The 72089-nt window shown below is 45.0% G+C and overlaps 2 protein-coding genes across 5 annotated transcripts; both read left to right on the top strand.

Moving 5' to 3' along the window:
- Positions 1-21028: 21028 nt before the first annotated feature.
- On the top strand, positions 21029-27184 carry wfikkn1 (WAP, follistatin/kazal, immunoglobulin, kunitz and netrin domain containing 1; the record flags this gene model as incomplete). Its single annotated transcript, XM_081360828.1, has 5 exons — positions 21029-21273; positions 21915-21965; positions 23526-23642; positions 23724-24021; positions 25682-27184. 5 exons carry the CDS (start codon positions 21029-21031, stop codon positions 27182-27184), a joined length of 2214 nt encoding a protein of 737 aa, XP_081216954.1.
- A 2002-nt stretch (positions 27185-29186) lies between these two features.
- Positions 29187-66592, top strand: LOC308687556 (integrin alpha-L-like). Of its 4 annotated transcripts, none has more exons than XM_081360165.1 (32): positions 29187-29506; positions 30331-30445; positions 30613-30707; positions 30903-30970; positions 36379-36493; positions 36783-36913; positions 37023-37165; positions 37365-37515; positions 38440-38575; positions 38683-38756; positions 49478-49607; positions 49685-49827; positions 50602-50748; positions 51129-51320; positions 51559-51689; positions 51945-52093; positions 52173-52339; positions 52414-52536; positions 52692-52762; positions 52901-53042; positions 55628-55726; positions 63247-63329; positions 63476-63556; positions 63780-63858; positions 63954-64058; positions 64139-64174; positions 64990-65103; positions 65180-65281; positions 65475-65495; positions 65576-65686; positions 65778-65927; positions 66031-66358. In XM_081360165.1, exons 1-32 carry the CDS (start codon positions 29473-29475, stop codon positions 66031-66033), a joined length of 3441 nt encoding a protein of 1146 aa, XP_081216291.1. In that variant the 5' UTR covers positions 29187-29472; the 3' UTR covers positions 66034-66358. The 4 variants fall into 4 exon arrangements, with proteins under 4 accessions (XP_081216291.1, XP_081216289.1, XP_081216290.1 ...); XM_081360164.1 differs by having other exon boundaries at positions 29254-29506; positions 30313-30445; XM_081360163.1 differs by having other exon boundaries at positions 65778-66592.
- Positions 66593-72089: the final 5497 nt, after the last annotated feature.

Raw genomic sequence — 72089 nt, 5'->3', positions numbered from 1 at the left:
CACATGTCTGACCATGTTATATGTAAAATCTGGAGATGATAAGTGTAATGGGGCTAAGTAATGTTTATTTACTTTAAACTGCTCTTGACTACGCCACTCCAATTTTACTTGGGTAGGAGATCCCCAAATCACTTAAAGGTTTCCCCGCACGGCTATTCAATTCAATGAATAAACTCAAAGGCAGAACTACTATAACCAAAAACCTTTTTATTTAAATACATAAGTTCTGGTCTCATTTGGTTTCACTCAAAAGACAGGCAACTGATGTTACAGAAGTAGTAGTAACTAGAGGGTGTAACATAACACTAAATAAAAGAAACACATCAATCTAAAAATACACGTCAACCCCAAAAGAAAAGACAATGTCCTATACACCACAATAGTACACAAACTCAACCACACACCATTTCCACACCTGCATTCATATAAGTGGAAGTGAATATGTCCCCTCTTAGTTACTCCAAACTAGAACGGCCTAGCGGCAAAACACAAAATAAACCTTGTACATACAACACAAATCGACTAGTACTGGGCCAACCAAACAATACAAAGAAAATACAAAACTAAATAAATAATATTTCACAAAACCAAAAGAAATATTAAATAAACCAACGAAAATAAAAGGTAGGGAAAACAGTGATCAACAGCACGAGACTCTAGAAAAGAACAACAATAAAACCCAAAAATACACAATAAGTCAACCCATGAAATAATCACATAAAAAAATAATTGTTATACATAAACACTGGAAATACACAAACTACTAAACATCAAATCATATTACAATTTAAAATACAAACCCTCATCCACATACACTACAATAAAAACATTTTAAAATATCCTAACTATCCCAGCATTTCAGAAAAGGAATACCTTTGTGTGCCACAGGTGTCTGAACCGCTGTTTCAACATCCACTGCTCATCCGACTCAACATGTGATGGCTTTTTTTTTAAAGTACACTTCTCTAAAAAAAGGAAAATCATTTGTCTTGATACATACAAAAAGTTTGCAGCTAATCATTTCATCCGATTTTAATACGTCGTAAACTCACATGCAATAGTTCGTACCAAACATTCAGCAGCTACTGCTCTTCCAAATTAATTAGCAGTAGGAGTTCAGCACACCTCTACAATCAACTGGGAAAGAAAACAGCCAAAATGATTACAACTGTAAATATCCTGCGCTGTTTGCATCAAAGTATCAACTCAGCATGGTCAAACACTAAAAGCACTAAAAAATCTACTCAGTGTCACTTTTCATTAAAAGAGACCTACCAGAACTTGTTCTTCCAGCGACTAACCACCACCTGCACGCCAAACAATTCAGGCACTACAAGCCTTCAAAGGAAGTGCTGTATTTAAAGGCCCAGCGTACCTTTTACAAATATGCCCAGCAGCGCACCCTGTTGACTTGGCTACATAAGTCTAAAACTCTGTATTTAGTTTAATGTTTTTCAAGATCATGTCATAAGCCTTTAGTTTGATTAGACTCTAAAATGCTACTGATGTTTAGTCATCATCCATTCAGTCTTTTGTCTCTATTGTTTTGTTATTGTCTCTCCTGCACACATTCACACCTCTCCAGCCTGGTTATGGCTCTAAATATGCATTTATTTTGTCTGCATTATAGTTACTAACGACTGGCTATTCACAGGCTATTCATAGGGTTTCAATCCCTAGTTTCTTTTATCTAAGTTCTCACTTCACATTTGAAACTGTATCAAATGCCCTTCTGAAAATCACGTGACTAATGACAAACGAGGCCTCGTTTTGTGTGGATACGTCATCGGTTCGGTCTGAGTGTCGGTTCCGGATAAAGGGGGTTCGAAACTCACGCCATCTTGTGGGTGTTGCAGGAGTAGTAGAAGCAGATGTAGTAGTGTCTGAGAGTCAGAGAGTTAGATAACTATAATTGTCATTGTCGTTATTGTGTCATATATGTGTTAGGGCTGTATATTATTACATTATCAGGTTAGAATAGTTATAGTGTATTGTTATTATTAATTATACTAGCTATATTATAGTCTTGCTATATTAATTAGATAAGATTATTTGGATTGCTCTGGATTTTTGGATTTGGACTGGACTGCTTTTTGATTTGGATTGCCCTTTTGGATTTGTTTGCTTTTTGTGGTAATGGAACCAGCAAGAGGGAATCCTCCCCTGTCTGGGCTCAACAGAAGCATCAGTGTCCTCATTTACACCAGCTGGCACTGGCATCTTTATGTTCCCCTGCATCCTCTGTTCCTTGTGAAAGGATCTTTTCCAAGGCTAGAGAGATTTTGTCCGAGAAGAGGAATCGTCTAAACCCCAACACACTTGAAATAATTCTGTTTCTCAGTAAAAATCTATTGTAATCCTTCCTTCCAGACTATTCTGTTGCAGTTTACTTTATTACACTCCCTCCAACATAAGCACTGCACTCAACACAGTGTCACTGTCGTTGTTCATACTGTCACTACCCAAACAATTTATGAATAATTATGACCGCCGCTAACGTAGCTAGCGAAAGCGGTCATATAGGGATTGTCAAAGTTTTTTTTTTTTTTTTTTTTTCGTCACCTTACTGAATTTTTCGTCAACGATACCAGGGACACCGAAGCACCGGGGAACATGAAATGTGGTGGGCATGTAGCCCCACTATAGCCTGGTTCTACCAGACTCTCGTACATTTCATTTGTACAGAGAGTCTGGAATCTCTCCATTGAGAAACGTTTACTTCCTTGTAGGCGGGTTCTCTGTTAAAGTTCAAAACTATTGGATCTGCCCAGAGTCACTCAGGATCTGCCATAGCCAATCGCTAACGTGTGGTCGTGACGTATGTCATGCGCCGAAACTGGCCGGAAACATTTACAAATTCAAAATGTATAAGGACAGTGATGTATTCAGTCAACTGTCGAAGCTGGGTCTAATCATTAACAATACGCCGCTGCGGTCGTTTCGGATCTGCCGCAAATGCTGTACAGTGATCACCAGGCTACTGCGCGATACGGAAACAACTTTTCTGCCTCCTTCACTTGGTCCTCCATTAGTGCAACAAGAGGGGAGACGACAACAACTATCGGCTTTGCATCCCTATCGTTCGCCTTAGCTAACTCATTCACCTCTAGAACTGCCATGGCGGTCATTTTGACCGTTTTGAATTTTATATCTGCAATAACTTTGTTGAAAAAATAAATACATCCTGCTGGTACCTGACTTTTCCTAAAAGTGTCTGTATTTTCATTTAAAATGTTTTTCATATAAATTACCTATGTAAATTACACATAAAGCAAAAAACAAAAAAAAACAAAAAAATGAACATATTTACCTATTTCGGCCATAAACGGTCATATTGACCGCACTGAATTTCGCGGTATTATTATAACGTTACCAATATACGCAACAATAAAATGTGGTAAAAAATACACTAAACATATTCAACAACAAATCATTTAAATGTAATGATATTCAGAACAAGAATGAAAAAATAACTAAAGCCAAAATGAAATGCTTTATAAGCGAAAGTGAAAGTAAGCGGCGTTGGGCTCACGTAACTCTCTAATTAGAATCAAAATGTTTCAACATCTGCGATGTATTTGGATGCTAAACTATTCTTTATCATAGGCTTTGAACTTCACTCACGTTCCAATATCGACGGAAAAAATCATCCTCTTCACACGCATAAAATGCTACGAATTGTAGCCTACTAGTACTGAGAAACAGAGCAGCTGAATTTGTATATGTTAGGTTGACTATTTTATTATTATATTTTATTATGGCTATAATGAACAGGCTGCAATGCTGGAATATGGTGTGTGTGTCGGCGGGCGCGATCGAACAGTGGAAACATGAAAACATCTCCGTCATTTTGTTCAGGGCATCTACGAATATTATTTATTTATAAATTATAATTAAACTTGTTTAAATGTTCAGTTTGGTGTTGTTTTGTTTTTAAAAGACATCCTAATACAATAAATGCATTAATCTCTCAATTGGGGATTTATCATTAAAGATACAGAGTTTTGAATAGCGATCAAAATGACCGCTTGCGGCAGTTCTAGTTATGGAATTCTGGCACTTCTAGTGCTGAGTGAGCTGGAAAATCAAACTTTTCCCGAACCCCGTGGGGAGGAGTGCCACAACATCATGGCCACCAACAAAACTTAGCAAACATTGTTCTTGCTCCGGCTTTAACTTCTGTATATTCGGCAGTTTTGCAACAACGGACCGAATAGCTTTTCTCACATCTTTCTCCGCTGCCATTACTCCAACTCAAACTGACGCACTACATCAACGTCATCGTTCTCAGCCAGCCACTCCCTCTGTTCGCTGATTGGTCCTACAAAAAATTGATTTCTGGAAACCTAAGAATATACAGCAGTCCCAGACGTAGTACTGAAGGAAAATGAAATTGAGCGGAAGTACGTAGGAGGGCGGAGCCAGGCTAGCCCCACTAGACTTCTAAGGAAAAATTTCGTTTGGTCCCCGGGGGCCACTCCCCCCCCGCGCTGGGCCCCCCCAAACCCCAAAAAAGGCAGTTTTTCCTAAATAACTACCTGAACCGTGGCACCGAGGATGAAGAAATTTTTATGGTATGTTGGTCTACTAGACTTTTACGGAAAAATTTCGTTTGGTCCCCGGGGGCCACTTCCCCCCCGCGCTGGGGCCCCCGTAAATTTTTCGTCAACGATACCAGGGACACCGAAGCACCGGGGAACATGAAATTTGGTGGGCATGTAGCCCCACTAGACTTCTAAGGAAAAATTTCGTTTGGTCCCCAGGGGCCACTCCCCCCCCGCGCTGGGCCCCCCCAAACCCAAAAAAATTCAGTTTTTCCTAAAGAACTACCTGAACCGTGGCACCGAGGATGAAGAAATTTTTATGGTATGTTGGTCTACTAGACTTTTACGGAAAAATTTCGTTTGGTCCCCGGGGGCCACTTCCCCCCCCCCCGCGCTGGGGCCCCCGTAAATTTTTCGTCAACGATACCAGGGACACCGAAGCACCGGGGAACATGAAATTTGGTGGGCATGTAGCCCCACTACACTTCTACGGAAAAATTTCGTTTGGTCCCCGGGGGCCACTCCCCCCCGCGCTGGGCCCCCCCAAACCCAAAAAATGCAGTTTTTCCTAAATAACTACCTGAACCGTGGCACCGAGGATGAAGAAATTTTTATGGTATGTAGGGCCCACTCTTAAGGGCCCACATCAACCTAGCCCATAATCAGTCATTTGTGATTTGCGCCCCTCCCATAAAAAATGAAAATGCAATATTATTCTGCTTTAATCGCCCCTATCTTCAGTGGAGATGTTCAGAACTGCACCATATTTCATGTGTATGATTAACTTGACATCCTCTGGGGGTATCCTCTGCTAAGTTTTGTAGAATTTCATCCATGGGGGGGTATAAAATAAATTCATTTATGTGCACATTTAGTGACTGTACACTCATCGGCCTGTAGATGGTGCTGTTGAGCGAAGGGTTGCTGGTTTAGGATGATACTGTTGCGTACTGTCACACACACACATGCAGGAATACAAACAAATGCAAGCATGCACACACACTGACATCCACACGCACAGACACACACCCATACACACACATACAAATCCACATGCACAGACACACAAACACACACGCGCACACATACATACACGCACACACACACACACACACACACACACACACACACACACACACACACACACACACACACACACACACAGACAGACATGCACATACTATTACTTTTTATAGGTATATACATAAACACGCAATACAGCCAAATTACTCCACGTCATTTATTTTTGTGGAAAGCCAGTGCAGGCCTGAGCGGCGGTCATATTTTGTAACGCGATGCGGTACATCTAGTTAATTAACTGTGTCTGTGACTCTGCACAAGTAAATTCAGACAGAGAAAGATACATATTTTATATTATACACAGGTAATGGACACATGTCTGCTCATGTCTTTATATTATTGCAAATGAAAGGTTACAGACATTAACAGTGAGTACAAAATAAATAAATAAATAATTTAATTTGATAAAATATACGTTTTATATATATCTAAAAAAAAAATTATAAAATGGGGGGGGGGGGCACTGGTTCAGAATGAATTAATTTGTCTGCTATTTCTTTGCACAGTAGCTAGGTGTCACTAGTGAGCAATGCTGAATGAAGCTTCGAGTAATGACCCTTTGGCTGAAGCAATGGCCTGCGAGGTCTCGGTGGGTCAGGAAGCCTCGTCTGGCCATCACCAGCTGCGGGAACCTGACGACAGCGGTTTCACTACATTGGAATTTAAGATGACATGACTTTTAAATAACGTTTTGTTTTTCAACCTGTTTTTTAAGAACACCTTCAACCGTTATAAAATTACTCTAAAGATTATTTTGTTTTTATATGTTGTCGAATAGGGTTTTATGATTAAAATAAATGAATACATCAAAAGGCAATTGTCAGGATTCAGGCACGGAGACAGAGGTAAGTGAATCCAAACACAGCTTTATTCAAGCAAACAAGAGTGCAGGGTGAGTATTCAGTGAGATCAGGTGCAGATTCGGTGAAGATCACTCGGTGCAGGGCAGACAACAGGTGAGCATGTTCTCTTCAGGTTAGTTAATGTCAAGCAGTCACAGTTCATTGATACTTGTCTTTTCTCTTTCAGATGCGGTCGCTAGCAAACAAGTTCGGAAGAATCACAGGAAGCTCGGGAGGATGCAGGATCACAGGTAACATGGAATCAAGCAGGATTTCTGGAGACAGCAGAACAATGATACAGAGGTTAGTGCTTCACAGGTAAGTATATGCTACTTCTCGGAAATCTGGATGCATCAGAGACTCAGGAGACAATGGATCAAGGTCTGTTCCTGTTGGAGGCTTGACAAAGAACTGGGGCTATGGTGAGTGTTTTATAGTGCTGGATAATGACTGTGCTGATTGGGAACAGGTGCGAGTGATTAGTAATCCGGGGAAAGTGAGTGCAGGTGCGCCAAAGAGGAACCTCGGTATTGTAGTGTATGACAGAGCCAGGGAGATCCAGGGAAACCGTGACACTACCCCCCCCCCCCACACTAGACGCGAACAGCGCTGTAAAAGGCAGAACACGGGCGGGAGGGTGGGCATCCTGGAGTCCGTGACCAGAGGGTGAACAGGGTGACTACAGACAGGAGACTCCGGGATGACATCGCCGACCACGGCGGAGCAGGCTGAGGAGATGGCCATGACGAAGCAGGCTGAGGAGATGGCCACGGCGGAGCAGGCTGAGGAGATGGCCATGACGAAGCAGGCTGAGGAGATGGCCACGGCGGAGCAGGCTGAGGAGATGGCCATGACGAAGCAGGCTGAGGAGATGGCCACGGCGGAGCAGGCTGAGGAGATGGCCATGACGAAGCAGGCTGAGGAGATGGCCACGGCGGAGCAGGCTGAGGAGATGGCCATGACGAAGCAGGCTGGTCAGGGGACCATGGCGGAGCAGACCTTCAATATTTCTCCAAATCTGCACATTTTTGAGCTAAAGCCCTGAGGGACGTTGTTTTGTGTATCGCTGTCATGACGACAGCACAGGAGTTTTTTATGAATGAAAGCGGCTGACTCTCATAATTCATATTAAAGGTATCGACTCATTTTTTCATTACATAACTCCTGACACAAATTAAGACATAACTGACACTATAAGTTTCTCAGAATACAATAGTGGTCAAATACTGAAACTTGAATCTTATGTCTTTATAATTATGTATAGTTTGTCAAGGAATAACATTAAACCTGATAGTAACTTTGAACTATTTAAACAAAGAACGATTCAGTGCACCAGCGTCCTCGTGAAGGCTAACAGGTTTTAACAATAAACATGCGTCTAAACATTATAATATTCACCATATTAGAGAAAACACTCATACTAGCCTACTTTCATATCATGCTGTGTTTTATTATCGAACATAAAAACAGCCTTGTGTCCCCTATATACAGTATATATATAGACAGAAACATGTTGAAATGTGAACTAGAGACAGGTAGGCAATTCAATGCTAAAATTTATATACATGTACGACACTAGGCTTCATGCTTTTACTCCAATCTCATTTCATAACGTACATTTTAGTCTGGCACCAGTTTGACTAGTAGCTACAATGTAAAGTTTATGCAACAATAACATGCTTACTATTATGAGTGAAAAAATGTTACTCATCTTCAAATCGTGTTCTTCTCTTCCAGGGGCGGTTTCTTCATTATGGGGAGCGATTGGGCGACGCACCACCAAAGTGTGAAAGGGACTTTTTCAATCACATTCACTGTCTCATTCAACCACAGAGTTACGCTAGCCGCCACTGTATGTTCTGCCTCTGGATATAGTCCAATCAGCGTCATGTCACGTTCTGTGGAGTACCGCCTCTTTTTGGGCGATTTCACTCTGGCTGAGAATCGCCCAGAGCGTTCCCATAGACTTACATTCAAAGATGTTTTTTTCGAACTGCAGGCACTGCAATGCATTCTCTATGGGTTCCGGGAGGGAACGTCACCATACGTATCCTTAACTTGTGCAGCGATTGGTGGGAACAAACATACACTATTAAAAATCTTTACGATTAAGTGACAAATAATATTTGAAAACAATTTTGAATTTGAACAACAAGAAAACATGAAACACTACTTTAATATCTTTATCAAATGTGATAAAAAAAAGAAAAAAAAAAAAAGAAAAGAGAATGAGAACGAGAGCGAGAGAGACTGTTGGGACATCTCGCGAGTTGAGGCCAGTTGAACTTGAACAACGTCATGGCAAACGCAGTTAATTCTATCGTGTCATTAAAAGAAATACCATTCAGCCGTCGTGTAAATAGTGAGTAATGTGCAGGGTTCGTATGGGTGCTTGAAATCCTTGAAAGTGCTTGAATTTTGATGTGTTTTAGGTTTGAAAAGTGCTTAAATTTTGGATAAAATGCTTGAAAATGTAACTATATTTCTTTCACAACAAATATTTATCTGACAGAATAGTTCGTTTATTAAATGGAGAAATAAAATGTAGCCCTTCAGATTCAGAGCGATTTGCTGGCCAGAGCAAGTAACGTTATCGTAAATAGTGAGTTATGTGATTTCAGTTGTTTCTTATTAAATTGAAATTGGAGGAAATGTTTTTGGAAATTCGCATCCTGGCTGGGCTTTGTTTGAATTGATTTTGACTTGCTGCTGAATTGTTAACACTCATATAGAAACAAACAAGGATTTATTGTAAGAGTCTCTTTATTTTTCATTAATATTAAAGTAGTGAAGTTGCCTTTACATGCTTAAGCTGTTAATTTATCCATTGCATGGGTGGACCTTATCCTTATCAATCATCCAAACATTTGCCCCCCCTGAGAGATTTTGCAGGAGCCGCCACTGTTCTCTTCTGAGGTAAATCCGAGGTAAATCCAAGGTAAACAGGACAGCACAAACACAATGGCCCTCATTTATCAAAAGTGCGTACACCAAATTTCCAGCGTACACCGGGCGTACACCCAAAACCACGGTGACTTTGAGATTTATCAATATGGACGTCGGCGTACGGCACGCTCAAATCCTACGCCAGCTCAGGAGGTGGTGTACGCACGTTTTGAGTGCGGGAATGCGCAGAAAAACAATTCCTAACACCACAAAACGCACTGACAAACTAAAAGATATAATATATTATGACCCACTGTAAAAAAACAGCAACATAGTAATTATAAACTTCAGTGTTTATTTTTGTGCAACATGGACTTCAATGTTTAATTTGTGTGACTTTACCAAAGCATTTGAATTGTAGGCATATGTCAAGTCAAGTCAAGTCATCTTCATTTATATAGCGCTTTTAACAATGTAGATTGTCTCAAAGCAGCTTTACAGAGATAAGCGTATAATTTAAGGTAACAGAGATTGTTTCGGCTTTACAGCAGAGTTAAGTTATTTCCATCTAAAGTTAGTTTTAATTGATTTGGTTCCGTCGCAATGATCATTTGTTATTAAATTAGGGGCCGCTAAGACGACACCATTCTCTCTACACAGACTTTAAACGCGAACCTGTGAGAAACGCTGATGGCGGTCACATGCGCATTTAGAATGGGTTCTATAGTTATGTGCGTTAGAATATACGCAGGTTTGGAATTCCCTACAAGCCAAGCCTAAACAAAATACTTGTCTTTCCTTATAAATTTTGATAAGGAATTTTATTTTATTTGTTGCTTTGGGGTAGGACCGCAAGACGAATTTTCCCGACAACGCCTTATCTGTAGAGTGGTAGTGGGATCCTCCATAGGGAGAGACTAGTTGGCACTTCAGCACTGCGTTGTCATCGGTCCAGGTGAAGGTCCTTCGTCAGATCTGGATACGGCCTGGATCCGGCAGGCTGCAGGAAAAACCTTGGGATAAACACAGACACTAAAATTAGCGTAGATGCCATTCTTCTCGTGATGTAACGAGTACATCAGGATTTTTGGGAAGTGTTCCCGGTTCCGGCTGACCTAATCTATGCAGCATAACATTAAATTATAGAAGTCTATAATGTATTATGTGAAAGCTAGGTCAAAGAGATGTGTCTTTAATCTGGCTTTGAACTGACAGAGTGTGTCTGCTTCCCGGACAATGGTAGGAAGACTGTTCCAGAGTTTTGGTGCTAAATAGGAAAAGGATCTACCGCCAGCAGTCGATTTTGATATTCTAGGTATAATCAACTGGCCGGAATTTTGAGATCGTAATAGACGTGACGGACTATAATGCGTTAAGAGCTCGCTCAAGTACTGCGGAGCTAAACCATTCAGTGCTTTGTAAGTAATCAGCAATATTTTAAAATTTATGCGATGTTTAATAGGGAGCCAGTGCAGTTTTGACAGAACCGGGCTAATATGGTCATACTTCCTGGTTCTGGTAAGAACTCGAGCTGCTGCGTTTTGGACCAGCTGTAGTTTGTTTATTAAGCGTGCAGGGCAACCACCCAGTAGAGCATTACAATAATCTAGCCTTGAGGTCATGAACGCATGAACTAATTGTTCCGCATTTGTCAATGAGAGCATATGACGTAATTTAGATATATTTTTAAGATGGAAAAATGCAGTTTTACAGATACTAGACACGTGACTTTCAAATGAAAGATTGGTATCAAAGAGCACACCCAGGTTCCTAACCGACGACGAAGACTTAACAGAGCAGCCATCAAGTGTTAGACAGTATTCTAGATTATTACGTGAGGAAGTTTTTTGTCCGATAATTAGAAACTCTGTTTTTTCAGAATTTAGAAGTAGGAAATTACAAGTCATCCAATTTTTTATATCCGCTATGCATTCCGTTAATTTTGTGAATTGATAAGTTTCGTTAGGTTTTGAAGAAATATAGAGCTGAGTATCGTCAGCATAACAGTGAAAGCTAATTCCATGTTTCCTAATGATATCTCCTAAGGGTAGCATGTACAGAGTGAACAGCAGCGGTCCTAATACTGAGCCTTGTGGTACGCCATACTTAACCTGTGATCGATGAGACATCTCATCATTTACTGCTACAAACTGATAACGGTCAGATAAGTATGATTTAAACCATGCTAGTGCATTTCCTGTAATGCCAACATAATGTTCTAATCTATTTAAAAGAACGTTGTGGTCGATGGTGTCAAATGCAGCGCTAAGATCGAGTAACACTAATAGAGAGATACAACCACGATCGGATGATAAGAGCAAATCATTTGTGACTCTAACGAGAGCTGTTTCGGTACTATGGTACGGTCTAAATCCGGACTGGAAATCCTCGCAGATATCATTTCTTTCAAGAAAGGAACACAGTTGTGAGGATACTGCCTTTTCTAATATCTTTGACAGAAAAGGTAGATTCGAGATCGGCCTGTAATTGACTAATTCTGAAGGATCAAGTTGCGTTTTTTTAACAAGCGGTTTAATCAAAGCCAGCTTAAAGTTTTTTGGTACGTATCCTAGAGACAAAGACGAATTAATGATATTAAGAAGAGGATCTATGACCTCTGGAAGTATTTCTTTCAGTAGCTTAGTCGGTATAGGGTCTAACATATATGTTGTAGATTTAGATGATTTAATGAGTTTAGTAAATTCTTCCTCTCCTATAGCAACGAATGAATCAAATTTTTCCTCAGGGAGACTACAATGCACTGCCTGATGCGATACTGTAGTAGACGGTTGCATAGTTATAATTTTGTCCCTGATATTATCAATCTTATAAGTGAAGAGGTTCATAAAGTCATTACTGCTGTGTTGCTTGGAAACTTCGGTGCTTGAAGCTTTATTTTTCGTTAGTTTAGCCACCGTTTCAAATAAATTCCTAGGATTATGTTTATTTTCTTCTAATAGGGTTGAAAAATAAGCAGATCTAGCAGCTTTTAAAGCCTCTCTGTAAGTAATTGAGCTCTCTTTCCATGAAATGCGAAATACCTCTAGTTTTGTTTTCTTCCAGTTGCGCTCCATTTTTCTGGCTGCTCTCTTAAGGGCCCGAGTGTGCTCGTTGTACCACGGCGTTGGACTATTTTCTTTAATCTTCTTTAAGCGCAACGGAGCAACTGTGTCTAAAGTGCTGGAAAAGAGAGAGTTAAACGTTTCTGTTGTAATATCTAGTTCTTCTAAGCTATCTGAGATGCTGAGATGATGAAACTGATTAGGAAGATTATTAATAAAGCAATCTTTAGTAGCAGAAGTGATAGGTCTCACATATTTGAAACACGGAGTCGGCTTTGCAGCCTTGGCTAAATGCAAATTACACGAGACTAGATAATGATCTGAGATGTCATCGCTCTGCTGCAGAATTTCAACGGCATCCACATCTATTCCGTGTGATAATATTAGATCTAGAGTATGATTACGACGATGAGTAGGTCCTGACACGTGTTGTCTAACTCCAATTGAATTTACAATGTCTTTAAATGCCAATCCCAATGCATCTTTTTCATTATCGATGTGTATATTAAAATCACCAACAATTAGTACTTTATATGTATTCCTTAAGTTGCGAGCCTGTGCGCTTTACCTGACGTTTTGTTTATACTTTCGCCTGGCTCCGCAGCGCGAGTCTCCGCAGACTGCGCGCGCACCTCCCCAAACGGACGAGGCGTTTATACTCGACGCGCTCGCCGTTGTACTATTCTTTGAAACGATGGTTAGGCCAGGGTTAGGCCCGGCAGGTGTGCACGGACTGGGTTTAGAAATGAAAGGCTTTCAATGACCAAAAAAATTATTCAGACTGACAAAATAATAAAAATGCCATTCTTCTTATTTTAAATAATAATAATAATACAAATAATAATAACGACATTCTTCTTCTAAATAACAATAAGCGTCATTAATAATAAAAATCTAGAAATCAATTTTGTTTCTTTCCACTTCCCTGGTTTCGCTTTCTCTTTCTCAAATAAGTTTCTCTTTAATTTGCCGTCTTCCGTGTGTCCATGGCGTAAAATGAGGGCGTGGGGGGAGCGGAGACTTGAATATATAGGGGCGTGTTATTCTAATGACGATCGATTTCAGCCGCGGCATTTATCAAGGGCAGGTATTGCGTACACCAGAATTTCAAAGGTACGCACAGCTTCATAAATCAGGCGATGAGAGGAGTGTAAGCATAATCTTACGCCAATATATACGCCCGTTTCTACGCAAGATTGATAAATGAGGGCCATTGTGTCTTCCAAACTGGATGAAAAGCAGAGGAGTACTGAAGCCCCTGCTTCTTTGTTTTGCGGTGATGAGGCCGTTTACAGCTCTGCGTTCCTTCACGTGGATCATTTGCATGTCAATTGCGTGGGAATCGTCACATTAGAGCTAATGAGCACGGGCTGAAGAAACTGTACATGTTGTTGCTTTCATACAGATTACTTAAACAGAGAATATTTGTTTTGGATATTTACATCATTTAAAAATAGATGTTTAAAGACATGTCTCAAGTCTGTGTGACAAACATTCACTGAGTTACAGGTCATTTTCTGTCGTGTTTCAGAATGAACTTCACATTGACAGAGACGGCAGAACGTGCATCATGATTATTTTCTTTATTTTACGAAAAACACAGCATTTTGTTTTTATTATGAGTGTGTAACACCTCCTTTCTTTGAAAGATGTTACTCTGAGGAGGTTCAACAGAATTCTGACATGTACTGATAAAAATCACTCTTCACAAACCAAATGATCACTTGCTTATTTTATTTTATTCACCAGTGTTTAATTAATGTGTCAAAAAAGACAATAGCAACAAAGTCAGAGATATTGGAGGTCTTTGTCTCCTCAACAAAGAGTCAATGAGATGAAGAAAACTTATCTCTTGGTATGTCTTGTCTTGGATAAGGTGTGTGACGATGATGAAGTGCTGAAGATGTAATGAGTTTCAGATCCCCAAAGTTATTTGAGAGCGATGCAAAGATTGAGTGCGATGCAATGATAGTAATCCTATAATCCTCCATACAAGAAAAGATCGTTTGAAAAGCAGTTGCTTAGTGCATAGCTGTCCTCAGTGCCACATAGCTGACCATGTGCAAAGCCATTCACAAAAGCACATGTGGTAAATGAAAAGTCCTTTCTAGAAAGAAATCAAATAACTAATATCAGTGATCTCAAACAAACACAACATCAAAAATAAACCAAACCATACTCACAGTTGAGCAGAAACTCAAAGAGTTCTCAACACAGGACTTAGGATGAGAAAGAAGGTAGCACAAGATCAATCCAGAGATTTCCCTCTACCAAACGAACTGTCTTACTCTATGGTGTCAGTGTTTATATACCCAGTTACCTCCAGGCAATAGCGCCCTCTAACTGTTCCTGTTGTTACTGCCCGTGACTCCAATACATCACAACCAGGTCTTAACAAAAATACTTAACTCTCTGAGGTCTGAGCTGTTTTCTGGGCCCTGGAGGTGTTCTGACATGCTCTGACATTTGTGGTTATTTCTGTTACTTGTGACATTTTCATGGCTAAAGTCTAATTACACTGTATTCAGCACAAACTCTGCTACAATAATATATCAGCAGCATGTATGTAAAAGTTTGTAGTTTTGAGATAATGACATTTATGCGTGGTTTGTGAAAATACAAAAATAAATTCTCACTGAAATAAGGTCATGAAACCCATACTGATTATTTCTTCACAAGACTTTTGAAAATTGTATCACGTAGCCTAGAATATTTGCTCTAAAACTATGTGAGAATCACCCTGACTGCTCATTCAGAGAAGACAATATATTGATTTAAAAATTTTACGACGTGTTTTGTGTTAGAAAGCAATATGCGAAGGGGCGGATCACCTCATTAATATGAAAGCTTTCCACACCTGAGAAAGACAAAGAACCTCCCTAATGGCCCTATTAGGAGCTTATCAGGGCCCATCATTCTGACCAACCTTGCACAAAGAATGAGGAGATTTAAAAAAGAATGGCTTTTAAAATTGTTTGGATTTATTTACAACACAACATAATCCAAAGATACACAACAAAAAAGCACTTATTGAAGAAAGAGACCTTTGTGCCATTCCTAAAAACATTGTACATACCTTTCATTTTCTAAGGTGTTTGATTTTCACTTTACCATGTTCATGTACAGAGACATGTACTGTGAATGTTGAAGTCAGCAGGACTCAGTGGCATCTGGGCCCTGAAAAAAAAAAAAAAAAGAACATACTAATATCAAGAGAAAGGCCTGCACGATTTTGGGAATACATTTTAGATTTTTCTTGTTAAAATTGCTTTTTAAAATTCACAGAATACACACACACACACTCACACAAATGTTTCCAACAATATATAATGAACACCAGGTTTGTTGTGCCTTGTAGGTATAGGCTATGCGCAGTGCTGCATAAAATAATAACAATATAGCAGCCTATATATATTTTCAAAAAGATTTCAGTAACAACTAAGCTAGAGAAAAATATATTGATTATCATGTTACTTCAAATGTTTCCATTCGTTATGATGATATAAAAATGAGATAATAGTAAAAACATGAAGCAGTTTGGAGCGTTTTGCTTTTCCAAAATATGATACATTCAAACGCGATCGCGATCAAAAATAAAACAATGGTTAAGCCTACCATATACATATCTACGTTTGAGCAGATATCCACAAACACAGTAACAGTAAACACGGGTCTAAATATTATAATATTTACCATATATCTAGCAACAGTTCAACTGCAATGTGAAATTTATGCAACAATAGCAAACTAATATGTAAGAATTTCTTACCTTATCTTTCTTGTCTTCAAATATCGTTCTTCTTCTTCTGATGTAAATCCAATGTAAGCTCAGGCACGTCTTTCAAACTCGACGAAAAGTGAAGTGAAGTGTTTTGTTGTTGAGGTAATGAGGGCGATCGCGTTCCATGTGGAGATTTGCATGTGAATATATTTTGCGCGAGTGGGCGTGGCCGAATTAAAAATAATTAGGAAGCGTTTGAGAAGCTGGACATCTTGTTGGTTTTATACAAATTACTTAAACAGAGAATATTTGTTTTCGTTTTGAATCCGATCATTTAAAAGTACACACTTAAATGTTTATAAAGCTGTATGACTCATAAATGTGTGACAAGTATTCGCTGAGTTTTGTTTCAGTTCATAGACGTGCTCAAGAAAAAAAAGTTCACCGCGACGGAGAGGCAGAACGCACACACTGTTTATTTTCTTTATTTTACAAAAGCACAATGTTTTGATTTGATTGGAAGTGGACACATACAAAAGTAGAAATACCACAGATTCTTTTTTTATATTTCTTTTTTCTGTATGACCATAAATGACGGAGAAATTTAAGTTTATAGTGCTACAATGTGGAGAAAATCCAGCAAAACGCGCCGGCGCGTTTGTCGACCTCAGAGGGTTAAAGAACAAAAATACAAAAGTACAGAATTACAAAAAGTAACGTTTGTCCGTTACATACCCCTCCCTTTGGTGTCAAAAATTTGACATATGGCAAATTTTTAAGTTTTGGGTATGATAATTGTCTATCTGGGTAGGATCAGATAACATTGTCACCTTGTAATTTACTGGACCTAGCCTTTTGACTACTCTAGCTGGGCCTCGCCATTTTGGCGCAATTTTAGCCATGAAACCATCATCTGCACGAGATAAAGGATGAGTACGCACCCAAACTAGATCACCCTCCTGGAAGTCTTGAGTTCTTCTCTTGAGGTTGTAATACTTTCTCTGCTTAGTTTGTGCTTTCTCAACATTTTCTCGAACAGTTTCGTACAGTAGTTTCTGGCGATCAATGGTACTGTAGCTTGGTTGATCTGGATCTGGCGGACTCTGTAGAGCTCTTTGTAGTGGGCCTTTTAATTGACGTCCCAGGGCCACTTCAGCGGGTGAAAATCCGGTGCTTTCATGCCATGCAGTATTCAAAGCAAACCTAAATTCACAGATCCACTGATCCCAAGTGCGGTGATTATTGTCAACATAGGATGCGATCATGGTTTTTAGATTACGGTTAATGCGTTCAGTCAAGTTTGATTGTGGATGATAAGCAGTTGTGAGTTTTTGTGTTACCTGCCACTGCTTGCACAACTGATCCAGGAGGTTTGAGGTGAATTGAGTGCCTCTATCAGAAACAATAAAGGCTGGTGTTCCCCACCTTGTAAATATCTCTTCGATGAGAATACGAACAATGATGGTAGATTTGGCAGATCTCATGGGGAAGACCTCTACCCATTTAGAGAAGTAGTCTACCACCACTAGAAGATATTCATTTTGACGAGTACTCCGTGGGAATGGTCCCATAATGTCCATGCCAAGCATGTATCCAGGCTCAACAATGGGCACACTTTGGAGACCTCCTGCTGGCTTTAAGTTCGTAGACTTATACTGCTGACATTTTCCACACTGTTTACAGTGTTGCCATACGTCAGTTCGCATGGAAGGCCAATAAGCAAATTCTAGGAGTCTCATTAGAGTTTTAAATTTGCCTAAATGTCCACTGAGGGGGCTATCATGGGCATATGTCAAAAACTCTTCCTTCAAGCTAGCAGGTACAATAATTTGGAACTTTCGACCTCCTTTGGCGACTGGGACACTCCTGAATAAAATATCATTTTTCAAGACATAGTGAGTTCTCATTATATCAGTGGTATTTTGGTTTTTGGCTCTTACCATGATTTCTTGGCACTCTGAATCTTTCTTCTGCTCAGCAGCAATCTGAGACAGGTCAATTGGCAGTTCACAAGTGATAGGATTAAGAACATGTTTTGAAGGTATGTGCATCAGTTTGGCTGTTGGTTCAACTAGATATCTCCTTGACAAAACATCCGCAACCACATTACATTGTCCTTTTCTATAACGTACTACGAAGTGATAGCCTTGAAGTCTGATAGTCCATCTTTCCAACCTAGACGAAGGCTTTGGGTGCTGGAAAAGCCAAACCAAGGAAGCATGGTCAGTGATTACTTCAAATGCTCTGCCCTCAAGATAATGATGCCACTTTTCCACAGCCCAGACTACCGCTAGACATTCTTTCTCTGATGCGGAATATGACCTCTCAGCACCTCTCAGTAATCTAGATGCATAAGCAATCACTTTCTCTTGTCCATCTACTTCTTGTGTCAGCACTGCTCCCAAACCAACTCCGCTTGCGTCTGTTTGCACTTTAAAAGAAGAATTAAAATGGGGTGTGTTTAACACAGGAGCTTTAGTCAGGTCATCTTTGAGGGATTCAAACGCTCTCTGACACTCGTCTGTCCATATCCATTTAGCTCCTTTCTTCTTTAGTGCATGTAAGGGTGCTGCTTTAGTGGAGAAATCTGAAATGAAACGGTGATACCAAGCCGCAAGACCTAGGAACCGTTGTAACTCCTTTATGGAAGTTGGTGTAGGGAATGATTTGACCGCGTCCACCTTGTCAGCGTTCACTTTGACTCCATCAGTAGTGATTGTGTGACCCAAGTAGTCCAGTGATGAACAGATAAATTTGCATTTCTTGAGATTGAGAGTGAGACCGGCAATGTGCAGACTATTGAATACTTGATTAAGATGTTGCAGATGTGTTTGAATGTCTGGTGAGTATACAATGATGTCGTCTATGTATACCATACAACACCTGTTTTTGTGATCTCGTAGAACTTGTTCCATTAAACGTTGGAAAGAGGCAGCGGCATTTTTAAGACCAAAGGGAAGACACAAAAATTCGTATAACCCTGAAGCGGTTACAAATGCAGTCTTCTCCACACTTGCAGCATTCATCTCTACTTGCCAGTAGCCACTCTTCAGGTCCAAAGTGCTAAACACCTTGGCTCCTTGCAAAGAATCCAGTATATCTGTAATTTGGGGCATCGGATAAGCATCGAGGTGAGTTTTAGAATTAAGGCCACGATAGTCAACGCATAACCGAGATCCACCATCCTTCTTATCTACTACCACAACCGGGGAAGCCCATGGTGATGTGGAAGGTCTAATGATTTTTTGTTGAAGCAATTCTTTGATTTGTTCCTCAATAAAATCATTCTTGACTCTTGATACTCGATAAGGTCTCTTTCTTAGGGGAAGTTCATCAATTGTTTTTATTTCATGTTTGATGCAGTTTGTACGTCCTAGCTTGTGAGTGCAAACTGATGACCAATCAAACATGAGAGATTTCAACTGATTCTTTACCTTGAGGGAGGCATGAGAATTTTCCACTGCTTGTTCAATGAGCTTCGAGTCTTCCTTTTTAGAGCTCCATTCGGCATCATCTTGAGCAGCATAAAACTGAATGGGAGCATTCTCATGAAGTTCATTAAAACAAATGGGGTGACTGGTGTTAGAATCAGGTAAGTAAACACGTGAAGAATTAAAATCAATGGTAACTTTTGCTTCCCTTAGGAAATCCAGTCCCAGGATAACAGGAACAGCCAAGTCTTCATCATTCATCACGTAAAATGTGACAACAAGTTTCACTCCATATATTTCACATTGCCAGAGAACCTTTCCCTGAGTTCTCTGACTTTGACCATTAGCAAGCATAAAAGTTTGAGTACTTTTGGTCAGATGCTCATCATTTCTTCTCAACCTCTGCCAAACTTTCTGCTGCAACAAAGAGAAGGTGCTTACAGTGTCAATTACAGCATTAAAGTAAGAGTGATTTAAAATGATCGGAGTTTGCAGCACGTTATTATATTGAGAGCTGCAAGTTGGATCAACGAGCATGAGGTGATTCTGTTGCCCTCTTCCACCAGCAGATTTCTTCCTCTGCTCCTCTTCTTTTCCTTGATTCCATCTCTTTTTACTCTCCACCCAATCCTTCTCTATCTGAGTACCGAGACGGACCAGATCATCAACCGTCTTCACTGTTCCCCTTAACAACGAAGCCAATCGAGGGTTGCAGTTTCTTAAAGTCGCTTGAACAATCTCAGTTTCAGACATTTTAGGATTATTCTTCAGGCACAGAGCTCTGTAATTGAAAACAAAGTCTCTGATGTTCTCATTAATCCCTTGACGATAGTTTGCTAATTTTTGGGCAGCAACTTCTTTATGATCTTCATTTAAGAAAGAAAAAAGAAACTTTTCTTTGAAAGAAGACCAGTCTTTTATATTTTGTTTCTCCGCTTTCCACCAGCTCTTAGCGGTACCTTTCATACTCACAGATAATGAGGCTAACAGCTCTTCAGGATACAGAGGTCTCAGCTCGTTATATTCTTCAAATCGATCAATAAAATCAATTGGGTCTTCTGCATCAAGATTACTGAAGGTAGGCAGTTCAAGTTTAACTGGAGGATTAGGAGATGAGGAAAGATACGTTACTTGCTTGGAGTCGTGTTGTGTAACTGGGTCAATCTTGGATGGGTATTGAGACATCTTATGAGTAGTAGAAGTACTGGTGTGCAAGGGATATATAGAATTACTATTCGAATATTGTTTTTTTTAATGTATATATATATATATATATATATATATATATATATATATATATATATATATATATATATATATATTTCTTTTTTTTCTATATGCAATCTTGCCTTTCTCGCCGCCTTGCATGTGAATGAAATGCTTTTGTTTCGTCTGATGAACAATAAAGTTTTTGAATCGTTACACAATTCCACGCTGTATCATCATAACAATACTGTCAAAAATGGCGGAGAGCAATGTCTCCACGGAAACGGAGATCACCACTCCTGACAATCTGAGAAGCGATGTGTGGAAGGTGTTTGGATTTCAAACCATAAATGGAAAAATTACAAATAAAGAAGTGGCAATCTACAGAATATGCAAAATCCGAATGAAATATCACTCCTCAACCAGCAACCTGAGCGCACACCTGACAACGCTACACCCTGACAAGCCAGGCGATCTGTCCGAGGAACCGCCGCTAAACAGGCAAGAATTACTTCTTCTCTGCCTCTCTCCTCCTCAGGGCTTAACAGCTGTCTGCCAAAAGGCGATAACAGACAAACTGACACGGTATACTATATTATATAAACTATATATATATATATATATATATATCTCACTAATAACTCAGTTCAGTGCTGATTCAGTTCTGTTGTAAAGATCTTAAATTATTAAATGAGTTCATTTCATCTATAAAGCAGCTTCAGTACACTGAAGAAAAAGTTTTTTGTTTTCCAGTTCAACTTAGAAAATCTACAATAACTGTTTTTGTTGAAATGAAATACATTATTTAAGATGACTTATTATAACTAAATTCAACCAACCTGAAAAACAAGGTTTTACTGAATCATAACTGTCGGTAGATTTAACCTGATTTCTCCAGCTAGGTAAAATGACTGAAGTTCGATATAATCTTTTTTGATTTATATGATGAAAGTTTCCCACTTCTCCACCTTGATGTAAGCACACTCAACAAATAATTCCTTAACCTTGTTTAATTTAATTGAAGACACTTTTACACATGATTTCCTTCATCTTCGTGACAGATGCAACATAATGTGTTGAAGCTAAATGTGCCAGTTAGCCAGAGCAGCCAAACGCTCACTCTTTTCTTCTTTGTCCTTCAGAGGTCCTGTAGCTGACAGGAGTCACGCCTATACTGCCCTCTATAGGCCTGGGTAAGTTTGAATAAACCAGATTCAATAAAGTTACAGCAAAAAAAGATAGAATTTATAGGTAGAAAAACCTCCTTAAAAGCAACAACTGCACGTTCCCTTTTTGCAGTGTACAGTCAAATCAATAATGTTGTTGAACACTGAGTGAAGAACACACACACACACACACACACACACACACACACACACTTCTTCTTACATCTGGTATTTTGCAGAACTGAGAGACGACTGCGCAGGGAGGGAGAGTGTTTGGTCAGAAGACTGAGAAACTGGTCATTATCAGAGCTTTACTGTAATGCAGTTTAGCCGAGGTTGCTGGATTATTATTATTTTTTACTGTACTGTAATTGACTATAATGTATTGTATTGCAATTCCAATGTTATGTTCAATTCTTTGGTATTTCAGCTTTTCTTTTCCAGTGTTCTTCATCTACTGTGAGATCTCTTTACAGTGGTGTAATGAACATCTACTGTTGTGAAGGCTTATTGCTGGATATCTGCAGCGCTGTATATCTGTAGAGTACTGTAATAGACACTGAGCTGAACAATTATTCCTGACTGCCAAAAGATGATTTTTGTAACTGTTTTGAATTGATCTGACTAGTGTGCAAGATTATGTTGTAGTGTGTGTGTTTTTGAGGGCTTGTGTGTGTCATGTGTGTGTGTGTCATGAGTTTTTCAGCAAGATTGAAAGGTTATGAGTGTCTAGTCGAGTCTCCTTCACTTATACAGCGCTTTAACAATATAGAGTTCCACAGCAGCTTTACGGTGATAACAGGAGATTACAGTAACAGAGAGTGTTCAGGCTTTACAGCAGATCTAGAATAAAGTTATTGTCCAGATAAAGTTAGTTTAGATCGATTCACTTCCGTCACAACGATCATTAGTTATTAACTTAGGGGCTGCTAACACACACCGCTCTCTCAGGAAACCCTTAACACACTCCGGCCGCTCACTCGCACAACAGCAGTGCCTGGAGCAACACACTCGCGGTGACTCTGTGCAGAGGTAAAGGGAACAGGAGTGGAGAGCTTCATCTTCATACTTCAACCACACACACACACACACACACACACACACACACACACACACACACACACACACACACACACACACACACGCGCTCTCTCTCTCTCACACACACACACACACACACACGCGCTCTCTCTCTCACACACACACACACACACACACACACACACACACACACACACACACACACACACACACACACACGCGCTCTCTCTCTCTCACACACACACACACACACACACACACACACACACATTGAACACTAGTGGGAGAAACCAGGATCATTCGGGGACCGTTCTCCTCTAACGAACACGTGTGGTTTAACACACACTCACACACACACACACACACACACACACACTCACACACACACACACACACTCACACACACACACACACACACACACACACACACACACACACTCACACACACACACACACACACACACACACACACACACACACACGCATTAAACACTAGTGGGAGAAACCAGGATCATTCGAGACCCGTTCTCGTGTGGTCTAACCCAGTGCAGGAGCTGGGCTTCCACACGCCGGTGGCCCCGCCGGCTGCTGTGAGACGAGCACTGGTCCTCGTAAATCACCGCTGCTGCTGAATGGAGGTCTGAGGGGTCGTGACCCGCTCAGGTCAAAGGTCACGGCCGCGGTCAGCCAATGAAAGGCCTGAGGCTCCTCACAGGACAAAGAGTGTGTGTGTATCACGGTCAGATCCTGGGCTTCACTCACTTTCCCAGCGGGCTTTGCATTCGAGAGGATCTCCGAGAGTCTCCCCACACACACACACACACACCTCCTGAAGACCAGTGTTTGTGCAGCTGAGGGACGGGATCGTCTGCACGCCTCACTCATGCGGATCTCCTGCTGCTCCTGGGTCTCTCTGCTCCTGGTGCGCCTCTGGCTCGGCTCTGCCGCTCCGGATCATCCCGGCGTCTGTCCGAACCACGTGAGCCTGAACCTGTGGGTGGACGCGCAGAGCACCTGTGAGAGGGAGTGCCGCACCGACCAGGTGAACACACACTCTTCTCAGCGTCAGTGTCACATGATCCTGCATCCTCACTCTGATCTGAGAAACACGAGTGATTATGATCAGTGTGAAGAGTGGAGACAGAGCTGTGTTCAGGACGCACTGACGAACAGGAGCTTTGAAGAACTGCAGCTCTGCGGGGGTTTTGTAGCTGTTCTCCTGAATTCACACCCTGCTGCACTTTTCACACACACACACACACACACACACACACACACACACACACACACACACACACACACACACACACACACACACACACACACACACACACACACACACACACACACACACACACACAGGAAGCCACTTGCAATTGTTGCTCATTTTAAAACAAGCTTTGCCGTTTGTCACGTCTGTGTGCATTTGTTCACAGGATCTTTCATCAAACACTGATGTGTGTGTGTGTGTGTGTGTGTGTGGGGGGGGGGGGGGGTGGATGTGTGTGGGGGGGGGACCTGCACTGTGTGAAAGACCTGCACTGCGTTTGAGAAGAACTAAATCAGTCAGACTGTGCTGCATTTACTCGAATAACCCTAACACTAACACACCCGTTTCCTGCACAGCCCTCCATCCTGCCAGATCACTGAGATCTAACGGCAGATCAGAAGTATTTATATTTATTATTTACTGGGTGAACTAGACCTGAGTGTTACAAACTCTGTAATGCTGTGTTGCTTATAGTGTGTTGAGTGTGTGTGTGTGTGTGTGTGTGTGTGTGTGTGTGTGTGTGTGTGTGAGTGTGTGTGTGTGTGTGTGAGAGAGAGAGAGAGAGAGAGAGAGTGTGTGTGTGTGTGTGTGTGTGAGAGAGAGAGAGAGAGAGAGAGAGTGTGTGTGTGTGTGTGTGTGAGAGAGAGAGAGAGAGAGAGAGAGAGAGTGTGTGTGTGTGTGTGTGTGTGAGAGAGAGAGAGAGAGAGAGAGTGTGTGTGTGTGTGTGTGTGTGTGTGTGTCTTTGATGGGTAAGTTTAGGGTTAGGGTTAATGTGTGTGTGTGTGTGTGTGTGTGTGTGTGTGTGTGTGTGTGTGTGTGTGTGTGTGTCTTTGATGGGTAAGTTTAGGGTTAGGGTTAATGTGTGTGTGTGTGTGTGTGTGTGTGTGTGTGTGTGTGTGTGTGTCTGTGATGGGTAAGTTTAGGGGTAGGGTTAATGTGTGTGTGTGTGTGTGTGTGTGTGTGTGTGTGTGTGTGTGTGTGTGTGTGTGTGTGTGTGTGTCTGTGATGGGTAAGTTTAGGGGTAGGGTTAGTGTGTGTGTGTGTGTGTGTGTGTGTGTGTGTGTGTGTGTGTCTGTGATGGGTAAGTTTAGGGGTAGGGTTAATGTGTGTGTGTGTGTGTGTGTGTGTGTGTGTGTGTGTGTGTGTGTGTGTGTCTGTGATGGGTAAGTTTAGGGGTAGGGTTAGTGTGTGTGTGTGTGTTTGTATGTCTGTGATGGGTAAGTTTAGGGTTAGTGTGTGTGTGTATGTGTGTGTGTGTGTGTGTGTGTGTGTGTGTGTGTGTCTTTGATGGGTAAGTTTAGGGTTAGTGTGTGTGTGTGTGTGTGTGTGTGTGTGTGTGTCTTTGATGGGTAAGTTTAGGGTTAGTGTGTGTGTGTGTGTGTGTTTCCGCACGATAGAATGGCTGTACTAACTGGTGTCTGTGTTTCTGCAGGACTGCGCGGGCTTTGAGAAGTGCTGCACTAACGTGTGTGGCCTGTTGAGCTGCGTGGCGTCCCGCTTCTCTGACGGAGATGAGGGCCAGTCGGGGGCGGGGCTTCCAGCAGGGGGCGTGGCCAGCTGTGACGGGTTCGAGTGCAGCCAGCAGGGGGCGGTGTGTGACGTGTGGGAGGGCCAGCCGGTGTGCAAGTGCCAGGACCGCTGCGAGAGCGAGCCCGGCTTCACCTGCGCCTCGGACGGCCTCACGTACTTCAACCGCTGCTACATGGACGCGGAGGCCTGCGCTCAGGGCGTCGCTCTCGCCGAGGTCACCTGCCGCTTCCACCTGAACGCTAACCCTCTCACCACGGCTCAACCCACACCCACCGCCGCCGACTCCGAGCCGCTCCCGCCCGCTCTCTACTCCAGCCCGCAGCAGCAGGTCGTTTACCAGGGCGGCACGGCTAGCTTCCACTGCGACGTGGTCGGCCACCCGAAGCCACACGTCACCTGGGAGAAGCAGACCGAAGCGCACGAGCGGATCGTGATGCGCCCGGACCAGATGTACGGGAACGTCGTCATCACCAACATCGCTCAGCTAGTGGTGTACAACGCACAGATGTGGGACACGGGGATCTACACCTGTATCGCGCGGAGCTCCTCAGGAGCGCTGCGAGCCGATTACCCGCTCTCCGTCGTTAGGCGTGACCCTGAGGAGTTCTTCGACGATGCTGAGGCGGGTTTGCCGTTGGGACGCCCGTTCTCGCCGGCTGACTGCGTGGCGGATGTGGAGCGGGGCGAGTGCGGAGAGAAGCGGGTCGACTGGTTCTACGACGCGGCCCGCGGGGAATGTCACGCGTTTGCGCACGGAGGCTGCGAGGGCGGCCGGAACCGCTTCGAGACGTTCGAGGAGTGCCGCGCGTCGTGCCAGCGCTCAGGGCTAGCCGTGTGCTCGCTGCCCGCCGTCCAGGGCCCCTGCAAACACTGGGAGGCTCGCTGGGCCTACAACCGGCTCGTGAAGCAGTGCACGCCGTTCGTCTACGGCGGCTGCCGCGGAAACAAGAACAACTTCCGCACGCGCGACGAATGCGAGGCCGAGTGTCCGCAGCCGAAGCGCCGTCCGTGTAAAACCTGCCGGCCGAGAGGAAAGATATTCGCGAGTCTTTGCCGCAGTGACTTCGCCATCGTGGGGCGGCTCACGGAGCTAATCGAGGAGCTGGACTCGGGGATCGCGCGGTTCCACCTGCAGCAGGTCCTGCGTGACGAGAAGATGGGCCTGGAGATCTTCAGGACGCAACACCTGGAGGTGCTGCTCACCCGCATGGACTGGAGCTGCCCCTGCCCCAACATCACACAGCACCACCAGCGCCCCCTGCTGGTCATGGGAGAGGTGCGGGACGGCACGGCGCTGGTTCTGCCGCACAGCTACGTCAGACCCGTGTCCCATCGGCGCCTGAAGAAGATCCGCCAGCTTCTGGCCAGTAAGACTTGTGAGATGCTGCTGAGATCACAGGACTAGTCTTACACGTCAGTCATCCAGACTGTTCATATCTTTTACACGTCAGTTACATAGAAAACGTAGATTGATCTAATTTGATTCCAAAAGTCAAGTCACATTTATATAGCGCTTTTTACAACACAGAGTGTTTCAAAGCAGCTTTACAGAGATAACAGGAAAATGATGCAACAGAGTTTGTTTCCAGAAGAAAATAGCGTCACAGTCCAGCTTAAGTAAGTTCAGTGATGGTTCATTTCTGTTGTAAAAAAGTTATTAATTTAGTTAATTTATGTAAGGGATAACGTAGAGCGACAGGCGGAGCTTGAATCCTATTCGCTATAACAACCACCTCGCTCTACATTATCCCGCTTATTACACGGCTACCCACCAAATACATCAATAATTTGACACAAAATATTGATTTAAAAGCGATTGTATTGCTTCCACTAAAGAAAATAGTTTGTTCCGTCTCTACGGTTAGAATCCTGCGTCCATAGCAACGCTCTGTTTATCATGGCAACGGTGTGTTATACTCAGCAGCGGCTGATATCAAGAAATAACACACCGCACTCTACATTAGAATTAAACCAGGCCATGTAATAAATATATATATATATATAGCCGCTCTGGAGAAAACCGTGGTGTCATCGTCCAGCTCAGTTCTCATATAATGGTGTCAGTGCAGGAGATCAATAATATTGCTGAATATTAAATGAAATGTCCCCAAGAAAAGTAAGACCCCTAACTAACTGTACAAGTTCTTCAGACACAGTCTTGACATAATGGCTATGCTTCTGCAACCGGGCCCAGGAGGTGTAGCATGGTCTAGATTCAGTTGGAAGACACACACACACACACACACACACACACCCCCACACACACACACACACACACACACACACACACACACACACACTATACATACCTGTGCCTGTAAAACTAACTTTATCTGGACAATAACTTTATTCTAGATCTGCTGTAAAGCCTGAACACTCTCTGTTACTGTAATCTCCTGTTATCACCGTAAAGCCGCTTTGAACAATGATTTTCAGTGTGAATACCTGTCTGTTCCTTACACAAAGCATCATACGGCGACTGCAGACGACTTGAAAAACAGCACTGGAGTCATAAGGGCCACTGTTATGGCAGTATTAATGTGCTTATAAAGGCTTAGAGGAGCTTGCTGCTCACAGAGGCCAATCTCACCAGTTTTACATGGGAGGAAGACAGTCTTACGGGTGAGTCAGTGATGACTGAACTTTCATCTTTTGAGTCACAGTTCCTTAAATATTGCTTTTTATTTATTGTTTTTTTAGCCTGTTGCATATTTCTTATCATTAGTTTACTCGATTCTATAATTAATAATTGTTTAAAGCAATGAAAATGTTATTCTACAGGAAAAGCAACAGCCGAAAGAAAGAAAAGTTTATTTTTTTCACTACACTTTTTTCAATAAAAATGTTTAATGTAACTTCACGGTTGATATAGTGGCTCGTTTGTTACAATGTTTGTGTGTTTCTTCATTTTTATGTGGCTTTATACAAAAGTGTCTGCTAAACAAGTTACTGTACATGATGTACATGGTTTTATTTTGGGAAATTCGGTGGCAACAGAAGCATCATAACCCTGATCGGATAATAATGTTCAGAGGACTGCAGACACACAAGGTATTGGCTAAAGCGTCTGCTAAATGATTAAATGTAAAATGGATGTTCACAAACGTTTTTAAATGTTCCAGAACGTTCAGAGAACATTCAAAAGAAACATTCCCATATTGATTGAAGAAAGTGTTCCCTTAATGTTTGCTTAACCAAGCAAAGAAGTGTTCGGGGAACATTCAGAAATAATATTTTCATTATGGGAACATTAGCAAAATGTTCTTAAAACATGTTTTTGTAGTTGTTGTCCTACATCTTTATTTCTGTGTACGTGTGTGTATTAAGGTTTGTGTGGATCTTAGTTACACAACATACAAGTTTGAGTTTGAGAACTTGCTAAATAACATCCGAGTGTGTGTGTGTGTGTGTGTGTGTGAGAGAGAGAGAGAGAGAGAGAGGGAGTGTGTGTTAACTACACCCTTCCTGTGATGTGCACTTGTTCTACATGATCTTCAGTTCAGATGTGTGTTTCTCAGTGATGAGCACGATTGCAAACATCATGATTTAATCTAAAGTGTTGCTGTTCGACCTGTGAGAAACACACACACACACACACACACGCCCTGCGAGGGTGAGAAACACTGAGTTAATGAGGAAATGAGTGTGTCATGAAGAAATGAACAGGAAGATGTGTGTCACAGGCGAGCAGCGATGAAGACGCTCAGCTGGATTCTGCTCATGTGGGGTAAGAGTCTCAGACATTCAGAAACTGCATTATCATTTAGTAAATACTGAGAACAAGGGACATATATTACCCATATATTAAATATATGATTTGTTCAGTTTACAAGTTTTAGTCTGTAATCCTTATAATGAACCGACCCAATTCATTAGTCTGTAATCCTTATAATGAACTTTATAAACCACACAAGGCTGATGTGTTCATTTAGATCAGAGAGTGTGTGTGTATATGAGTGTGTGTGAGAGGCGTGTGTTTGTGGAATGCCTTCTTTAAATTTACATTAACTTTTACATTAAGTTGAGGTGATGTGTGTGTGTGTGTGTGTGTGTGTGTGTGTCTGTGGGAACAGGGTGTGGTGGTTTTGTGGTGTGGCTATACATATGTTGCCAGGAACTCACACATGTACATGCACACACACACACACACATACACACACACACACACACACACACACACACACACACACTGCTCTTTTCTCCTGATGTTGCTACACATTAATGGTAGTAATTGTGTCTTTAATTAATGTCAGACTCAGATGAATGATGCTGATGTGTGTGTGTGTGTGTGTGTGTGTGTGTGTGTGTGTGTGTGTGTGTGTGTGTGTGTGTGTGTCCGTTAGACAGACAGACTGAACGCTCAGAGCTACAGTGAGTTTCTATGGCTCTGGTTAGTGCTGGTGAAGCTAGTCATTCAGTTGCTGGTTCTAGTTTTGGCTGTTTCAGCGTCTTATGAAACACCATCAAACAGGAAGAGAAACTCAGTGAATCTTTTAGAAACAGTCTCACAAGCGTCTCCTGATGTCTCAACAGTCTCTCTCGCTTCTCCAGCGTCTCTTTCAGAGGCCTTCAATATCGACACTGAACATCCCCTGAGATTTAACGGCACGGCAGAAGATTTCTTTGGTTACAGCGTTTATCAGTCAGAGTTTGAAAACAGGAAACAGTGAGTGAAACACACACACACACACACACACACACACACACACACACACACACACACACACACACACACACACACACACACACACAAACACACACACACACTGGTTGCTAGGGTGTTCTACATGTGTTTTCTGAGGGTCTGATTGATTGTGAGGGTGTTTTTGGCAGGATCATCGTTGGAGCCCCATTAAAAGGAAACTCAACGGGTGAAATGTACAGTTGCACAGAAGATCTGCAGTCCTGCACACCACTGCTCTGGACAGGTATCACCCTCACACACACTGTCTGTCATGATCACCGTCACACACACTATCTGTCATGATCACCATCACACACTATCTGTCATGATCACCGTCTCCCTCCCTCTCTCTCTCTCTCTCTCTCTCTCTCTCTCCCTCTCTCTCCCCCTCTCCCTCTCTCTCTCTCTCTCTCTCTCTCTCTCTGGTGATGATTGACAGGCCCAGAGAGCGTTCAGTTCTTCGGCATGTCTTCTGCTGTGTCGTCTGATGCTGTCGGACGCTTGACTGTAAGTTCAACTGCTTACTTCATTAGTCACTTCAGTGTTTGACTTCTCATCACTGTCTCTTCTGTACTTGTGTCCATTGAACTGCAGGAATCTTCTCTGCTTTTAGTGACTGTCATACTGATTGTAGGAGAGAAATTGAAAACTCTCTAAAACTTCTTAAACAGTCCTTGAAATTATTTCTGTCATCACTTACTCTCCCTCGTGTCCTTCTAAATCCACATTACTTTCTTTCTTTTATGAAACACACAAAGGGTGAATGTGAAAATGTGGTATTCTAGGCATTTCCAATGAACTCAGACTGAAGCTAATACGCTTCAAAAAGATCATGACTGAATAAACACTTCAACTTCAGTCTGCTCCTCACACAAACACCACATGACTTAAAATTGTTTTTCTTTTGTTTTTGAAGTTTGAAAGTCATACAAGTATAAAACAATATGAGGGTGTCATGGTCATGTTTAGTTTCTCTGTCTTGTTTGGTTTCTGTTCATAGGTTTCGTTCTCTGTATTTTTTGAGCTATTCATTAGTTGTCATGGTATGTAATTACTTCTACCAGAAAGACTCGGGAGGCAAAATAACGTAACAAGTATACATTTATTAACAGCCCAGTAAGCATTATGATGTAAAGATCTTTGGCGTAGGTTCCGTCCGTAACTCGCAATCCGAGGGTACGGAATCTGCATTTCCTGCCTGAAGACGAAGGCAGGGGCGCAGCTGACCCCCGGGGAGGTATGGTGGTGGTAGAGAAGGGACCATACTGGTGGTGGTGGGGAGGATGGAGGGGAAGGGACCTCACTGGTGGTGGTAGAGAAGATGGAGGGGAAGGGACCATACTGGTGTTGGTAGAGAAGATGGAGGGGAAGGGACCATCCAAGTGGTGGTGGGGAGGATGGAGGGAAAGGGACCATACTGGTGGTGTTAGAGAAGATTGAGGGAAAGGGACCATACTGGTGTTGGTAGTGAAGATGGAGGGGAAGGGACCATCCTAGTGGTGGTAGAGAAGATGGAGGGGAAGGGACCATACTGGTGGTTGTAGTGAAGATGGAGGGGAAGAGACCATACTGGTGGTGGTAGAGAAGATGGAGGGGAAGGGACCATCCTAGTGGTGGTGGGGAGGATGGAGGGGAAGGGACCATACTGGTGGTGGTAGTGAAGATGGAGGGGAAGGGACCATACTGGTGGTGGTGAGGAGGAAGGAGGGGAAGGGACCATACTGGTGGTGGTGGGGAGGATGGAGGGGAAGGGACCATACTGGTGGTGGTAGTGAAGATGGAGGGGAAGGGACCATACTGGTGGTGGTGAGGAGGAAGGAGGGGAAGGGACCATACTGGTGGTGGTGAGGAGGAAGGAGGGGAAGGGACCATACTGGTGGTGGTGAGGAGGAAGGAGGGGAAGGGACCATACTGGTGGTGGTGGGGAGGATGGAGGGGAAGGGACCATACTGGTGGTGGTGAGGAGGAAGGAGGGGAAGGGACCATACTGGTGGTGATGAGGAGGAAGGAGGGGAAGGGACCATACTGGTGGTGGTGGGGAGGATGGAGGGGAAGGGACCATACTGGTGGTGGTAGTGAAGAAGGAGGGGAAGGGACCATACTGGTGGTGGTAGTGAAGAAGGAGGGGAAGGGACCATACTGGTGGTGGTGGGGAGGATGGAGGGGAAGGGACCATACTGGTGGTGGTAAAGAAGATGGAGGGGAAGGGACCATACTGGTGGTGGTAGTGAAGATGGAGGGGAAGGGACCATACTGGTGGTGGTAGTGAAGAAGGAGGGGAAGGGACCATACTGGTGGTGGTGGGGAGGATGGAGGGGAAGGGACCATACTGGTGGTGGTGGGGAGCGGCGCGCACTGTCATCCGGACACTCTGTGTGCTCAGAGATGGGGGAGTGAGTTCTTTCTTTAACCACATTAGGGTGCTGCTCGTCATGGGACGAGCAGCGGGGTGGGGAAAACCAAGGATTCTCCCCCGGCCCTCCACCGGGGGAAGGAGCGGCCCTGCTACCGGCTCCTGAAAAGAACTCTGCGCCATCTCTGAGCAGCCCGTCTCAGGAGCGCCGCTTAGCCTGGCGTTTAGCGGGGCATGGGGTGGGAGAGGGCTGTGGCGCCTTCCTACGGCGTACTCCACGACGCGGCCCGGATGGAGGCTGCTGCTGGGGCCGTGCGGGAGGGGCGGGAGCCGTAGAAGGGCGCCCTCGGCGGCGAGCAGACTGAGGGACCTGTGCCGACGGCTGAGTGGAGGCAGCAGCGGGCCGTCCGGAGCCTCATGTTTGAGAGCCTCAGTCTGCTTCTGGGCGGTTGAGAACTGCTGGGCAAAGTCCTCAACCGCCCCGCCGAAGAGGCCAGCCTGGGATATGGGAGTGTCGAGGAACCGGGTCCGCTCAGCCTCACGCATATCAGCCAGGTTGAGCCACAGATGTCTCTCCTGGACCACACAAGTGGACATCACCTGACCCAGGGAGCTTGCGGTCACCTTCGTCGCTCGGAGAGCAAGGTCGGTGGCGGCACGCAGCTCATCAAAGAGCTCGGGGTCAGTCCTCCCCTCGTGCATGTCACGCAACATCTGGGCCTGGTAGACCTGGAGTGTCGCATGGCATGCAGTGAGGAGGCTGCCAGCCCCGCAGCTCTATAGGCCTTCGCCACAAGGGTGGAAGAGAACCTACAGGCTTTGGAGGGGTGCTTTGGGTCGCCACGGGATGAAGCACTCTGAGGACACAGTTGCATCGCAACAGAGCATTCAACCTGGGGAACCCCAGTGTACCCTTTGGCAGCCGCCTGATCGAGAGGAGGCAGGGCGGAGGAGGTCGCCGAGCGATCACGAGAAGACAATGGTGCCTTCCAGGACCTCGTGACCTCCTCGTGCACATCCGGGAAGAAAGGGATTGGGGACGCGCGCTGACGAAGATCAGCGGCGGCACCCAAAAACCAATCGTCCAGCCGCGAGCGCACCGGACCAGGTGGCGGGGACCACTCAAGCCCAATGGCCGCGGCTGCCCGGGAAAGCATGGCAGTCATCTCGGGATTAGACTCGGACAATGCTGGCACACCCGAAGGTGGCAGCACAGCCGAATCCTCACTTCCCAAGGACTCTTGCCCACCCTGTGATGCAGCGATCGACATTGAATCTTCATCTGGAGCGCCAAATGAGACCCGCGGCATGTCCGAGGACTGTACTGCGGGCTCATTTGAACCACTCGCGGGTTGCACGGCACTAGAGGACGGTGTGGAGCGTGGAATAGTCGGCGCTTTGTCCCACACCGTAATCCTCAGGTCACCCTGGCCGCCAGCCAAAGTACTAGCTCTCGCGGAGCCCGTAGATCGGGGTGCGGATGAGGGGACTCTAGCATGAAGGTTATTGAGTCTCGACCGTAACCGTGCGATGGGCATGTTCCCGCAATGGGAACATGACTCATCCACAAACGCTGCTTTAGCGTGCTCTAAGCCCAGACACACAAGACAGCGATTGTGCCCATCAGAATCAGAAACAAATAGACCGCAACCAGAAGTGCACGGGCGAGGCATCTTTAAAAAGACGTGCCACGTGCAAGCTCTTTTAGAAAGGAGATTTCTCCACAAATGCTGAAGCGACAAGGGAGAGAACACACAAACACTGGCAAATCACTGCACAGATAAGCAGGGAATGTGCACTCGCTGGAACTCGCTGTCACACCAACACTTGGAGAGAGGCTCGTCTTGAAGAGAATGAAGAGATGTACTCAGGATTGGCTGTGGAGTGAAGTACATCAACTTGGCTCCGAAGCGAAAACATATCTGCATGATGCTCGCGACTTCCTTATATACCCCCTGCGTGGGGCGGAGTTACGCTATGCAAATTCCGCAGACCCATGGCATTTCTTTGCCATTGGCTCGTTTTATATACTCGAAGATGATAGGATTTCTAAGCGAAACCCCATTCGTCATCATCCGACGTAACTCGGAGTGACAACGAAAGGGAATGAAAGCTTCAGCATCTGCAAACTCAGATGTGTGTAAGTACCAACCTTTTATACTGCAAGTATTAGAACACGATTGGATAGATGAGAAGGTAATATGTGACGTAACAATTGAGTCTTCCAGGCAGAACTTATGCTAAAAATGTCTTTTCTCTCCTGTTCTCTTTTCTTTGATTATCAGCCTTCATGTATACATGCCAGTACACACTGCCTTTTTTGCAACTGAACCAAAATTTGAAAACCAAACCACACGTGGGCTAAGGTCGTCCATTCATTGGACAAAAATTCTCAAGCAGGGAAAAGCAGGAAGTGCAAAAACAGGCAATTTATGGAGATCTTTCGTAGTGCAATTTTTATTCTTTTACTGATTTGGTGTTATCAGCTACTAACGCAATATGAGGAAACTTATGAGCATCAAATGATACAATGTCATCGATACGATGTTGTAATTAGGATTTTGCAAAGACGAAGATGTGCTGCAAGACGGTTCTGGCGGCGAGAGCATGCTGATAAAGTTCAAACATTATTAAAAACAAGTGAACAGTCAGTAATAAAATAAGAACAAATACACAAATACAAGCAGAGATTAATACTAGATAACACAGTTACAAAGTCTGACAGTAGTATTCAGGTAGGCTACAGAAATTATTAAGCCTGAAGAAATTAAATATAGTTTCATCTTTATTAAAGTTTTGTTATTTTATTAATATTAATAATGAAAGAGACTACAGTAGAAATATTGGGTGTCTTCTGTCACATTAAGACCGAATTCATGGACCGAAAAAAATTACAAACATCAACTATGACATATTACCGAGAAAATACTTGCTGAGACGGGTATTTAGATGAATTTTTAACATTCTTTTGTGTGCATGTGTGTCCATTCAAGGGCATGGAAACAATTCAATTCGGTGTTCAAGCATTTTTATTTATTCAACCAGGAAGGTCCCGTTGGGATACAATATCTCTTCTACAGGGAGTCCTGGTAGTCCTCGGCCTGGTCTTTGCTGTCTCCCTTCAGGGGTTGGGGGAGTTATGTCACGGTCATGTTTAGTTCTCTGTCTTCTTTAGTTTCTGGTCATAGCTTTTCTTTAGTTATCATCATCTGTGAATATAACCTCTAAGTTTCTTCAGCTGATTGTCTCGTGTTAATGTTATGTTAGTTGTGTGGTGTACGTTTATCTCTTGGTGTTCATTAAAAGTAACAATTCATTCATTCTGCATCACGCATCTCGTTCGTTGGATTATCACACAGCAACCCTGGACATAGTAAGAGTAAATGATGACAGAATTATAATTTTTGGACAATTCTTTTAATTGTTAAAAGTTAATAAAAATTTGCCATTAGGTAAATAAAAGATGGGAACTGGATTTTTTAAACAGTTTATAGAAACGTCTAGATCATCTTGTGTGTGATTTGATCCTCCTGTTGTCTCAGATATTGTGTCTCTTTCTCAGAGCTGCAGTCCGTATCTTCCTCATGAGTGTGACGGAAACTCGTATCTGAACGGCGTCTGCGTCCAGTTCAACAGCGGTTTACAGGCCGTCTCAAACTTTACCGCCGCTTACCAAGGTCTGACGAGTCTGACACAGAAACCAGCGGATAACGACACTTTTAGCACTGAATGCAGTTTAACTATTTCAGGCTTTAATACTGTACACCATGTGTTGGGTTCTTAGTAACATTCCAGTTGGTGTTTATTGACAACTCAATTAAAGACTAAAGACATGATGAAAGACATTATGTTAAATACTTGGGAAAAATATGGATTTATTGGCCATCTTGTCAATAATTTATGGTTTGATTGCTAAAAAAAGTTGGCGTAACAGATGTGTTTCCATATCTTGTGGTATTTCTGCAGAATGCACGAAGAGAGAAGTCAATCTGGTGTTTCTCTTTGACGGATCTGGAAGTATGAAATCAGTCGAGTTTGAAATGAACAAAAAATTCATTTTAGATGTTATGAAAAAACTTTCAAACTCATCCATAAAGGTAAATCAACCCAGCACTATTAATGTGGAAATATGGACATGTAATGGTCTCTGGTTTGCTAATGATGTTAACGGCACGTGTGCTTGTTGTTTGTCCTTCTGTGGGTCAGTTTGCTGCTGTCCAGTTTGCATCTACATTCAGAACTGTGTTTGACTTCAACGACTATAAGGACGGCTCCGCTGAAGATAAACTCATGAAAGAGCCACACATGCAGAAACTCACAAACACACATGGAGCAATCAACTATGTCTTGTGAGTGAAACCTTCATATGCTTATGAATGTTCACTGAATTTACACTTGAAGAGAAAAATTCTTGAGATTTGCTCTTTTGCTCAGGTCTGTTAAACACACTGGAGTTGGACATTTGTCGTTCTATAAATTAGAAGTTAAAAACACATTGGTGTAGAAACAAATGTTTGTGTCATTATTTTTGATTGATCACATCACCAGAAAGAATCTCCTGAACAACGTGTCGTCTGGAGCCGATCTCAGCGCTCAGAAAGCCCTGGTGATCATCACAGATGGAGAACCCACTGATTTTGATGATGAAAAGGCCCTCAACAGAAGCGTTGAGCAAAATATCCTCCGCTACGTCATTGGGGTGAGTTTCCTTAAAGCTCAAGCTTGTCATTTACAGTTTGTGGTGTGTCAGTTTCATGGGTAACACTTTACAATACGGGTGCACTAATCTGCATTAATTCATGCTTAACTAATGCACAGATAATCATGTGTTAATGTATGACTCATGAAGAACTAAACCATTAATTAATGATTACTGCATCAGCAACTAATAAAGATTCTAAATGATTAATAGATTAAGTAATATATGAATTGTTATTAATTAAATGTGTCATAATGTATTAATTCCTTAATAACTTCTTTTATTAACTAAAAGTGTAAATTAATGTGTTAATTACCACAGTTGGTCAAAGTCATGTACTTCAACTTTCCAGTTGCCTACTTTAATTAATCATTAACTAATGATTTGCAAATTTGCCGTTTTACGTTTACCGTTAATTAATGGTTTAGTTCTTCATGAGTCATAAATTAACACATGATTATCTGTGCATTAGTTAAGCATGAATTAATGCAGATTAGTGCACCCGTATTGTAAAGTGTTACCGTTTCATGTTCAGAGTCACTGGTAGTTTGATTACTAAGGGTTGAAACACTGTGACTCTGTGGTTTGTTTGAGCTGCCTGACATGTGAACTTATCAAAAAAACACGTGAGGTTTGGGCGGGAATCTCTGATTGACTGACCAATGGCAAACTAGTGTTCAAGAAACCTGTCTGGAAACAGTCATTATTTGTGTAATTTGGTGTCTCTAGTTGTGCAGAAATGAAACACTTCAGCTTTAAATGACAAGTGCTACAAGCACTAATTTATATCAGATTTATCCGTTTGTTTCCATTTTTCAAGAACAAACATATATAAATTATGTTTTAAATATTGGTCTGTTTCAATTCATATGTTATCAAAAGTGTTTTTGCACAGACAGACTTAATGACAGTGTTGTTTGTCAGGTGGGAAAAGTTAACGTAACCAAACTCCATGACCTGGCTTCAGAACCCAAAATAAACAACACCTTCTACATTCAAAACTACAATGGACTCCAAGGACTTCTTGACAACCTGCAAAAAAAGATCTACAACATTGAAGGTAAAATACAAGCTTAAAGAAAATAGAAATACTGTATAACGTTTTAAATAAAAGCAGCTAATGAAGAATCCCCTGATGATTTAAGAGCTCTTCTTCTATGGTTTCAGGGTCAAAGGACACACACAGCAAAGACAGACAGAAAGAGTTATCGCAGAGTGGATTCAGTGTCCTCTACCACAAGGTCAGAAATATCATATATAAGTTAAAAAAGACAATTTCTTATAAGGAATAGTTCATGTTATTGTATAAAAGTAGTTTATAGAATCTTATAAAATGCTGCTGATTGGTGCAGTGTGGCGATGTGTAGGTCGTGAATGCATCAAGTGCCCTGGAACAATTACGACTCTGCGACGGCTGTAGAAACGGGTGATACACTATAGCTGTCAGGCTTCCGGGTGGATGAAGTAGGAGGCAAACTCAAAGATGAAGAATTCCAAGGTTTTAATTCTCAATTATAACAGATAACACAAAAACAGGGAGCGTGTGCTCAGAACAAGACTACCTAACATGAACAAACCTAACATAAGCATTGACCGACAAGTGAAGAGTGAAAACCAGGAACTTAAATACACACACAGATGAACACAAGACAGGTGATGCAGATAATGATGATGAACCGGTGGGTAATGAAGGGAGTGAGTTCAGGTGTGGAAACAAGGAGGATTCTGGGAACTGTAGTGCAGACAGGACGATGACAGACAGTGAATGTGACATTACTCCCCCCTCCCGGTAGGCGCGTCCTCGCGCCGTAGAAAGACCAAAGGGGTGGGAGGGTGGGCGCCCTGGAGGCTGACGGGGAAGACAAGGCAAGGGAGACAAGGCAGGAAGCCTCCAGGGCGGAGCAGACTGTGGGTGTGGTCACGGTGGAGCAAGCTGTGGGCGTGGCCAGGACGGAGACGACCCCTCGGGCGGCCACGGCGGTGAGGACCCTTCGGGTGGCCAGGGCGGTGATGTCCCCTCAAGCGACCACGGCAGTGAGGACCCTTCGGGTGGCCATGGCGGTCCGGACCCTTCGGGTGGCCAAGGCGGTGCGGACCCTTCGGGTGGCCAAGGCGGTGCGGACCCTTCGGGTGGCCAAGGCGGTGCGGACCCTTCGGGTGGCCAAGGTGGAGAAGACCCTTCAGGTGGCCAAGGCGGAGAAGACCCTTCAGGTGGCCATGGCGGAGAAGACCCTTCAGGTGGCCATGGCGGAGAAGACCCTTCAGGTGGCCACGGCGGTGAAGACCCTTCAGGTGGCCATGGCGGAGAAGACCCTTCAGGTGGCCACGGCGGTGAAGACCCTTCAGGTGGCCATGGTGGTGAGGACCCCTCAGGTGGCCATGGCCCCTCGAGTGGCCAGGACGGAGCCCTATGGCCCCCCCCCAAAAAAATACTTGGGAAAAGTCCCGGTTACCAGAGAGCGATGGTTAAAAACAGTCTCTGACCGGGCTGACGGGGACCGTGAAGAGGGTTCGGTGCTGGGCAGCGATAAGGGCTCGGTGCTGGGCAGCGATGAGGGCTCGGTGCTGGGCAGATCCAGTGATGAGGGCTTTGTGCTGGGCAGATCCAGCGGTGAGGGCTTTGTGCTGGGCAGATCCAACGATGAGGGCTTTGTGCTGGGCAGATCCAGCGATGAGGGCTTTGTGCTGGGCAGATCCAGCGATGAGGGCTTTGTGCTGGGCAGATCCAGCGATGAGGGCTCGGTGCTGGGCAGATCCAGCGATGAGGGCTTTGTGCTGGGCAGATCCAGCGATGAGGGCTTTGTGCTGGGCAGATCCAGCGACGAAGAGGGCTCTGAGCTGGACGGGACCAGCGGCGAAGAGGGCTTTGAGCTGGGCGGGACCAGCGGCGAAGAAGGCTCTGGGCTGGACGGGACTAGCGGCGAAGAGGGCTCTGAGCTGGACAGGACCAGCGGCGAAGAAGGCTCTGAGCTAGACAGGACCAGCGGCGAAGAAGGCTCTGAGCTGGGCAGGACCAGCGGCGAAGAAGGCTCTGAGCTGGGCAGGACCAGCGGCGAAGAAGGCTCTGAGCTGGGCGGAACCAGCGGCGAAGAGGGCTCTGAGCTGGGCGGAACCAGCGGCGAAGAGGGCTCTGAGCTGGGCGGAACCAGCGGCGAAGAGGGCTCTGAGCTGGGCGGAACCAGCGGCGAAGAGGGCTCTGAGCTGGGCGGAACCAGCGGCGAAGAGGGCTCTGAGCTGGGCGGAACCAGCGGCGAAGAGGGCTCTGAGCTGGGCGGAACCAGCGGCGAAGAGGGCTCTGAGCTGGGCGGGACCAGCGGCGAAGAGGGCTCTGAGCTGGGCGTGACCAGCGTCGAAGAGGGCTCTGAGCTGGGCGGGACCAGCGGCGAAGAGGGCTCTGAGCTGGGCGGGACCAGCGGCGAAGAGGGCTCTGTGCTGGACGGGACCAGCGGCGAAGAGGGCTCTGTGCTGGACAGGACCAGCGGTGAAGAGGGCTCTGGGCTGGACGGGACCAGCGGTGAAGAGGGCTCTGTGCTGGACGGGACCAGCGGCGAAGAGGGCTCTGGGCTGGACGGGACCAGCGGCGAAGGCTCTGGGCTGGACGGGACCAGCGGCGAAGAGGGCTCTGTGCTGGATGGGACCAGCGGCGAAGAGGGCTCTGGCGGGCCGATGAGAGGAGGAAGATCGCTGTCAGTCACAGGCGCGGCGGGCACGACGCTTACTGCCTTGGTCTCGGCAGATCTGGCGTGAAGTGCAGGCTCGGCTGGACTGGCGTGAAGTGCGGGCTCGGCTGGACTGGCGTGAAGTGCGGGCTCGGCTGGACTGGCGTGAAGTGCAGGCGGTGACATGGCGTGCCACGGGAGGAAGCTCTACAGACAACAGGAGAGTGCCTCTCTCCAGTCCTGACCGGAGAGATCTGGAAGCTCCCTCGGGTCGACCTCCTTGGCCCCAAGCCGGTAACACGCCTTGATCGTCTCGTCATCCAGCGAGCAGGAGGCAGCAAGAGGAACAAACCCCCAGGTGAATTGGAACAGATCGCGGCTATCCCGAGCCAAAGCCGCGATCTGTCCAGCGAGCTCCCAGCTCATCTTTTTGGTCGGTCAATCTGTCAGGCTTCCGGGTGGATGAAGTAGGAGGCAAACTCAAAGATGAAGAATTCCAAGGTTTTAATTCTCAATTATAACAGATAACACAAAAACAGGGAGCGTGTGCTCAGAACAAGACTACCTAACATGAACAAACCTAACATAAGCATTGACCGACAAGTAAAGAGTGAAAACCAGGAACTTAAATACACACACAGATGAACACAAGACAGGTGATGCAGATAATGATGATGAACCGGTGGGTAATGAAGGGAGTGAGTTCAGGTGTGGAAACAAGGAGGATTCTGGGAACTGTAGTGCAGACAGGACGATGACAGACAGTGAATGTGACAATAGCAAGCTGATTGAGAAATGCACAATACAATAATCAATACTGGGTTGCCACTTGATGTAAAACCTGGGTCCTGAAGTAAAACCAGAGCACCATTGATCTGCTTCATCTGCTGCTAAACATAACAAACAAAAACTCTGCACATCTTTCAAAGACTCAATGCCACTAACCACGCCGCAAATATAAACCAGCGCACACAAATGACTCATCAGCTGGGACATACACTTGACCTTGTGCTATCATATGGCTCTCTTTATGATCTTGAGGTAGCTGATAATGGGTTTTCTGACCTTAAATCTGTTATGTTTTCTGTTCCCTGGGTACCAAATTAGTCTAAAGCCACTAAATATGTCCGTAAATCTCGATTAATTACCTCATCTACTAGCAAATCCTTTTCAGTAGCTTTTTGTTATGCTATTCAACCAGTGGATGTCAGTCAGTATGATCTGAGTGCAGAGGAGCTCCTATTTAGACTCAAGTCCACATTTGTGAATGCCTTGGATTCAGTGGCTCCTGTAAAAACCTTAAAACTCAAATCTAGATCTGAGCCCTGGATTGACGATAACGTACGCTCTTCGAGGCAGATCTGTAGAAGTGGAAAAAGTTTAGTTTTCCAAAACTTACTTACCACTTACTTTAGTAAGTGGAAAAAAGACAGGCTCCAGATTTCTTTTGAACTATAAAGAGATTCATTATCCAAATTCCAGAAGGCAGTGAACAGAAGGCAGTTTTACCGTTTTTAACACCGTTGTTAATCCAGCTGTCTCCGAGTACCCTGTTGTGTCAAAAACAATGTGTGAGGATTTTCTTAGATTTTTTGTTAATAAGATTAATGATTTCAGATTGGGGATATCTCCCCCTGCTTCTGATCCGTCCAACCCCTCTGTTTGTTTTGCAGAATTCAGTCAGTTTGAACCTATTTCTTTTATACAACTGCAAGAAAGTGTGTCAGTTAAAGACGTCGGGCTCTTCCATTGATGGCATGCCTCATTGATGCAGTGGGTCCATACTTTGTGACTATGATAAACCGATGTTTTGAAACTAGTACTGTACCAGATGTGTTAAAACATGCTACAGTTTATCCTTAGCTTAAGAGACCAAATCTAGACCCTACTGTTTTAGATTAATTATAGGCCAATTTCTAAATTGTCTTTTAAAGATCCAAAGATCATAGAGAAAATAGTTCTTCAACAATTGCGGAGTTTCTTCGATGAAAATAAGATATTTGAGGTCTTTCAATCAGGTTTAAGAAAACACCACTCGATAGAGACTGCACTTTTGAAGGTTTTAAATGATTTTCTTCTTACTGGCGACTATGCTGTGCTGGTGCTCCTAGACTTGAGTGCTGCTTTTGACGCTGTGGACCACGCTGTTCTTCTTGCTCGCTTGGAGCACTGTGTTGGCATAAAAGGAAGTGCTCTTGAATGGTTTAAATATTATCTTTCTAATAGAAGTTTTAAAGTTAACATGGGTGAACATTCATCTGAGGCAGCTCCTCTATCATGTGGTGTTCCTCAGGGTCCATCTTAGCTCCTATTCTTAGCTCTATTTTTAGGAAGCATGGTCTGTCATTCCATTGCTATGCAGATGATACTCAAATCTATCTGCCATTAAAACAGAGTTTGGATGGTCTGGAGGCACTTATGACCTGTTTGTCTGATGTGAAGGCCTGGCTGTTTTTACATTTTCTTAATTTTAATGAGAGCAAAACTGAAATAATAGTGTTTGGTCCTTCAGATTCTATTAGTACACCAAAAATAAATTTTGGTAAGTTATCCTCGTCTGTGAAGCCTTGGGTTAAAAACTCTAGGGGTTGTCTTTGATGATGGGCTGAAATTTGACAAAACGTCTCGGGTTACGTATGTAACCCTTGTTCCCTGAGAAAGGGAACGAGACACTGCGTCGGTGACGACACTAGGGGAACGCCCTTCAGCGTAGCGCGTCTGAATTTATGAATGAAAACTAATCCAATCCTATTGGCGTTGCGTGATGACGTAGCGTGTGACGGCATAAGCGGATGTATACAAAAGCACGCCGGCACACAGAAATGTCAGCTTTTGCTATGAAGCAAGTGCTCCAGGCGGGGTGAGGTGTGGCGAACCGACGCAGTGTCTCGTTCCCTTTCTCAGGGAACAAGGGTTAAATACGTAACCCGAGACGTTCCCTTTCGAGGGAACTCGAACTGCGTCGGTGACGACACTAGGGGAACGAGATACCCACTATACCACAACGAACCCCGCTCATCCTAGTGTGAAGCTGTCTTCAGGCGACACTTAGGACGAAAGCACTCGTGCACCGGGTGTAGAGGGAAGGTCCAGACTGTAAACCTCATGAATGTGTGCGGAGTGGCCCAGCCAGCCGCCTCACATATGTCATGGATAGAAACCCCTGAAAGGAGGGCTCTAGAGGACGCCATGCCTCTGGTGGAGTGAGCTCTCACGGCCATAGGTGAAGGCAATTTGCGCACCTGATAGGCCAGGGAAATAGTCTGAACGATCCAGTTACTGATGGTCTGTTTAGAGGCGGGAAGCCCCTTCTTGGGCGACCCAAAACACACCAGCAACTGGTCTGACTTCCGCCATGAGGAGGACCTCTGAATGTAACACTGCAGTGCTCTGACAGGGCAGAGCAGATGAAGTCTCTCCTCATCCGCCATCACGTGAGGTGGAGGATGAAATGCCTGCAGAACCATAGGCCGTGCCACATTAGATGGCACCTTGGGCAAATAGCCGGGCCTGGGATGTAAGATGGCCTTAATGTTGCCTGGAGCAAACTCCAAGCACCCATTGGAAACAGAGAGCACCTTGAGATCTCCTACCCTCCTCAGAGAAGTAATGGCCAACAAAAAGATCACCTTAAATGAGAGGTTCTTGGCCTCAGCCGACTCCAGTGGTTCGAAGGGAGCCTCGGCCAGCCCTTCGAGAACCACTGCCAGGTCCCAAGAGGGAACTCTGGTGCGAGTCGCAGGTCTCATCCTCCAGGCTCCACGTAGGAAGCGTACGACCAAGTGATGCCTCCCCAGCGGGCCATCACTCAGAGGAGCGTGGAAAGCCGCAATGGCAGCCACATAAACCTTGAGTGTGGACGGGGTAAGCCCGGCAGAAAAGCGGTCTTGGAGAAACTCCAGTACTGAAGCCACTGGGCAGTTAACTGGGTCCAAGTCACGCTCTCTGCACCAAACGGAAATACATTCCACTTAAGGCCGTATAACTTCCTCGTGGAGGGAGCTCTGGAAGTTAATATGGTTCCGACCACTCCAGCTGACAGGCCGGCTTCTAGGTACTGTGCCCCCTCAGGGGCCAGACCCACAGTTTCCACAGCTCGGGTCGAGGGTGGAGAACTGAGCCCTCCGCCTGGGACAGCAAGTCCCTCCTCAGAGGGATCTGCCATGGCGGGCCTGCCAGGAGTGATATGATGTCCGAAAACCATACTCGGGCCGGCCAAAACGGGGCTACTAAAAGTAGACTGACTCTGTCTCGACGGACCCTTTCCAGAACTGCTGGGAGCAGAGCAATCGGGGGAAATGCGTACAGACGCAGCCTCGGCCACGTCTGCATCATGGCGTCCAGCCCCAGCGGAGCTGGATGCCTGAGAGAGAACCACAGTGGACAGTGGGACGTCTCTTGAGACGCGAAAAGATCCACTTCCACTGGGCCAAATCTCACGCACATGGCTTCCACCACCTCTGGGTGGAGTCGCCACTCCCCAGGCCTCAGCCCCTGCCTCGACAGGACGTCTGCTCCCTGATTCTGGTCCCCCGGGACATACATCGCCCTGAGAGACGATAGTCTCCGCTGGGACCACAGGAGGATCTGATGCGCCAGTCTGCACAGAGGGCGCGACCTCAGATCCCCCTGGCGGTTCAAATAAGACACCACCGACATGTTGTCGGTTCTCACAAGGACATGGCGACCATGTAGGTCTGGCAGGAAGCTCCTCAGAGCCCGGAACACCGCCAACATTTCTAGGCAATCTATGTGCCAAGAGGAATGATGGTCCTGCCAGAGGCCTCTCGTAAAACGGCCGTCCATGACCGCGCCCCAGCCCGTGAGGGAGGCGTCTGTCGAAATAGATACTCGGCGACATAACGCTCCCAAATTGGGACCCTGGGACAAGAACCAAAGCTTCTTCCAAATTGACAGGGAACGAAGGCATCTGCGCGTAACCCTTATCAAGCGGAATGGGTTTCCCCTCGGGAAAACCCCTTGGTTCTTAACCACCACTGTAAAGCTCTCATGTGTAGCAGGCCAGAAGGTATCACGCTGGACGCTGCTGCCATGAGACCCAACACTCTCTGAAAGTGTTTGACAGTGACGGCCTGGCCTAGCTTTAACCTGGACACTGTGGTCAGGATATACTCGATCCGAGCAGGAGACAACTGAGCCTGCATCGTGACTGAGTCCCACACCACTCCCAGGAACGTGGTTCTCCGGGCTGGTGTCAACACGCTCTTCTTCGTGTTGAGTCTTAACCCCAGGCTCTGGATGCGGGCGAGGACGACATCTCGATGCCGAATCGCCAGCTCTCGCGACTGGGCCATATTAACCAGTCGTCGATATAATTGAGCACCCTGATGCCCTCGAGCCTCAGGGGTGCTAGAGTTGCATCCATACACTTGGTAAATGTGCGAGGGGAAAGTGCTAGGCCGAACGGAAGAATCCGATATTGGTAAGCTTCGCCCCCGAAAGCAAACCTCAGGAACTTCCTGTGAGATGGAAGGATGGAGATGTGGAAGTAGGCGTCCTTTAGATCTATCGTGACAAACCAATCCTCGGATTGAATTTGACTCACGATGATGGGAATAGTGAGCATCTTGAATCTGAACCTCCTCAGAGACCGATTCAAGTGCCTCAGATCTAAAAGTGGACGCAACCCTCCATCCTTCTTCGAACTATGAAGTACCGGCTGTAGAATCCGGACTCCCTGACTGGTGGGGGAACATGCTCTATGGCCCCTTTTGCCAGCAGCGAGTAAACTTCCTGTTCTAACACCAGACCCTGCTCTGGGTCTACTGCAGTCCAAACCACCCCGTTGATACTTACCTCTTTTTTGGTGGGCAGCCTGGACCTGCAGCCTGTACCCTATTTCTACAGTGCGCAGGACCCATGGAGAAATATTGGGGAGACGTTGCCATGCCTCGACAAAATTCAGCAAGGGAACCAGCCCCTAAGGGTTGGTGTCAAGTGTCTTGTGAGAGCCCTTGACGATACCCTGAAGCGGAGGACCGACAGGGAATAATCGAAAACGACTCTCGGCTGTGCGGACGCCAGCGCTGCCTGGCCGCAAGCTCTTGGGGCAGACAGAGCAGCGTGCGTTCGCTGGAAACTGATGTGTCCCGAAGCGCAATTAGCGGCGGGATGCTGACACCAGTTTCCTGAGGGCCCGGTGAGAGGGAGGATCTCGATCGCTCTCTTTTGGGGGGGGGCAGCCCTCCAAGGTCTCACATAAGTTAGGACCTCTCTCCCGACACCTTCCTGGCCTGAAGGACAGTCCTCAGATCCGTCTTCTCAGGAGGCTTGGGCGAGAGCGCCGCCTAGAGTCCCAAGCTCAGCTTTTGCTTTTTTTTTTTTTTTTTTGAGGGGGACTTCTAGAAGCGACACTCTCCTTCAGATATTAGGCTGAATTAAAATATCTAACCAAGTTCTAAAGTCAGATAATATTTTAATTATTTTAATTCCTCAGAATTAAATGCAGCCATAAAACACTGGATAGTGCACCACAATACTGTTTACACGATCTACTACACGCTGCCTCGGCAAACGCGAGCCGTTACAAATTTGCTTTCATCCCTCGAGAAGAAAGTCAACAGGCGCGAGGCTGAAACACCCGAAACGCACGACTGTGTGCGGCGAGTTATTTCACAGTGAACAGCCTGCCAGCACCCTCAGGAGCTGACTGTGAATGCCTCGCACCCAAACAGTATTATTTCCCAGATCGCGTGTGTCCCTTTTATTGCAGACCCTAAACGCGCTGTCTCAACAAACGCGAGATACGAGTCGTTCACAATAAGTTTGGCTTTCATCTCTCGAGAAGAAAGACAACAGGCGCGGCTGAGACACCCGAAACGCACTGTGTGCGGCGAGTTATTTTAATGAACACAGCCAGCACCCTTCAGGGACCCCACACATAATCTTTATTGCAAACTGCAAATAGACTCGTAATCAACGCGCGCCTCGGCAAACGCGAGATGTCAGTCATAGAATCGTATCGCAAACTGCAAAGTAGACTCGTAATCAACGCGCTGCCTCAGCAAACGCGAGATCCGAGCTACTAGATTCTGTATTACAAAGCAAACCTGAAATCTACGCGTTGCCTCGACAAACGCGAGATCCCAGCCACAGAATCTTATTGCAAAGTACACTCGTAATCAACACGCTGCCTCGGCAAACGCGAGATCCGAGTTACTAGATTCTGTATTGAAATGCAGAGTTTAGATCTACGCGCTGCCTCGGCAAACACGAGATCCAAGCCACAGAATCTTATTGCAGAGTAGACTCGTAATCTACGCGCTGCCTCAGCAAACGCGAAATCCGAGCCCCTAGATTCTATTTTGCAATGCAGACTTTACAGGACATACAACACCAAATAGGACAGAATTGTTTCACACACACAGAGCGCTTGCTGAATAGCAAAAAGCTGACATTTCTGTGTGCCGGCGTGCTTTTGTATACATCCGCTTATGCCGTCACACGCTACATCATCACGCAACGCCAATAGGATTGGATTAGTTTTCATTCATAAATTCAGACGCGCTACGCTGAAGGGCGTTCCCCTAGTGCCGTCACCGACGCAGTTTGAGTTCCCTCGAAAGGGAACACATAAATTCAGTGGTCAAACCATGCATCTTTCATCTTCAACTACTAGCAAAAGTAAAACCTATTCTGTTAAGAAAAAAATGTGAAAAATGAATTCATGCTTTTATTACTTATAGATTGGATTATTGTAACTCACTTTATTTTGAGATTAGCCAGTCAGCTTTATCCCCGTTTTTTTAAAAGACTTTTAACCAGTACTAAAAAACGGGACTACATTACACTGGTTTTACGTTCTCTGCACTGGTTGCCCGTGCGTTATCGAGTGAATTTTACAATTCTTCTTTTGGTTTTTAAATCATTAAAAGGTCTGGCCCCTCCTTACCTCTCAAATTTATTAACTGAATATTGTCCAGTTCTGTATCTCCGGTCGTCCTACCAGAGATTGTTATGCAGTCCGAAGTCAAAGCTGAGTTACAGGGGTGACCATGCCTTTTCAGTGGCTGCCCCCAGACTGTGGAATGCTCTGCCTCCGTGTATTCGCTCTGCATCATCACTGGCTGTTTATAAATCTAAGCTAAAAACTCATTTTTGCGAATTGGCATATTTTCAATGAGGAAGTTGTATTGTATTGTTTTTCCTTTTTTATTAATTATATTGTATTTTCTTGTTATGTCTTCATTGTGCAGCACATTGGACAACCTAGGTTGTGGTTAATGGTGCTATATAAATAAAATTTATATTGATATTGACATTGACTGCTGCGTTTGTTTCAGGACTCTGTGATTGTGGGTTCGGTTGGATCTAATGACTGGCGTGGATCTCTGTATGAAGTGACGGGATCAGGATCTGGATTAAACGATACCGAGATTAAGGATCCATCTGTCAGTAAAGACTCGTACATGGGTGTGTTGAAGCTGTTGGTCCTTCCTTGTCTGATGTGAAGTGTCTGTGCATGTTTTAATGATGCTGATGATGTTCAGGTTACTCTTCTGTTCTGGGAATGAGAGGCGGCGTCTCTCTTCTGTTCTCTGGGGCGCCGCGGGCTGAACACAGGGGTCTGGTGACCCTCTTCACCAAGAATGAAAGCACATGGACAGTGACGAGGAACATCCCCGGAGAACAAGTTAGTGAAGAAGAACCCTCTGACACCATATTAACACTCTCCATCAGCAAGAGCAGGGCTTCCCAAATCCTACGGAAGAAGCAACCACTTAGAAACAGTCTTGCAAAACCACTGAAACCATCTCGAAAACCTCACCAGCCACCTACCAACCACTCAGTGCCTGCCTAGCAACAGCCTAGTAACCACCCCTTAGCAACTGCCAAGCAACCACATAGAAACATCCTTACAAAGCTCTAGGAACTCCCTAGAAACCACTTATAAACACCCTACAAGTTACCCAGAACATCAAAGCAATCACCTAGCAACACTCTAGCAGATAGTTAGCAACCACTTAGCAATGCCCTAGCTACCACTTATCACTTGTAGCAGCTGTAATGTTTTAATAATAGTAAAGTTAACAGAATTAAAGTATTACATCTAGGCTATTTTAATTATAACTGAAAAATAACTGAATAAGTCATTCTGAATATTCTGAATAAATTCAACTGACCTCACATGATTTTTAGCATTTCGTAAGTGTTAATTATCAGTAATAAAAAGCAGTTCACTTACATTAATGGCTCTACATCAGCATATAAAACAAGGAAAAGAGTCAAATCATTTCTGCAGAGACCGCTTCAGTTTCTAGTGTTCAACATGAAGGCAGTAAGTTGTGGGACTGAGTTTGTGAAGTGTTATTGGAACATGTTTTCATATTTCTTCTGTGAACATCAGGTTATAAAGATCATATGCTAGAATGCAATTACATTCATTTTGATAAATTTCTGGCATCAGATTGGCTCGTATTTTGGCGCGTCTCTGAGTCTGTTGGATGTGGACTCGGATGGAGAGTCAGATTTCCTTCTGGTCGGAGCTCCATTATTTCACCAGTCTCGGCCGAGGGCAGAAGGGAGGCTGTACGTCTACGCTTTATCAGAGGAGGTATGGACAGATTCACAACATTCTCCATTAGTAAGTACAGTGTGGTTAATGTTCAGGGCCTGTGACTGGAAGGTTGCTAGTCATCACCATTAAGTTACTCCAGTGCAGCGATGGACAACTTCAGTCCTGGAGGGAAACTGAGTTTAGCTCCAACCCTGATAAAACACTCTCCTGCCTGGAGCTGTCTAGTTATCCTGAAGACACTGATTAGCTGGTTCAGGTGTGTTTGATCAGGGTTGGAGTTGTGGATAATGGCCCTCCAGGAACGAAGTTATCCAACCCTGCTCCGAGACTATCACATTAATGTCATGGAAATACATTGCACTGGCGCGGGCCCTCTGCAGACGAATAAAGATTATGTCCTCTTTCTCTCTCTGTAGTATTTTCAGAAGAAACTGAACGAGTCAAACACCGGCAGATTTGCTGCATCTCTGGCTTCACTAAAGGACCTGAATGGGGACGGCCTGCCAGATGTGGCAGTCGGGGCGCCGCTTGAGAACGAAGGGGAGGGAGTCGTCTACATCTACCTGGGCGACAGGACACAAGCAATAAACACCGGACACGCTCCTCAGGTGAGAGTCTGCTTTAGTTCCCTCAATCCCAAACACTGTGTTTGTGCCCAGTTTAACCCAGAATCCCAGATGAGCCCAATGTTCTCAGATAAACAGGCAGACATGGCAGGATAAACGTGCACAATGATGAACCGCTTTAGCACAGTAGATCTGTGTGTGTGTGTGTGTGTGTGTGTGTGTGTGTGTGTGTGTGTGTGTGTGTGTGTGTGTGTGTGTGTGTGTGTGTGTGTGTGTTTAGCGGATCCCAGCGCGCTCGGTTCTGCCCGGTCTGCAGCAGTTTGGAGTGTCTCTGTCCGGTCAGATGGACATGAGCGATGATAATCTGACAGATGTCGCGATTGGAGCTAAAGGAGGGATTGTGCTGCTCAAGTAGGACATTTCACAACACATTCACAAAATAATGGAAAGATTCTCTGACAGTCTAAACACGAGGTCTCAGTTATGACTTCTGGCTCTGCTTGAGTACAGTCACTTCAGTGGCCAGTTTGTAATTGAACTTTTAGTTTGGAGAATTAATGCAACGATTTGAAGAAACTAACTATCAGTTTGAGTTGGTCAAGTTGTTGTAGGCCCAGTTAGTCTCACTCTATCATTAGCTATTTACTCTTTTCTCTCTCTTCTCAGGGCTCGGCCTGTGATGTCTGTATCTGCGCAGCTCAGTTTCAGTCCCAATGAAATCAGTCCGAACGACTTTGAATGCCCGAGTGACAAAGCGTTTAATGCGTTTAATCTCACTTCGTGTTTCACAGTGAACGAGCGGACCAATAGCATCGGTAACGTCAAAGACATCTCAGAGTCTCTGTCACATGAAGAGCATGGCCTCCGTATGTCTTACCCTCTCATCTCTCTCAGGATCTCTCGAGAAGAACCTGAATGTTTCTCTGAACCTGAATGTGGATGTGATGAGAAGAATCAATCGAGGATTCTTCGATCAGACTAATACGTCGTCCGGGACTCTGCAGAAGTTCGTCCTGCTGGATTCTGGGAGCTCCTGTTTTGGATTCCCAATCTTCATGCCGGTACGCTTCATTTATCACAGCTTCAGCCAATCCCAGAAGCTTCAGTTTAACAGCAAATGTTGTGTTTGTTTTAGATCTGCATTAGAGACACCGTGTCTCCGCTAAAGATACGAATGAATTTCTCACAAACCAAGATGCTTTCTGGAAACTCCATGGCTATCCTTGACATCCAGAGCAGGACAGAGGAGTATGTCGAGGTGAGCTGAACTTCTGACATCACAATTTATACACTCTAGGCTTGTTAAATTCATGTCCTTCTCTGTCTAGAAATATCAGGTCCTTCAGCTTTACTGTATGAAGTTTCTGCAACATTCTAAAGCTCTATGAAAGTTCCTGTTTTGTATGTGACTAGGTGCCGTTTCAAAGGAACTGTGATTCAAATAACAGCTGTGTGGCCGATCTACAGCTGAACTTCAGTTTTACGTGAGTAACAACCGATAAATAAATCAGACATGATACTAATGTTAAATGTCTGTAAATGCTTCTGAATATTTCCATTCTTCTTGATTTGAAATAAACATGAGAATGTGATGAAGGCTCTGCGTTTGGTTTGTTCTTCAGGAACGACACGTTAGTGGTGGTGAATCAAGCTCATTTCACTGTCCTCGTATCGCTGGCCAACCCAGGCGACGACTCCTTCAACACCAGCATAGTGCTGCACTACCCAGAAGGCCTCTCGTTCTCAAAATTTGACACCGTTAAGGTACCGCTGTCCACACATCAAACTAAGCACTGTCAAAAACTAAAAAAAAAACATCTGAAAATGCTTTTGCCATTAAAATCTAAATATCAGCTGAAATAAAGGCTACAGTACCTATATACGCGATATATATAATTGACTGATAAACTCTCAACAGACAACACAATTGATCAGATTTCATTCTGCTACTCAAATAAGTCTTGTCACTTTTAAGTATGATGTGCATATAGCCTACTGCAATTTAAAAAAAAATATATTTCATGTCGCCGCCGATGGCCTCGTGGTCAGCGCGCCGACATGTAGCGCCGTTGCGCTCAGGTGGACCGAGTTCGAGTCCCGGCTCGTGGACCTTTCCCGATCCCATCCCCCGTCTCTCTCCCACCTCACTTCCTGTCAACTCTTGAATATATATATCATCCAAGATCAGTCATTTTCTAAAAATAAATAAAAAATATATACTTTTTAACCACAAATGCCCGTCGTGTACCAACTCTGAGATGTGCCATGCATTCACGTAATCACGTTGGAAAGGTCACGCGTCACGTCATCTGTCTAAGTTCTTTGTCTGTGTACTCCGGTTCAGAAAGGTAGGGAAGGGCGAAAAACTCCCTCTCATTTTCTCCTCCAATTTCAAAATCGTCTGAAATCTTTTTATTTATTTATTTATTTATTTATTTTTATTTTTTGTGACCTTTCCAACGGATGACAGAGATGGTACAAGACGGGTAATTGTGGTTAAAAAGTATATAATTTTTATTTATTTTTAGAAAATGGCCGATCGTTTTGCTGGATAAGACCCTATTCCTCGGCTGGGATCGTGCAGAGACTTTGAAGCTGCATTGAGACGTACATTTGGACCTTCAAACCGTTGGTTGCCATTGAAGCCCATTTAAAAAAAAAATTATATTTGAAAGTGAACTACTCCTTTAAAGGCTGTACAGCCAATGCCACAGTTGCGCAGCTTCTCCCAGCCGCTCTGTATTTTGAGTTTGGAGCACACTTGTGCAACAGCTGAAAGAGACCATTGCTATACAATTATACAGCACTTTTGACCCTGCAGAGTTGCACAGGTTAATGGAAGAAATAGGCAATACAACCATATCTACACATGATGCTGAGTGAGAAAACCAGCTGCTGCATAGGCAGATATATCTGTACACATGAACATAGACAGAATGAGATAGGAAAACACACACACACACACACGTCACACACCCATACACATATTACTCTCTTTTGTGTTTCGCATTCATCCACTAACAAGTTCATATGCTACGAATGACGTCAGAGAAATGTCAGATATAATCGATTTGGTTTGTTACTGCATCGACGCAGAATCATCCACGTCTGGATCGCGATGCATCGTAGACAGGCTAGATAGATGGGGCTATAGCTCAGTGGCAGCAGCCATCCAGGCGTGCACATGCAGTCACACACAGAAACACACACACACACACACACACACACACACACACACACACACACACACACACCTTTATGTTGAAAGGAATGGCTACCGTTCTCTGCTTTTCAACAAATAATTTACACACACATTTCTGTCATTTTTCTATCTTGAAGCTATAGTTGCCTGCAACATTGAAAGCTCCGTCTCTGTGTTTAGCGCAAAAGCTCACGTGATTGCCGCCGGCTCGGGCTAAAATTAACAGTCGTGCCGTGTACCAGCTGCTTTGCCACGATTATCAGTTTAACTGACTCGTAATGTGTGCAATATCTCACGACCTCCCGAGTGTCCGAACTCGCACCGTGTACGCCCGCCTTTAGACAGCATATCCTCACAGCAATGACAGACAACAGTCCGCTCGCTGCGGCATAAACACAACTGAGTAAGTGCTGCAGCTTATATGCTTAGTAAATCACTCCACAAGATTGTTAACGAAACGCTTACACTGTTATTATTGCTCATTTGGGAATTAATAAGCAAACCACACAATATGCACAGAGATAAGGAGTAAAAGACTGTGCACTTATCTCAGATGTTGATTTCAGATGCGTTCTGAAAGTGCGCTGCTAACTGCTAAGTGCTAACTGCTAACAGCAACACTACCGCTGTTTGTTTGAATGTTGAGCCGCAGCTCATTGGCCACCATGGCAACAGCAACCAATCAGCTGCGCTATACAGATGATGATGCGATCACTACCAAATAAGTTAAAGACCTAATAGTCTGCGCCATCTAGAGTTTCATGACAGATCAAATTTAAATTCCAATTTTGAAACTGTAACGGTGCCAATTCTACAATCTGAAGTATTCAGTTTAGATTTACAATAAAGATATCGGTCAAAGAATCAAAGATATAAAATAAGTTTCTAAATATCTAAATATAAGTCTGAATAATTGATGTTGTGTTGTTTTAAGTCTAATGCGGACTGCATCGACAAGCATCGACCAGCAGCTACACTGTCGAGTTCTGTTGAGTCAGTGTGTTATATGTTGCCAGATGCTTTTTGGGTCGTGGAATGTCTGAAAAGTGTCGTACTGTAATCTGGTGGTGATTGTCTGTGTCTGTCGGTGCAGTGTGAATTGGCCTTTAAGGATTATGTCACTTGTGTGTGTGTGTTCAACAAACAGCCCAGCAAGACTCGAAGCAGCTGTGGTGATCGTGACGGCGATGCTATGAACAGAACCACCTGCAGTATCAATCTACCAGTGTACCGCAGCGACACCACGGTAAAACACACACACACACACACACACACACACACACACACACACACACACACACACACACACACACACACACACACACACACACACACACACACTGACAGACTGTAGTATCTTTCCTCATGTAAGGACAGATGAACATGCAGAGGCTGTTAGTTCACATCTCTGTCAGCATGAGGAGATGAATGAACACACACAGAAGACAGTAGCAGAACTGAAAAATATATCCTTACATTTTACTTCCAAGGGCAGTTATTAACCTTTATAAGGGGAAAGTTGTTTAACTTTATTAAAGGTATGTGTCATATTTTATGTAAGATTCTTAAATGTAATCAATTACTTAAATTAAAATGCTGTTATAAAATGAAATTGGTATCAACATAATCCATGTTTGCGCTGTAGAAGTGGCTCAGAAGTGGCATTTATATGTATTTACCCAGACTGTTTAATGCAGCTCAAAGGTGGCATATGCATTTACACTGCAGTTACAATGGCATAATTAAAATTATGAAAACCTTGCATTATACTTTTTCGATCTAAAACTAAATCCGCCATTAGGTGGCGTCAAGTCGCTGTCTTAATGAGTGATTCATCTTTGATTCGTTCCAAACCGCGATTCATTGGAACCCAGCTGTGTTGCTAGGAGACCTGCAACGGTTCTGTGACTTTGTTTTGAAGGACATTCATTGGTGAAATAGATCAAAATTAAATAATATTGAAAACACTGAGTTTAAAATATGAGCCACTTAATATTAACTTCTTTCTATTATTTAACTGTTGTGTAAAATTAATATCAATTTGCACATGACGTGCAGAGACTTTGAAGCTGCATTGAGACGTACATTTGGACCTTCAAACCGTTGGTTGCCATTGAAGCCCATTTAAAAAAAAAATTATATTTGAAAGTGAACTACTCCTTTAAAGGCTGTACAGCCAATGCCACAGTTGCGCAGCTTCTCCCAGCCGCTCTGTATTTTGAGTTTGGAGCACACTTGTGCAACAGCTGAAAGAGACCATTGCTATACAATTATACAGCACTTTTGGTGGCAGCAGCCATCCAGGCGTGCACATGCAGTCACACACAGAAACACACACACACACACACACACACACACACACACACACACACACACACACACACCTTTATGTTGAAAGGAATGGCTACCGTTCTCTGCTTTTCAACAAATAATTTACACACACATTTCTGTCATTTTTCTATCTTGAAGCTATAGTTGCCTGCAACATTGAAAGCTCCGTCTCTGTGTTTAGCGCAAAAGCTCACGTGATTGCCGCCGGCTCGGGCTAAAATTAACAGTCGTGCCGTGTACCAGCTGCTTTGCCACGATTATCAGTTTAACTGACTCGTAATGTGTGCAATATCTCACGACCTCCCGAGTGTCCGAACTCGCACCGTGTACGCCCGCCTTTAGACAGCATATCCTCACAGCAATGACAGACAACAGTCCGCTCGCTGCGGCATAAACACAACTGAGTAAGTGCTGCAGCTTATATGCTTAGTAAATCACTCCACAAGATTGTTAACGAAACGCTTACACTGTTATTATTGCTCATTTGGGAATTAATAAGCAAACCACACAATATGCACAGAGATAAGGAGTAAAAGACTGTGCACTTATCTCAGATGTTGATTTCAGATGCGTTCTGAAAGTGCGCTGCTAACTGCTAAGTGCTAACATTACGCTGCTAACTGCTAAGTGCTAACAAGTACATTTTACTTCCAAGGGCAGTTATTAACCTTTATAAGGGGAAAGTTGTTTAACTTTATTAAAGGTATGTGTCATATTTTATGTAAGATTCTTAAATGTAATCAATTACTTAAATTAAAATGCTGTTATAAAATGAAATTGGTATCAACATAATCCATGTTTGCGCTGTAGAAGTGGCTCAGAAGTGGCATTTATATGTATTTACCCAGACTGTTTAATGCAGCTCAAAGGTGGCATATGCATTTACACTGCAGTTACAATGGCATAATTAAAATTATGAAAACCTTGCATTATACTTTTTCGATCTAAAACTAAATCCGCCATTAGGTGGCGTCAAGTCGCTGTCTTAATGAGTGATTCATCTTTGATTCGTTCCAAACCGCGATTCATTGGAACCCAGCTGTGTTGCTAGGAGACCTGCAACGGTTCTGTGACTTTGTTTTGAAGGACATTCATTGGTGAAATAGATCAAAATTAAATAATATTGAAAACACTGAGTTTAAAATATGAGCCACTTAATATTAACTTCTTTCTATTATTTAACTGTTGTGTAAAATTAATATCAATTTGCACATGTGCTGTTATTTTTGGAACTCTTGCTCGTGTTAAGTAGATAACTCCGCTCCTGTCACAGAGTCAGTGCTACTGGGTCTCGGTCACATTTAATATATGCCATATATTATGTCTTTCTCAAGTCTTTTACTCTGTAAAAAATAAATAGAAATATCTGCAAATCAAAGGAATATATGTCTAAATTACCTGTGAAACTAGTAACGGATCCTGTGGAGATTCTCAGAGGAATAACGTCTCCGGTTACTATCGTAACCCCGGTTCCCTAAACTCCTCCCTTCACCACTTTCGCTGAAATCTTATGGGCTAACACCAGCTGGGGACAGCTGGCCAATCAAATACTGTCAAATACTGACAGGTCAGCAGGCAGTATAAAATGCATGGCCGTCAAAATTACTTCAGAATCACGACTGAACGCTAGCACAGCTGATCAAACAGCAACCACGGCAGCTAACGTAATGTCTCGTTCCCGCCTCTCAGGGAACCGAGGTTACGATAGTAACCGGAGACGTTCCCTTTCAAGGCGGTAACTCAACATAACGTCATCTATGTATATGGGAACTGTATTAAATCCCGCCGTGAGAGCACTCTAAGAGTACTCGCATCTGATAGGCGGAACTAGACCAATAAGACATCTGCTCCGACACTCACAAAATTTGCATATCTTAATGCAATGAACGCGAAGGCTGCACTGAATTGGGCAGACACAACACAATAAGCACTCAAGCACGAGAGTTAAACACAGAGTCGACGGAGTTTGCGGTGACAACTGCATAAACCTTATAAACCAAAACACAGAGTTAGCAGCCCTGGTAACTACTGTATAGCTGGTTATAACAGTTCACAACACATGAATAAAACTTAACTCATAGAAAGTACATGTGACGCTACAGAGGGTACATCCAGCTTGTAAAACCTGGCGAATGTGTTCTGGGAAGAATAGCCAGCAGCAAGACATAAATCCTGGATAGATGTACCTCTAGACCAGGCCCATGAGGAAGCAATTGCCCTTGTAGAATGAGCCCTGATGTTAAGGGGGCAATCTTTCCCCTGGCATTCGTAAGCCAATGCAATAGCGTCCATAATCCAGTGAGAAAGTCTCTGTTTTGAAACAGCACGTCCCTTATTACATCCACCAAAGCACACGAACAGCTGGTCCGACTGATGGAAGGCGGCAAAGCGATCCACATACACCCGCAAAGCCCAAACAGGGCAAACAGCGCTGTGAGCATCAGTGTCACGCGAGGCTGACGGCTCAGCAGATGAGGCGGGCAGGGAAACAACCTGTGCTCTAAACGGTGTTTTGAGTGACTTCGGAACGTAACCTGGTCTCGGCCGGAGAGTGACATTACAGTCGCCAGGTCTGAAACAGATGCAATCATTGTTCACCGAAAACGTGTGTAAGTCTCCAATACGCTTCGCCGAGGCGAGAGCAAGAAGCAAGGCCGTCTTCAGGGAAAGCTCCTTAACCGCAATCGAAGCTAAGGGCTCTAATGGTGGTAGAGATAGAGCCCTCAAAACTAGAGCTAGATCCCACGGCGGCACGGGACACAAGGACACAATCTCCTCGCTCCCCTGAGAAAACTGATTACCAGAGCGTGCTTACCAATCGATTTCCCATCAACTGGGGAATGAAAAGCAGCAAAAGTGGCCACATACACTTTCAGCGTGGATGGCAAACTCCGGCCATCCATTCTGTGCTGTAGAAAGCGCAAAACATCCGACACGGAACAGGTCCCTGGGTCAATACCGATGTCCTGGCACCATTTTGTGAAAACTCCCCACTTCAGAGCGTAGAGGCGCCTGGTAGAAGGCGCACGCGCCTCCGTAAGTGTGCTCAGCACTCGTGAGTGCAGAGCGCCCCGCTCATTTAGGGTCCCCGCAACGGCCACACATGAAGGTTACACAGCTTGAGGCTGGGGTGCCGTATCGTGCCGTTTGCCTGAGACAGCAGGTCCTTCCTGAGGGGGATTTGCCATTGGCACCACTAACACTCTCAGGTCCGCGAACCAGGGCTGATTCGGCCAGTTCAGGGCCACGAGTATAACTGACGCTCTGTCCTCCTTGATTTTGCACAACACCATAGGCAGAATCTTCACCGGAGGGAACGCGTAAGTCTGGCTTCCGGCCAACGCGATGTCAGAGCATCTCCCGGCAGAGGGAGTGAGATAACGAGAAAGAACGCCTGACAGTGTGTGTTCTCGCTTGTGGCAAACAGATCCACTTCCGCTCTCCCGAATCGATCCCAAATAATTTGAACTGATCCTGGGTAAAGCCTCCACTCTCCTTGAGGAATCCCGTTCCCCGAAAGTATGTCCGCTCCACGGTTCAGGATACCGGGGATGTGCGCCGCTCTTATGGAGAGAAAGTGTCGGTCCGCCCACAACAGGAGACTCGCTGCCTGTTTGAATAGAGCTCTGGAGCGCACGCCACCCTGGCGACTTATGTACGAGACCACAGACATGTTGTTGGTTCGAATCAGTACATGTTGCCACTCCAATTTCGACCGAAAGGCTTGAAGGGCTAAGGACACCGCTTCCAATTCCAAACGGTTTATGTGCCACCTTCTCTGTGACGCCTAGGCACACTGCTGAAGTACCTGAAGTTGACACGTCCGTCGAGACCACGGTGCACTGTGTCACTATACCCAAAGGAACTCCTGGGCTGAACATATCCGGGCTGTTCCACGGTCTCAGAGTGCTGACGCAACTGTGAGTGACCGTAATGCGCTTGTGGCCCGAAGACCATGCCCTCGGGCGGAACTCGAGTTTGCAGCCAAAACTGCAGCGGCCACATATATGCAGCAGACCCAGATGGCACACTGAAGAAGCCGCCGCCATCAGTCCCAGAAGCCTCTGAAATTCCCTCAGTGAAACTGACCTGCCCGTTCTGAAACGGCGCAGAGTCGATGAAATTGCCTCTATGCGCTCTTGAGAGAGACTGGCTCACATTGCCATCGAGTCCAAAATACTCCCCGATATGTTATATTCTAACATATCCAGCTACGTGACGGCCTTGCCGAGGACCCTGACGAGCTCCTCCTGGAGCTCCTACTGAGACGCCCAATCCTTTTCCGACACCGAGAGCGACATGGAGTCGTCTTCCTCGCCAGCTCCGAAGGAGACAAAGTTTGCGACGGCATGGGGGGGGGGGGCTATCGTCCGCAAAGTTGACAGCGCTTGGGCGGGGGAGGTCCTACCAGCGGCTCGCTGGCGGCAGTTCTCTCATCCCCGCTGTTGCCCGAGCCACTTCTCTTCTGGCTCTGAGGGCGCGCACTGGCAGCTCGCCGCAGTGGGCGCACGTGTCATCCGTGAGTGCCGCCTCGGCGTGGGGTGGACCAGGCAGGTGACACAGAACTGGTGAAGGTCGGGCGGGTCAATGGGACCTGCACAAATCTGAAATGTAGCAGCCATCAGATGCGGAGAGGAAAACAGGGGTGAGTAGTCCTCTATTGCAACTTCCACGATGACTTAGATAAGACTTCTAGCGTGAAGAGATTCTAACGTAATTTTCGCACCCATGCATTTTATACTGCCTGCTGACCTGTCAGTATTTGCATGCTTCGCGTCAATTGGCCAGCTGTCCCCAGCTGGTGTTAGCCCATAAGATTTCAGCAAAAGTGGAGAAGGGAGGAGTTCCCATATACGTCATAGCTGACGTGATGTTGAGTTACCACCTTGAAAGGGAACGGCTGTTTTAGTTTCACGTGAACGCACTCCCTCTCCGGTCCGCTCGCTTCTCTTAAAGGGACAGTTCACCCCGAAAAGGACCATTCTCTCTTTACCTGCTAGAGGTAAAAAATATGTGAGAGATTTTAACAAGGTTAATGTTTTTCAACCATTGTCTTGGCAATGCTACTGTAAGGACCATCCATTGGCCCAACGACGGAATCCAACGGCCTGGCGAAGGTTTAAAGCGTGTATGTCTTTTCAGCGATCCAGTGAAGTTCACTTAATTTATTGGAACCTAGTTTTAGTATTACTTCAGCTCTATGCGTAATCTGACTCCAATTTCAAATGATAATCAAATTTAGATCGTATTTCTGATTAGAAAATACTCATAAATATTGATTATGAATTAATTTAGATCTTTGATTATTCTGATTATCCCATACTTTCAATTATTCGTTCATTACGGACCTAGTGTCGCTTTGAGACGTCACGTCGCGACTGCGCGCTCACGATCACAAACCAGCCAGTCCTGAAATAGTCAGAGGGTGTAGTACAAATATTTTACCCTATGCGGTCGCACACTACAGACCCATAGGTGTAATTTATATAATATTTGTAGCATACAACATGCTAAGTCAGGGAATAGTCAGAAATCAGAAGGTCTCCTAAGATGTGCCCCATGGTCCATTCAAAGTGCCTTCAGTTTGATCTATTCTGGACAAGGTTTTGCGGAAACACCAGACTACACATTAATCTACTGGAAATAATGATTTCAGAAGAATGCAGAATAAATCAAGGTTAACATTTATTTGTCAGGTAAAAATGTATCATGCCAATTACAGAAGTAAATTATTAAAAGCCAATTCAAAAATACATGACATCATTTACTCAAGGATGACTCTAAAAGTAAGTAATGTTTTCCTGACAGAGACACACAGTAATGTGTCAGGACCTTCCAACAGGAAAATACTGAAACATTACTGTGGGGGAAAGATCCTGGTAAAAGATTCCCAAAGTGTGTTCTATTCCCTCGCCTTAAATACCAGACCAGAACAGAAGGGGGTTATACAAATGTTGTTTAGAGTTGGTTGGGCCAATCCATGTACCCCAGGGGGGTAGCACCTGGTTTCTTGAGATATCGTAAAGAGATATCAGCCAGAGAGATACAAGATTATCCTAAGTTCTCAATCTTTCTCATTAAACCAATGACTGCAATGAAATTAAGACCATTTTACCAGTCGCACTGTGCCCTTTAAAATGACATCAAACATGTAAAGGAAAAACAACACATTCACAAGAAACACCATATGTGTTAAATAGACATTCTTAATGAACTTTCAGTGCCTTGAGGAGGGAGAAGAGGAGGGAGAGGGGGGATGAGTTGAAGTCAAACAAAGGGACAAGGAGATACGTTTGGGCAGGACAAGGTTCTGTGCTCTGTCTTTGCTATCTGCTGTCAGGGGGCATTTTATGGCGTTATTGCAGGGTGCGTTTTGTTTTAGCAGGAAAATCAGTTCTTACACTACCAACACCTGTGATTTCTACTGTCTTCTAGACTCAGTTTCTGGCAACCTTTCGTATGGCGAAATGGGATTACGACTGGTCCGACAGGATGGAGATGATGATCACTGCTAACAGGTGAATGAGGCTGGATTTGACAGATTTGTTTGTTTTCAGGGCTGTTTCATATCAGTAATGTTCAGCAGAGATGTGCGCTCGCGATCCAGGTTATGAAGAATGACTTAATGTTCAATCATGAGTAAATCCTGTATGTTTGTTCACAGTGATAATAATGGAAACACCAGCGATGCAGAGGTGAGGAGGAGCGTCCCGGTTCAGTTCGCTGTTGATCTGGCGATCAGTCTGTGAGTGGCATTTATTTAACTTTTCTCTTCTTCTGTTTCAGTTTGATCTGCTCTTCATCTCTGAATGATTGGAAACTCAACATCTAAATGTCTTTCTGTTCGGATAATTTTCTGTTCTGGTTTATTATTAGCAGTTAATGCACTGAGACAGTAACATTATATTAAAATAACAGAAAACCATATGATTGACTGAGAAGTTATTGAGTTATTGTGTGTTTGTCAGAGTGGCTGAAGAATCTGAGACGTATCTGAACTTCTCTCTGGAGGACAGAGGTCCAAAACCTCTCAGCATCGTCTACAAGGTCAGAGAGTCAAACACACATCTACAGCTTCATCGTGTTGTTTCTGGGCTTCTCGTGATCCATAATGCTGTGTGTCTGTGTGTTTGTGTCCACAGGTGGAGAATCTGGGTCTTAAAGGTCTGTCGGTGTCGCTCGAGCTCACCCTGCCCTGTCAAACTACACATGTGATTTTAACTCCTCAGAGCTTCAGCATGCAGGAGGTGCGTCACTCGTTCATCAGCTCATACCATCAGACCAGCATGTGTTCTGCTGAATAAACATCTTCTGTTCTTCTCTACAGAACTCTACAGTGCCGTGTGGATTCATCAAACCGCAGGTAAGAGATCATAGACCCTTTTACAGCTGCTGTTGAAGTGATCGTTCACCCAAAACATGACTGTTCTGTCATCATTTACTCACTCTCATGTCAAGTCAAGTCACCTTTATTTATATATAAGAGCTCGCTCAAGTACTGCGGAGCTAAACCATTTAGTGCTTTGTAATTAGCAAGATTTTACAATATATACAATGTTTAATAGGGAGCCAGTGCAGTGTTGACAGAACTGGGCTAATATGGTCATAGTTCCTGGTTCTGGTAAGAACTCGAGCTTCTGTGTTTTGAACTAGCTGTAGTTTGTTCATTAAGCGTGCAGGGCAACCACCCAGTAGAGCATTACAGTAATCTAGCCTTGAGGTCATAAACGCTTGAACTAATTGTTCTGCATTTGTCACTGAGAGCATATGTCGTAGTTTAGATATATTTTAAAGATGGAAGAATGCGGTTTTACAGATGCTAGAAAGTAGCTTAGTCAGTAGCTGAGTAACTGTGTCTAAAGTGCTGGAAAAGAGAGAGTCAGTAGTTTCTTTTGCAACACTGAGTTCTTCTAAGCTATCCGGGATGCTGAGGAGATGAAACTGATCAGGAAGATTATTTAAAAAGCAATATTCATTAAACATGTTTCGAACAACATGAGGCTGAATAAACAATGACAGAATGATCATTTCTGGGTGAACGATCCCTTTAAGATCCGATCTCAAGCAGTCACAGTAAACGCATCTTCTGTCTGCTGGATTCATCTCTGTTTAGTTCAGTTGATTCTCTGGTTCATTGGTGTCAGTGTTTCAGTTCTCAGTGTTGTGTCGATGTTTCAGGACGGTCACTGCGGGAAGTTCGAGTGTGGTCAGTTTGATCTGGAGAAATCTTCAGTAATTCACTTCATCCTGACAGCAAACGTAACTCTCCAGAACGTGGAGGAATACGAGAGCGTGAGTGACGAACACAGACAAACACCAGTTTAAGATGGACTAACTCTGAAATCAGACTCTGTTTCTTCTGCTGTAGAAACACTCCTTCTACGATTTCAGAGAAGATTCTGTCTTGAACATCAGCGCCGAGCTCCACTACAACAGAAGCCGCTACAACCAGACGTCGACCGGCCTGAAGGTGATGAGTGAAAGACATCTGTACCTTTGCCGTAACTGATGTTGTGCTTGTGCTGATCAGCGCGTGATTGTCAGTGTCGGCCTGAACTCACACCACAGACCTGCAGGAGTCCATGACTGACCTCACTCTTACAGTATTACAGATACAGACACTGCTCCGTCATATTTCTAACTATTTCTTCTTCACTCTGCAGGACGACCCTCACACATCACAGGTATCTCACTCCTTCATCCATCATTTAAAGATGATCAACGTTTGTACAGTTGGTGATGAGTTTCTCTCTGTTCCTCTCAGATTGCAGTGAAGGTGGAGTTTGTCGTTCCACCCAGTCTAATGCTGATCGTGTGCACTGGTGCAGGGGGCGGGCTCATCCTGCTCATTATCATATTGATCCTGCTGCTGAAGGTAAGAACCAATCAGATGACCTCACACCTGATGTCATCATTCACCTCTCAAAGTCTCAAGCTAATCTGTTCATCTGTGTGTTTGTGTGTAGTGCGGGTTTTTCAAACGAAAGCGTCCTGAAGAGTTTCCCTCAGGGTTTGGAGGAGCCCCTCCTTACATTTACGTTAGTGAAGACGGCACAGTGAGCTTGACACCGCAGGAAAAGAGCGGAGTGACAGACAGCGCAGAGGAAAAGAGCGGAGTGACAGACAGCGCAGAGGAAGATGAAGTTCTAATTGCGTCTGTAGCCCCTCCTCGCATCAATCGTAACGATAAGAGCATGACAGCAGAGGAAGAGAACGGAGTGACAGACAGCGCAGAGAAAGAGAGCGGAGTGAAAGAGACGAATCCCAGTCCTGAACCACCAAACACTGACAAATAAAACCACAGTTTATTTTCAGCAAGTAAATGAAGGTGAAGATGTTTGTTTGGAAGGATATGAATATTGTTAACAATCTTTAATGCTCAATTTGTATAATGTTTCTTGAGGATCAGTGTGTGTTCAGTAAATTTAATCTAATGATCCTAAACTTGTGATGTAATAGCTAGTCTTGTTATTCTGTAGATTCACATTTTTAAAAGAAGAGAAATTAAAGGTAAATCATAATTCAAATAAAATTAGTTTATTATGTGTGATAATGGTGGGTCTGTTTATTGTTAGACTGATGTTTTTGGCACTATTACGAGACATACATGAAAACTAATTAACAAAATGCTTTAAATTTATGTACACTAATTACATATCCTCACTACAAATCTCGAGATTACAGTCACATAAAAACTCACACACAACATCTTTAAGGTAATCATCAGAGAATGAAACACAAAATGTAAAAATATAAATAAAACTAAAGATATAAATGCATTACATTACGTGTCACATGATAATGCAACCTTCCACAGATCATTTACAGATGTGAATATGGTTCGCATTTGTCGCGATAGAGCGCAGACGGCTCCGTATCCCTCTTGTGGAACTTGTGTTATAATCACTGTTTATCGTTAGTTATACTACAGGAATGCTGAATGCTTGATTCTGATTGGTTGACGAACGTTCTAAGGTGTGTGCAGTTATTTTCAGGGAAACGCATGGCTTAAGTAGTTCCAGCAGGTCTTGACCACATCACAGTTCCATATCACTACGCCAAATGATTTCAGTTATTTCAAAGGTCTTTATAGCCGACAGAACAGAGAGAGATAGAGAGATTTTTATTTTTTAAAACAGAGTTCTCTACAACACAAAAAACTCTATTTCCAAAACATAGGAACATAAATAAATAAATGAGCATGATTTAACTCAAAACAGTCCCAAAACACAGAACATTCTCCACAACAGAACATTAAACATTTTTAAAGCACCAAATGTTAATGAACTCTGGAGGGTTCTCCTCCGTTGCCGGCCGCCAGTTCTTGATCTGATCAAAGCTTTTAACAATCTGGCACCACAATACTTAACTGATCTCTTGGTTCCGTATACCCCATCTAGAAACCTGAGATCCAGTGATCATGGCCTTTTAACAGTCCCTAAAGTTAAACTCAAAAAACGTGGTGATCGCGCTTTTGCCGCCGCTGGTCCGAAGCTGTGGAACAGCCTTCCTCTGTCTATCAGGCATGCTGCACATCTATCTGCACTTTTAAAACTCAGCTTAAGACTTATTTTTTCTCTTTGGCTTTTAACACTATATAGCTACCTCCCGCTTTTTATTTTATTTTTTGATTACTTATTTTTGTTTGTATTTATAAATGCATACTTAAACGTGTGTCTTTTATTCTTTGTAAAGCACTTTGGTCAACCTTGGTTGAGTCTTAAATGTGCTCTATAAATAAAGGATTGATTGATTGATTGATTGATCTCTAGTAAATCCCCTTTCTGGGGGAGAAGAGTGAGGATTGCTTTCCTGCAGCTCAATGGTAAATGTCCTTTACTTAAACTGTCTCCGAGAACAAGCAACAAATCTTTGCCAATCACAGGCCAGAAAACTTAATAAAAGTCCACAGGAAGGCCATCAATGCCTGGAGCTTTACGGCTTTCTAGACTCTGCGACGCAGAATGTAGTTCATCAGCAGAGATCGGTGCATCCAACTCGGTGTTAGCCTCCTAGGGGACCTCTGGTAAGCCCTCATAGAAGGACTGCGCCCCCTCTGGTCTCTCCTGGAACTCACTCTTGAAGAGCTTCTCTGCGTTAGCCTCCTCTGGGACCTCTGGTAAGCCCTCATAGAAGGACTGCGCCCCCTCTGGTCTCTCCTGGAACTCACTCTTGAAGAGCTTCTCTGCGTTAGCCTCCTCTGGGACCTCTGGTAAGCCCTCATAGAAGGACTGCGCCCCCTCTGGTCTCTCCTGGAACTCACTCTTGAAGAGTTTCTCTGCGTTAGCCTCCTCTGGGACCTCTGGTAAGCCCTCATAGAAGGACTGCGCCCCCTCTGGTCTCTCCTGGAACTCACTCTTGAAGAGCTTCTCTGCGTTAGCCTCCTCTGGGACCTCTGGTAAGCCCTCATAGAAGGACTGCGCCCCCTCTGGTCTCTCCTGGAACTCACTCTTGAAGAGCTTCTCTGCGTTAGCCTCCTCTGGGACCTCTGGTAAGCCCTCATAGAAGGACTGCGCCCCCTCTGCTCTCTCCTGGAACTCACTCTTGAAGAGCTTCTCTGCGTTAGCCTCCTCGGGGACCTCTGGTAAGCCCTCATAGAAGGATTGCGCCACCTCTGGTCTCTCCTGGAACTCACTCTTGAAGAGCTTCTCTGCGTTAGCCTCCTCGGGGACCTCTGGTAAGCCCTCATAGAAGGACTGCGCCCCCTCTGGTCTCTCCTGGAACTCACTCTTGAAGAGCTTCTCTGCGTTAGCCTCCTCGGGGACCTTAGGTAAGCCCTCATAGAAGGACAGCACCCCCTCTGGACTCTCCTGGAACTCACTCTTGAAGAGCTTCTCTGCGTTAGCCTTCTCGGGGACCTCTGGTAAGCCCTCATAGAAGGACTGCGCCCCCTCTGGTCTCTCCTGGAACTCACTCTTGAAGAGCTTCTCTGTGTTAGCCTCCTCGGGGACCTCTGGTAAGCCCTCAAAAAAGGACTGCGCCCCCTCTGGTCTCTCCTGGAACTCACTCTTGAAGAGCTTCTCTGCGTTAGCCTCCTTGGGGACCTCTGGTAAGCCCTCATAGAAGGACTGCGCCCCCTCTGGTCTCTCCTGGAACTCACTCTTGAAGAGCTTCTCTGCGCTAGCCTCCTCGGGGACCTCTGGTAAGCCCTCATAGAAGGACTGCGACCCCTCTGGTCTCTCCTGGAACTCACTCTTGAAGAGCTTCTCTGCGTTAGCCTCCTCTGGGACCTCTGGTAAGCCCTCATAGAAGGACTGCGCCCCCTCTGGTCTCTCCTGGAACTCACTCTTGAAGAGCTTCTCTGCGTTAGCCTCCTCTGGGGACCTCTGGTAAGCCCTCATAGAAGGACTGCGCCCCCTCTGGTCTCTCCTGGAACTCACTCTTGAAGAGCTTCTCTGCGCTAGCCTCCTTGGGGACCTCTGGTAAGCCCTCATAGAAGGACTGCGCCCCCTCTGGTCTCTCCTGGAACTCACTCTTGAAGAGCTTCTCTGCGTTAGCCTCCTTGGGGACCTCTGGTAAGCCCTCATAGAAGGACTGCGCCCCCTCTGGTCTCTCCTGGAACTCACTCTTGAAGAGCTTCTCTGCGCTAGCCTCCTTGGGGACCTCTGGTAAGCCCTCATAGAAGGACTGCGACCCCTCTGGTCTCTCCTGGAACTCACTCTTGAAGAGCTTCTCTGCGTTAGCCTCCTCTGGGACCTCTGGTAAGCCCTCATAGAAGGACTGCGCCCCCTCTGGTCTCTCCTGGAACTCACTCTTGAAGAGCTTCTCTGCGTTAGCCTCCTCTGGGACCTCTGGTAAGCCCTCATAGAAGGACTGCGCCCCCTCTGGTCTCTCCTGGAACTCACTCTTGAAGAGTTTCTCTGCGTTAGCCTCCTCTGGGACCTCTGGTAAGCCCTCATAGAAGGACTGCGCCCCCTCTGGTCTCTCCTGGAACTCACTCTTGAAGAGCTTCTCTGCGTTAGCCTCCTCGGGGACCTCTGGTAAGCCCTCATAGAAGTACAGCCCCCCCTCTGGTCTCTCCTGGAACTCACTCTTGAAGAGCTTTTCTGCGTTAGCCTCCTCTGGGACCTCTGGTAAGCCCTCATAGAAGGACTGCGCCCCCTCTGGTCTCTCCTGGAACTCACTCTTGAAGAGCTTCTCTGCGTTAGCCTCCTCTGGGACCTCTGGTAAGCCCTCATAGAAGGACTGCGCCCCCTCTGGTCTCTCCTGGAACTCACTCTTGAAGAGCTTCTCTGCGTTAGCCTCCTCTGGGACCTCTGGTAAGCCCTCATAGAAGGACTGCGCCCCCTCTGGTCTCTCCTGGAACTCACTCTTGAAGAGCTTCTCTGCGTTAGCCTCCTCGGGGACCTCTGGTAAGCCCTCATAGAAGGACTGCGCCCCCTCTGGTCTCTCCTGGAACTCACTCTTGAAGAGCTTCTCTGCGTTAGCTTCCTCGGGGACCTCTGGTAAGCCCTCATAGAAGGACTGTGCCCCCTCTGGTCTCTCCTGGAACTCACTCTTGAAGAGCTTCTCTGCGTTAGCCTCCTCTGGGACCTCTGGTAAGCCCTCATTGAAGGACTGCGCCCCCTCTGCTCTCTCCTGGAACTCACTCTTGAAGAGCTTCTCTGCGTTAGCCTCCTCGGGGACCTCTGGTAAGCCCTCATAGAAGGATTGCGCCACCTCTGGTCTCTCCTGGAACTCACTCTTGAAGAGCTTCTCTGCGTTAGCCTCCTCGGGGACCTCTGGTAAGCCCTCATAGAAGGACTGCGCCCCCTCTGGTCTCTCCTGGAACTCACTCTTGAAGAGCTTCTCTGCGTTAGCCTCCTCGGGGACCTCTGGTAAGCCCTCATAGAAGGACTGCGCCCCCTCTGGTCTCTCCTGGAACTCACTCTTGAAGAGCTTCTCTGCGTTAGCCTCCTCGGGGAACTTAGGTAAGCCCTCATAGAAGGACAGCACCCCCTCTGGACTCTCCTAGAACTCACTCTTGAAGAGCTTCTCTGCGTTAGCCTCCTCGGGGACCTCTGGTAAGCCCTCATAGAAGGACAGCACCCCCTCTGGACTCTCCTGGAACTCACTCTTGAAGAGCTTCTCTGTGTTAGCCTCCTCGGGGACCTCTGGTAAGCCCTCAAAAAAGGACTGCGCCCCCTCTGGTCTCTCCTGGAACTCACTCTTGAAGAGCTTCTCTGCGTTAGCCTCCTTGGGGACCTCTGGTAAGCCCTCATAGAAGGACTGCGCCCCCTCTGGTCTCTCCTGGAATTCACTCTTGAAGAGCTTCTCTGCGCTAGCCTCCTCTGGGACCTCTGGTAAGCCCTCATAGAAGGACTGCGCCCCCTCTGGTCTCTCCTGGAACTCACTCTTGAAGAGCTTCTCTGCGCTAGCCTCCTTGGGGACCTCTGGTAAGCCCTCATAGAAGGACTGCGACCCCTCTGGTCTCTCCTGGAACTCACTCTTGAAGAGCTTCTCTGCGTTAGCCTCCTCTGGGACCTCTGGTAAGCCCTCATAGAAGGACTGCGCCCCCTCTGGTCTCTCCTGGAACTCACTCTTGAAGAGCTTCTCTGCGTTAGCCTCCTCTGGGACCTCTGGTAGGCCCTCATAGAAGGACTGCGCCCCCTCTGGTCTCTCCTGGAACTCACTCTTGAAGAGTTTCTCTGCGTTAGCCTCCTCTGGGACCTCTGGTAAGCCCTCATAGAAGGACTGCGCCCCCTCTGGTCTCTCCTGGAACTCACTCTTGAAGAGCTTCTCTGCGTTAGCCTCCTCGGGGACCTCTGGTAAGCCCTCATAGAAGTACAGCCCCCCCTCTGGTCTCTCCTGGAACTCACTCTTGAAGAGCTTTTCTGCGTTAGCCTCCTCGGGGACCTCTGGTAAGCCCTCATAGAAGGACTGCGCCCCCTCTGGTCTCTCCTGGAACTCACTCTTGAAGAGCTTCTCTGCGTTAGCTTCCTCGGGGACCTCTGGTAAGCCCTCATAGAAGGACTGCGCCCCCTCTGGTCTCTCCTGGAACTCACTCTTGAAGAGCTTCTCTGCGTTAGCCTCCTCTGGGACCTCTGGTAAGCCCTCATTGAAGGACTGCGCCCCCTCTGGTCTCTCCTGGAACTCACTCTTAAAGAGCTTCTCTGCGTTAGCCTCCTCGGGGACCTCTGGTAAGCCCTCATAGAAGGACTGCGCCACCTCATGTCTCTCCTGGAACTCACTCTTGAAGAGCTTCTCTGTGTTAGCCTCCTCTGAGACCTCTGGTAAGCCCTCATAGAAGGACTGCGCCCCCTCTTGTCTCTCCTGGAACTCACTCTTGAAGAGCTTCT

The sequence above is a fragment of the Scardinius erythrophthalmus genome (assembly GCF_964197995.2).
Source record: "Scardinius erythrophthalmus genome assembly, chromosome: 3".
In the NCBI taxonomy this organism is placed as follows: Eukaryota; Metazoa; Chordata; class Actinopteri; order Cypriniformes; family Leuciscidae; genus Scardinius; species Scardinius erythrophthalmus.
This window is presented reverse-complemented; position numbering and strand designations above follow the sequence as displayed.

What these genes read in the sequence shown, in the direction of transcription:
- LOC308687556 (XM_081360162.1), top strand. Translation starts at nt 29,473, where the DNA reads ATGAAGACGCTCAGCTGGATTCTGCTCATGTGGG. An exon ending in CAGCTGAACTTCAGTTTTAC is followed by an intron (nt 52,763 to 52,900) that starts GTGAGTAACAAC and finishes TTTGTTCTTCAG; the next exon opens with GAACGACACGTTAGTGGTGG. An exon ending in CTCTCAGCATCGTCTACAAG is followed by an intron (nt 63,859 to 63,953) that starts GTCAGAGAGTCA and finishes TTGTGTCCACAG; the next exon opens with GTGGAGAATCTGGGTCTTAA.